At 29.9% G+C, this 72089-nt stretch overlaps 1 protein-coding gene across 1 annotated transcript; it reads right to left on the bottom strand.

Annotated features, from left to right (window-relative positions):
- Positions 1-13153: 13153 nt before the first annotated feature.
- Positions 13154-47488, bottom strand: LOC107444748 (uncharacterized). Its single transcript, XM_043051774.3, has 5 exons — positions 47149-47488; positions 40901-41186; positions 35727-35823; positions 17982-18228; positions 13154-13489 (listed from the first exon to the last, which is right to left on the bottom strand). The coding sequence occupies exons 2-4, from the start codon at positions 41177-41179 to the stop codon at positions 18002-18004; spliced, it is 603 nt and encodes a 200-aa protein (XP_042907708.2). The 5' UTR covers positions 41180-41186; positions 47149-47488; the 3' UTR covers positions 13154-13489; positions 17982-18001.
- Between the last annotated feature and the right edge of the window lie 24601 nt (positions 47489-72089).

Below are 72089 nucleotides of genomic sequence, written 5' to 3'. Positions count from 1 at the left end.
AACTAAGAACAGTCAAATGTATAATACTATATTACCTTCTTAAAAATGCTAATTGCAGAATTCTATTAGTATAATTTCATTAGAAAAAATCAATAGAAAATCAAAAATGTCATTCGCTATATTTCTTAAATTATGATTGGGAAACCGCACTTTCAGAAATAAAACTCTCACATTTGACAATTCAGCAATCCTTGAGTTGTATTTCGTTAATTTTACGAATTTTTTCATCGCTAAATCACGTGATTAGTGACGAAACGCTAAGATATTTATGACGAAAATGTTTCCTCTATTTCAGAACCTCACTGTATAGTTTGTCTGCGGTAACAACTCCCCCGCCACAAAGTCTGAGGCCGTCTAGTGCTATGGAAACAAGAATGGCCCATTTTAGGGAGGGTAGCTTCACTCGGCTGAGGGCAGGCTGTTTTTGCTTTCCTCAGTGAAATAGATATCCCACAATTACAAATTGATAATTTGTAAGCTACAAATCGTTTGTGGTCGCCCCCTTTTACATGGTGGACGCTAGAGGAAGGGGGTTTGAACGGCGAGAGGACCACTCGTCTGGTCAGCAGAAGAGGAGATAAGGAGTGATAGATTTATGAGGAATTAGAATGCAGAACGCCTTATCTTAACAATTTGTTCTTGTGGAATATAACATTTCTTTCAATTTGTTTTTGTGGTATATCTATTTCACTGAGGGATGAAAAAGCTGCTAGTTGCAAACCGAAGAAATTTATTCCCTTTCTCTCGCCGACCCGAGCCGAAACCACCCCGCACCCCTACTTGAAATAGTCATACCTCGTTACCATAGTCACCGCCACAGATCCAGACGAATGGCTAGGGGAGTTCTTACTTTAGGCAAACTATAGTGCATTGTGCAAGATGTTAACTTGAATGAAGACTAGAAGATCGTAAATAAAATGACTATAAAGACGACCGACGCGTATGGTGCCCAAGGAGTTGGTCTCGTACGAGAAAGATACCGGGTTCAAATCACGCTATGGGCATGGCTGTCTTTCGTCTCTTTGTTCTATCTTTCTTGTGTTATATAGGCGACATTGATCAACGTGAATGCTGCCCACGATAAACTGATTATTAGAAAAGTTAGATACCTTAAGCGCTACAAGTTTTTTTTTTTTTCTTTTTTTCGAAAAAAAATAGAATGACGAAATTTGTTCCTTAGAAGTGACAACAGTTATTTCGCTCATTTGACGCAATTTTCGCTCGGATCATTTACCAAGAGACAATTTCGTCAAAAAAAAAAATAAATAAATAAATAAAACTACGTGAAATTTGAGTATCTATTTTTTACAGTGCGTCTGGTATTTAACATGTTTTGAAGGATACTGCTCAATAGAACAAATATCTACCATCAGTTTATTTTGGAATACTAATTAAAGATGATTAAAAGTATAGTTAGAGTCCGCCCTCTCTGTCTCCACCCCTTCCATAGTTGAGTTCGGTTGGCCAAAGAAAAAAACTGGTTCGTGAATAAGGTTTTTGAAAATTGCTTGAATTTATTCAAGCATGCATAATTGATGACTTAAGTTACACCCAAACCAAATTCAAATACTAGAATCCAGATTTTTCTTCTTTTTTTTTAAATATTTTTCCTTTATAACAAATCGCTGACGCAAAAAGTTTTGGCTGAAAGTTTAAATATAAGTTTGACCGTGCTATTTATTTTAATATCAGCCTATTGTTGTCGTATTTTTTGATAGATGATCTGTATTAAAATCAGTAATATGCTGTCATTTTTTAAAATTAGATAAAGCGTTCAATTTTGATAATAACACTGCTTTGCGTGATTATATAAACAGTTGAATTATAATTAAAATGTTATTTCAAATTTGCTGGAATTATTTCACTGACCTTAACGTTTAACTTAAACTAATTTATTTTATTAAATTATAAACAATAGGGAAAAAATGAAAGAAGGAAACAAGAAAAAATGATAATAAGAAAGAAAAAGAGTGAAAATAATGGAATTAAATAGAAAAATAAAATGAAACACAATCATGTACTGAATTACAGTGCTGTTTAATACTTCATTTCTGAACTCTGTTTTGGGTAAAAAGAACGAATTTATGTAAATTGAAAAATGTGCGTTAATAAACGATGACCAACTTTAATAACATTAATGCTTTTAAAAGGCTTAATTATACGATAAAATCTACAGAATGATAATCAAAATCTATATTGCATGGAAGAACTACCCGAAGATTGTTAATTTTTATCGTCTACGCCCCTCTGATAGTTTTTTTTATAACCGTCGCTAAAAAACCGACCTAATTTTGAGTTTACGACAACCAATGTTCAACTCGTAGCCCTGTAATTTTAACCCAATCCAGAAATCAAGAGAACTCCTGGATCAAATATTATGAGTAATTTGCCTTCCTGAATGACTTTTTGATAGAACTAAACCCTCTTTTGCGTTACATAAAGTGGAAAACCACAAATACCTCTCACGGTTAGTATGACGGCAAAGGGACTCTAACCCATGATCCATCATGGGATCATAGGTTAGAGATCATGATCCGTGATGCCACTGAGGATATTTTACGTCAGCACTGTGGTCAGTGTGAGCCGGTTGTCTGAATTCGTATCGACCAGCCATCACAGGGATTCGAACTCGTGCCACCTCATTGGAAGGCGAGCACTCTATCTCCTAAACCACCACGGATCCCCTTCTATAGTTGAGTTCGGACGGAAGGACGCTATTATAACTCATTCCATCTTTAAAACTACAATCATCTAGTCTTAAAATAGATCAATATGTCTCGCTTAAAGTGCATAACTTTTTAGTATAAAATTACCGTACAGCTCGATGTATAAGTCGACTTTTCAAATCCCCAAAATTTTACGAAAAAATGGTGTCGACTTATACGCCGGTAATAAAATCGGACATTCGTGAATTATCGAAGGAGATAGATATGAGTAACTCTGTATCAATTTACACATTTCAAAAATTATAATTTCAATATATTATTTACAATAGTACAAATATACAAATTATTTACAATTAATTTTGCATTTTCGATCATAATATTTTTCTTTACGTATAAGGGTTTTCTTTTAGAAACAATACTTTAATTTACATTCGGAAAAAAATTAAGAATAAGAAAAGTTGAGATAAATAATTCCAGAGTATTTCGAAAAATTTAACATAGTGAAAACTTTTAAAAAATTATATAAAGCTACAAATTTAAATATTCCAAAACATCATCTGCGTCAAATAACATTAGCAGTGCTGTCATACAGATCCTTCTCTGTCCAATGGATTTTACCATTAGCACCATTAGCAGTGCTGTCATACAGATCCTTCTCTGTCCAATGGATTTTACCATTAGCACCATTAGCAGTGCTGTCATACAGATCCTTCTCTGTCCAATGGATTTTACCATTAGCACCATTAGCAGTGCTGTCATACAGATCCTTCTCTGTCCAATGGATTTTACCATTAGCACCATTAGCAGTGCTGTCATACAGATCCTTCTCTGTCCAATGGATTTTACCATTAGCACCATTAGCAGTGCTGTCATACAGATCCTTCTCTGTCCAATGGATTTTACCATTAGCACCATTAGCAGTGCTGTCATACAGATCCTTCTCTGTCCAATGGATTTTACCATTAGCACCATTAGCAGTGCTGTCATACAGATCCTTCTCTGTCCAATGGATTTTACCATTAGCACCATTAGCAGTGCTGTCATACAGATCCTTCTCTGTCCAATGGATTTTACCATTAGCACCATTAGCAGTGCTGTCATACAGATCCTTCTCTGTCCAATGGATTTTACCATTAGCACCATTAGCAGTGCTGTAATACAGATCCTTCTCTGTCCAATGGATTTTACCATTAGCACCATTAGCAGTGCTGTCATACAGATCCTTCTCTGTCCAATGGATTTTACCATTAGCACCATTAGCAGTGCTGTCATACAGATCCTTCTCTGTCCAATGGATTTTACCATTAGCACCATTAGCAGTGCTGTCATACAGATCCTTCTCTGTCCAATGGATTTTACTTCATCCTCATCTGTTGTGTCCCACAATTAAATATCGTTTCCAATGAGTTCAAAATTCCACACATTTTAAAATATTTTACAATAACATCTAAATTAACATTTTGCCACGCGTCTAACCTTATTTCGCATAAAAGCAGCTCGGATATTTCCTGTATCCTGTTTTTGTAATACTTTATTCACTTTCTAGCAACCATTCATTCCAAGAAGATTGAATATGATCCTTTAAGGATGTTTTATTTTTAAAAAATTTTCATATTTGGTTTTTACAGCAGTCGACTTACAATCCTATGTAAATGATAATTATCAAAAGAACGATTTTTTTTCTTACCTTTCACATGGTTATTTTCAATTCTCGATTATATTCGAGTGGGAAAAATTATAGCAGAATAAAATACAACGCCGCTAGAATTATCTCGAGTGTACACAGTATGGCCTTTTTAGCCAACGCCTCCTATAACTGAAAGCCTCCATGCGGTTTTTCGTAGGTAGTCCGATCAAACCACTATGAAGATAAACCAATTAGTGAACGAACCATTTAATATGAAATCTATTGAAAATTAGAAAGTGGAATATGTCTAAAATTTGTTTAATTTATGAATACAATTGGTTTGCTTTACTTACTTGTCAACCCTCGTGTCCCTTAGAATTCGAACGAGCTAGCTAAGTAATTCGAGAACGAACACTCGCAGTGAAACAACGGCCGAGAGTCTATTCCCTGCGTCGAATTCTTAAAAGGTCTGCCATCTAACATCAAATCATCAGCTTTATAGTACCTGCTCCGCACCTCTTCGTGGTACGAGGGAGTAACACCTTTGGGTGGCTAACGCAGACAGAGGGGACGGTAGACCGAAAACAGCTCATCTGGCTTCGATTTTCGTCTTGTTTTTTCAAAGAAATTTTTTTTTTCTTTTTGGGACACTAATATACTGTGCTCGTTTGTGCGACGAAATCGGAGCTTGGGAGCCGACGTTAGAGTCTACCTCAGAAACCTGATTGAAATCATTTTGGACTTTAAGTCAAGGTCTCATTATGAGCGAGAGTGATCTTCAGGAAGGGGATTCCATCCCGGAGGACCTTGAAGAGTCGTTTGATCTTTCTCGGAAAGAGTGGTCCAAAAAGGCACAAGAGCTTAATAAAGTGTTCCTAAGATTCATCAGCCAACATGTAAACAAAAAACTGGATGTTACGAAAATGGTTGAATTAACAAAAATTGCTATGGACTACAACGACTTATTCCTAAGTCAAAGCGAAGTATTAGCTATACTAAGGGGCTTCAAGATGAGGCACAAGAAGCTTTAAATAATGTAATCTGCAAAAATACTAAAAAGGTGAAAAGGACTTATTCTGAAATTACAAAGAGCAGCAGCAGTAAAGGAGCCTCCAATGTGAAACCAGACCACGTGATAGTCGTGCGCCCAATAGTGCCTTGCTCCTCTGAGGAAACGGAAAAGTCACTTAAGGAAAAGATTGACCCAACTGAGCTCAGAGTTGGAATTAAAGGAATTAAAAAATTAAAAGAAGGCGGTATAGCAATTAGAACGTTGACTAAGAGTGATGCAAGGAAAATGAAAGAAGAATTTGAAGAGCAGGGTCTGGATAAAAATTTTAAATGTCAAATCCCAGCTATGAGACTCCCTAGAGTCATTTTATTTAATATAGATGAGACAATTAGCAAAGAAGAGCTCAAAGAAAAATTAGGAGATCAGAACAGTGAAATGGTCGATGGGAAATTTGAAGTTTGTTTCTCTATCAATGGCAAACAAGGGAAACATTGGGTGATCCAAACGGACTCTAGCGTCTTCAAGAAAATTATGAGAAGGACAAAACTTAAAATTGGTTGATCCGTCCATCGGGCCAAAGAATACTTAAGACCACTTAGATGTTACAAGTGTAACACATATGGCTAAAGATTGCTTAAAAAGTATAAACTGCGCAAAGTGCGGCGAAGAGGGACACAAGATGAACGAGTGCAAAAATAAAAGTAAATGTTTTAATTGCGACTTCGCAAACAAAAAATACGGCTCCAAATTAAATACTAATCACACAGCAAGACAAAGATCGTGTCCATCCAACCAAAGAGCGATTGCAGTATTGAGAACAAGAATTTCATATTGATCATTCCCCAAACTTTGTGAGCTGACTATGGCGTCCTCCACCCTTTCCGGGTGCTCTCAATTTGTATTTGTATTTCAATTGTAATTCATAATTTTAATTCATTTTATTTGTAAGACCGACAGGTTGTCAGTCATCCTTTTGATAACATTTTAAATAAAGTTCAGAATGGTTTCAGAGCCTTCCAGTCAGAGGGTGCCTCGATGGGTCGTGGCGTGGCGGTCGTCTCTCGGTGCAACACTCCTAGTGAGTCGTTCGCAGCCGAACATGGCACCGCCGCACCCGTCTCGGGCTTGTCCCTTCGGCCTCCTCTGTCCTTCGAACGACAGTGTTGCTCTTGTCGGGCGTGACACGGGACCATGGAACCACGTGTCCATGCACCACCGGGTCCTCCGACTGATCCGAGGGTTGCAGCTGCGATAGTCTTCATGTATTTCCCGTATGTCCCTTTTTGGGACGGGTCGGGGTTAAGACCTCTTACTTACTTGTCAACCACTACAGATTCAATTTTCAAACATATATGATAAATTTCTCTCAAGTACTTTTAAAATATAATTTGGGTTCATGCGCACAAGTGGTTCGATTTTTAAATAATCTGTGCAGACTACATATAAGAAACCGTGTGGAGGCTTTCTGATGTAGGAGGTGATGGTTTTGCTGACTCAAATTAACTCGAGCGCACACGTTAAGGGGTTAATCCAAAATGAGAGGTAAACTTGTAAACCGATATTTACGGTATTCCTAAACAAATGAGCGTATTTTTCTAGAACAGTGACCAATGTTCTGCGGAATTTTATCAAAATTGCTTTGTTACTAAAAGGGTTCGTAAGCACCTGATAAATTTACCGTTAGTTGTAACATTAATTTAAAGAATTATATTTCATCATGCTCGTAGCTACCAGAATATTTGGGCAATGGTGGACTGCGCTCAGTAATTGCCTCAATTATAACCCCCACCCCTAACAGTATGCTGATTGCGCTGCTAGTTGATAACGTTTGTAGGTAGATATCTCTCCTCATTGACTTGTGAGGGGTGCAATTTATAAAAATCAAGCACTAACTTGGCGATAAGCTTCTACTTGGCCAAGAAATATATCAAAATATATTAGGCCAATTTACTAAATTCGAGATATTGCAAACATGATTAGATTTACAATTAGAATATAATACATTTACTATATAATACTTGTATTGCATTTAACATTACAATTTTATTATATTCATGGGTAAGTGAATTTACTAATGTAATTCTAGAACGGGTGAACTTATGCATTTGAGAACGTTGTGTTATTCCCTTTTCAACTTTTGATTTATTGTGAATAAAAAATTTGATTAGGACACATTGAAACGCATTATTTTGTTTAAATATAGTACTCAGTATTTTGTAGTTAAAATTAAGAAACAGTTTCAACCACGAGATAGCTTAAGAGTAAAAATGAAATAATTTTTAAAAATTTTACAAAACAACTCTTTTATAGTTTTATTCGATGAAGTAAAAATTAGAATATTAAGTGTAACTTTCTAATTTGGGGAAAATCAAGTTAATATAGTTTCAGTTAATTTTTCTGATATTATGGCATTTTATTAAATTTTATCTTAAAATTTGTTGCAAGATTTTCTTATTGACTCTAAAAATTAAGATAAAAAGTCGAATAATATAAAAATATCAAATAAGTCACCAACTTTTATTTTTTTTTAAAATTTTTTATAAGAAATTCTTGCAACGCCTCTTATGATAAAAGTTATATTTAAAAAAAATGATTAAATAAAAAATAAAGCATATATTATTTCAATTATATCCATTATTTTTTTGCCAATTAAAATGTAATGCTTTTATATCATATTGAATATAGAGTTAGAGTGTATCAAGACTTCTTCAAACCAGAATGACCATTTTTTTTCAATAATTTTTTCTCATCTAAACTAATTTACTTTTCATTAGATGTCTAGTTGACAAATTGGCCAACCATGGCTTCTGGTCAGAGTTGTACTACTACAAACTTTTTAGTAGAAGAACTGTAAAAATTCAAACATTTTATGTTCATATTCTTTTTTAAAAATAATATGCAGAAGTTTGGTTAAGATAGATTGGTTAAAACTGGTTTAAAATTCAAATTATTAAATATATTCAAAAATTGCATGCAAAACATTATTTGAATTTTAAATTATTAAATATATTCAATAAATTCAAATTATTAAATATTAAAGTAAGGTTTTTTCAACCTAATTAAAACTTGATACTGCACCATGAACTTTTATTTTTTAACCAACTTAAGACAAGTGGGCAACAAATGTATATTTTTTTTAACTTTTTAACCAATATTCTTGAACCAATTGCATAGGTCTAATTAAAATTTTGACCAATTTTCGAAACTTTGAAAGCCATATGTCACCTTAAAATGAACTAGAAATTTTTTTTTTCTTAGTTTAAATATAGTTTGTATTTTAAAATTACAGAAGTATTAAAATTTACGAACCTATAAAAAAATTCCTTTTAAATGAAAATTTTTAAAAGATGGAGGAAAGCTTATTGACAAATCCCCCTCAGCTTCTGGCGAACAATATTGGATGCTTTTATCAGAAATTGTTTTATTACATGAATGAAGTAGGATGGATGGTCATAAGTAGAGCCCGGATTTTGATGACCTAAAAAATCTCAACTAATGCCCTTAAAAAGTGCAAAAAATGCAGCGATGCCAACTTGCTCCGGACAGCGGATAAATATATTTGAGTGATAGTCATTTAATGAGGATTCTTGTTTTAATAAATTTGATTTTTATAGAGTTTTTACTCACCACTTCTTAATAATTCAAAGGCTTGTGCGATATCAGGGCTAAAGAGAATAGAAGGGCTAGTTCACTCCGCTCTTAGACCTGAAGCTACGATTTCCCTCCTCATGACGTCACTGTGTCCACAGATCTCGGAGATCGCAAGCAAAGATATTATGATAACTTTGCACCTTTCTCTTTGTAAAAATAAGTTAGACTTTTTCTAGTTATTAGCTTTCAAACTTTACGTAATTAACACATTATTTCAGTTTATAAGCATAGTTCAAAAAAACTTTCTTGGCCATTATATTAAAAAAAAATACCATTTTAAACTTATAAAAATGTTTTACTAGTTGGCGAAAATGACACTATAAATACTTTATTTTAAAAAGTTCAGTTTTAACTTTAATTAATAAGAAAAATGAATGCATATATCGACACTTTTTTTTATCTACATATTCTTTTATAACAATAAGTTGAGTTAAATTTAGAATCCCTGATTTTAAAATATGCCGTTAATAGCAATTTGTTCATACTTAATCATTAGGAAACATCAACCTTAAACGCTAATTACTGAAACAAAATAATAATTTAGGTTCATAATGACATTAGAAATTTTACAATTGTTTATAGATAGTTAAATTTACGATGATATAATTCATAGATATTTAAATTTAAGAGAATATAATTTTTAAAAAAAATCATAAATATTTAGAATAACTACGTTAAAAAAAATGTTATGAAATTAGGAGAATTCCAACTATATACTATATATTTTATTTATACTTTTTATTTACATTTTAATTTTCTTTGACTTTATCAATTTTTTAATTTTTTTCACCTGCCTTTCTTTTTGAAGTAACGAGGCGGTTTCTATTTAGATAATGAATTTTTATAAAAGTTCTTAACGACAGAATAAACGTATTGCTGTTTTATATTAACTGGATCATTTCGGAATCCATTCTTTACATAGTTGTTCATTTACTTTAGGGAACACGCGGAAGATTATATTTTTTCCTTTTGTTTTTCTATCAAAATTTTTTCAAGTTGCAATCGCGCAAACTGGCATTTCGATAATAGTTTTAAATTCTTGTAAATTCACTGCAAAAACTGGGGATTACAGAAAATAACAAATGGCTTAGATTATCTCGCAAAAAGAAATACTCCAATATTAGTTAGAGCTAGTAAGGCCGAACGCTCCGTTCTTGAAGTAAAAGTGCGAGCTTTGCGCCAAAGTGACGTCATTTGAGAAAATCGTAGGATTGGCGCGGCGAGAGCTATTTCAAAGGAGTGAACCAGCCCTTCTATTCTCTTTAACCCTGGTGTGATATGCCATTTTGTTACTGTTAAGCCGTGTTGAGCATTTTAAAAACTTGGCCGATGATAAGCAGATTTAAGTTTGTATATTTCCACCATTTTTTAAACTATTTTGTCGAATCCGGAATAGTTAGCCTCTCTGGTAATGTGGTCAGCTTTTCACACAAGCTGCGTTTACTTTCTAGACAAATTGATATCCATGGCATGATAGAATGGCGGCTTGAAGCATTTTAAGCTTCAAGCCGCCATTGAGGATCGAACCCCAGTCCTGCACAAAGCCAGGTAAGTTTAGTTAACCACTGAGCCATCGGGGTGCATAGTTTTGTAACTAGTGAAATAAATTTTTCTAGTGTAGTAAAATATAACTAAGTAATTTGTTGTTTTCGGGATATAATATAATTTTATTAATTTATAACAATGTTAAACAACGTTAATTTATTGAGTACCTCAGAAATTTTATAATTCGTCAGTGTAGTGGAGACATTAATTAAAAATTATATAGTAACATTGCTTTTAAATGAAAACTTCCAAACTGTTATGAGGCACGTTTTTACTCTTTCGGTGTGTTGCACATACGATTTTTGTGGTATTTACAACGAAATTATGTCTTCACTATTAATAAAATATGTTTCAAAACTGTAAAATTATCACCAGTGTCTTTCAATTAACACGCATTTACATCAGAATCAGTGTAAAATAGAGAGATTTAAAAGGCCTCTACCCTCGCCGTCTTAAATTATAGGTTAAATTTTTAGTTTATGTTTTCTCGATTATTATTTTTTTATTTGTACTTGACAAACTTTTGTTGATATAATATTTAAACAGCACTTTATTAGATTAGAAGAAATAGCCCTTGATAATTTTTAGAACGTCTATAAATTTTTCCACAGAAATTTAAAAGTAATAAAATGATGCCATTTTGAGTAATTTATTTAAAACTGCACGTTTCTCAGTTTTTATATTTTTTAATATATAATCTTATTGCAGCTTAAGTTGATGAAAAGCGTTTTAGATGATGCTAAAAAATTTCTTTTAACGTTAATTGAATAAAAACAAAGATACTAAAAACAGGCAATTGTATACTATTCAACTACCTTTTAACACTGTTTCATTGCAGAATTGTGTTGGCATGATTTTGTGAGAAAAAATTAATAATCTAAAATTATTGCACGCTTTATAACTCAAATTCTGATTTGGTAACGGTCTTAAATATTACATGCATCGAAAGATAGTGCCAAATAGAGTATAAATCCATCATCAGTTTATTTGTGAAAATTAAATGAAAATGATTCTAAGCATATTCAGAATTTTCTCTCACCGACTCCCCCTCTTTGACAGTTGTGGCAACTACAGTACATTCTGTAAAGCAAACACTGCAATACATTATTAATTTTTTAAAAAAAGTACGCTGTAAAAACAGTGGTGTAATATATAACCAAATTTGGTATTTAACTCCAAAATTCGTGTGAATGAATACTTATTTTAATTTAATACTAACTCAAATGTTCTCACACATTTTAAAGGATGTAGTTAGATTTAAACGCCAATTTTTGAGAAAGCTTGCACCAAGATCAGATGCATTTACTCCATTCAAGAATTATTTTTGTCAACTTTGACGTACGCTTTGAAACCGATATTTACAATCGAGCAGAGACGGAGAAAGGTTGATTTCGTCTCGAAAAAGAAGTAAAGATAAAGCAGTAAACTGTGATCAGAAAAAGGAGTAAAATGTTTTTAGCGAATTGAAACATACTAGAATTATGTATGGTGTTTCATATCACTTTGGTGTAAAGTTGACGTCACCATTTTCGGCGTTTTTACAGTGTATATACTATCTGCAAGACTAATGCTTTTCAATTTGACTTTTTTAAATGGTAGCAAAAAGGAAACGATCCTAACTATCTTTATTATAAACTTGAAATTTTTTTTAGGTGTACACTGAAAAACGTTAAGTTAATTTAAGATAGTTTGGGTCATTTCCTTTCAGCTAAATGTGAATCAATACGAAAATAAATAAAATTGAAGGGTTTGAAACAGTATAACGATGATCAATATTTTTTTGAAAGGGGACATAATTACTTTAAACTTTTCCATTATATTATTTTGAGTTAGGTTCTTAATAAGTTTCTGGAAATAACAGAGCAATATACAGGAGCAGCTTATCGCTTTGCAAAAAGAGTGAAATTTTTCCATCAGAAAAAAAAAAAAAATACTTGTCTACTATCAATCAGATGGCAATTTTTAAAATTAATGATTTTCTTTCGCAAATATATAAAATTCATTTTTTTGCAACATACTGGTATTTAATTTATATTTCTTTCAAATATGCATAATTAAAGAGCGTTAAAAATATAAAAAATGATCAATAAAAAATATTTACAATCTAAAGATAAAGAACCTTAAATATACTTGCAAAATATATCTTTTTTTTTTTATGGAAATATAGAAAACTAACAATTTTCACTAAGATAATTTTGGTCAACGATAGTGATAAAAAAATAATGAATAAAAATCGTTAGCTGTTAATCCAAACATAGTAAATAAATGGGGGGGGGGGAAGTGATCAATCTTCGCGAATCGATATCAAAAAGTGATTGCTCAAATGCACGATACGTTATTAATGTTTTATGCATCAAGATTTTTTTTTTAAAATATGTTTATTCTTAGAAAAATTTGCTGAAAAAAGATCGAATTAGTACGTGGACTTTCGATGGAATGCACTCAAATGGCGGGTATTTTCTTTCTTCTTTTATACTAAGTCTGTAACATAGTAGTTGTCATTTTTGGCGAATGGGATTTTATATTTTGGCTTTTATGCAACGTTCACCCAATTCTGACCATTAATCCAGACCTCTATAACCCAACCCCGTAAAATTATTATTTTGTTCTTAATTGTATAGATGCTGAGTTAGAAAATAACAAACAAAGGCATAAAAATACACATATTTTTATTAAAAATATATGCATAAAAGGGGCCATATTAAATAGATGCAGCCCAATCATATAATATATATATTTATAAAATGTAAAACTTTGTACAAAATACTATTTACAGAAAGACGAGTTTTTTTTATATATATGTACAAGGTATAAGATAATAGTCCATTTGCCTAGTGTAAAGCAATATGTATTATTGAATTTATGTACACAAATACAATAAGCAATTCTTCTACCAGTGTTGTAGAATCAGCTGTATAGGACGAAGATTTGATGTCAAAAGCTGCATATAGTTCTGTAAATGACTCATATAAGCTGTCATTTAAAAATCTGCAAAGAAAAAAAAAATAAATATTAGAAACGAATTCAACAAATCAAGTCTTATAAGTTTAATAAAATATTTACACAGTCTTAACAATGTAACAATATAAAAAAATTTCTCAGTTCTAATACGATAAAAAAATCCAACAAAAATTTCTTTTTAAGTAGAAACTTTCTATCACTACTTCATACATAAATAGAATGTAAATGTTCAGTAAAATGATTAAATTAGTCTAAATTCAGGTGGTAATTCAAAAACCTTACTTTGACCAAGGAGTAACACTTTCCTTTAAAAAGGAAACTACTACTTCCTACTTATTCGTTTAACAACATTGGTATAATTTATGTCAATTAGTCTAAATTTCGACCTATAACCTTTTTGGCCCAGTACGGCACACTTTAATTTACTATAAATTTTGATTAATCGTTTAATGTAATCTGTGAAATGTATGTTAATGATTATGTTTGTCTATATTTTAACCTATCATATGGTCAAAAGAAAAAAAAAAATCCCCATTTAGTTTATGAGAAACACTTTATTTCAAATGAACATAAATCTTGATTAATTCTATAACACCATAAAACTCTTCAAGGGGCAGGGAATACATTTTTTCTTTCACTCGAATGTATAATCTCAATCTTCCACGCTTTTTTTCTCCAGAATACAAAGCTAGATATATTGACAGAAAACGTTCCAAAGCGTTTTTTCAAACCTGTTGACGTATCTAGCAATATATCTATTTAAAGGGTGGTGGTTACCTGTTGCCTTATCACATACAATTTATCTGCAACGTTTTGACGAATTTCAGGGAGTAAAACAAAACGAATATGGTACACGACAGGGCGGAGTCACAAGGTGGATATAATTTACGGTCTTACAACTGTATTTAACTTTTAATGTTGTTAAATATCTGGGATAATTGCCCGGTAGTCGGTCACGCCCCAGAACTTCAATCTAAAGATGGAAACATAAGAGATTTTTTTCCCCCTCTCCCTGAAGATTTAGCCATATCGTAAACATATTGGAAATGGGCTTGATGACTAATTGCAAGATTTTTTTTGGGCATGAAAGCTCTATTAAATGGCAGCATTGAAAGAGAGATAACTTTGCTATGAAACGAAGATTAACTTTTTTTCTAGAATGTTGAGTGGGAGTAAGACAAATACATAGTTCGGAATTTCGCTTTTTAGGGTGGAGATTTGGAACTAATTGAGGTGTTTTGATAGTTATTCTACTCGCAGGTGAGAAACAAATTGCCTTTTAATTTGTCAGGTGGGGTGAAAGATAAATGCTTCAGATTTTTACAGTTTTTTCCATCCTCATAAATAGGAGCTTTATAATAAAAGAAAATTTCTTGACGAATTTCAATATATATGTATATATTTCTTTGATTGATTTTGGTGTAGGGTCCAATCGTTTAAAGATATTATTTAAAAATTAGAATTTAGCCTACGATGCTTCTTAATCATTATTTTAAAGGTTAATTACAAAATATTTAATGTTAAAAATAATTAATATTAAAAAGCACTCATTAAATCAAATTGCTAACAATAGTTCTACAACTGTTGCTATTTTATAAATAAACTAATTTTAAATTTTAGGAGACTATTTCAAATAATTTCTTTAATGAAATTAATTTTTAATAGTGATTTTTTATTTTTCTGCCCTTTGCATTCTAAACCTAAGTTTAAAGCAATATGAGCTTAAGGAATAAATATAAAATGCATAAGTGTAAACTAATTATATAGGCTATGTAAAATATATACGAATTGCATATGAATAAGTTATGTTTTCATATAACAATACTACAACAGAAAAAAACGAGTTAACTAGCAAAATTATTTATATGATTTAACAAGAATCGTATTATTTTTAAACGTTGATAAATTCCTTACTGTTTTTTACAGCTAGCTAACATTAGGAAAGAGAATATCCCGTACGAATGTTTAATGGTTCAATAAAAATCACATCAACCCTTTCCAGCTCACAGTCTAGCAACCCTGATTCTAACAATATTACACACCACTATGTAAACCTATTTGCTTCTAAACGTCCACAGCCATTCAGCAACCACTATTTTTTTTTTAAATATAGAACACAATTATAATTCACGATCTAATATTGAAGTTGCCAACGTACTACATTGTCTAAATATTTTCAGTCAAAATTAACTGCGCTGGAAAGGGTTAAGTACTTTACCCTGTCCGGGACAGCAAATTTCGATTGAAAATTCTTGTCAGGGAGAACATTAACGAGTGAGACATTAGACAGTAAATAGTAAATCAGACGATATATTTAAGCTCTTTGTTGTTTAAAGAATAGTGGTTGCTAAACGTATAAAAGCAATTAGTTTTACGTTTCTAGTGGTTTGTAACATTTATTGAATTTGTGGAACCAGACTGGCTACACTGCACCGAAAAAGAGGTAAAGTGTTTGGAAATGACTTTTAAGCAAAATCAAATAACAATAATTAAATGACTAAATTAATAAATGTGTATGAATTTCAAGTTCAATTAAAATTTGTAATGAAAATTAATAATTTGAAATTTATATCAAACACTGATGTTTGATGCAAAACAAACAACGTAGACCATTTTTGATTAAATTAGACTTGCTAATTTCTCAAGTGCATAAGTGGCAGATGAATCATTAAACAGCATAAGTTGAACTCTTGACTCTTTTAGATAGCAGCCTGTCAGTAGCCACTAATTCATTCTCAAAATCTAATAATCATTTTCACCACCTCCGCAAACGCAGAACAACAGCCTGTCAAGAACCTTCATCATCGAAATTCGATCGGCCCCAGCCTAATATTAAAAATGGTAACGTAGTAAGGCCTTAACAATTTCTCAACGTCAAGAGGTCCCAACAATCTCACACCCAAAGCTTTTACGAGCCGAACCGATTGATTAGCAATTGCCACGAAGAAAACAATAGAAATTGGAGGGTCGCTAAATGCAGGGAAATAAAAAAAGCATTCCAAAATGGGAGTGGTACACTCAATCTTTGAAAAATTAACGGATACAAAGCCGATTGTGGGAGGGAGGGGAACCTTATAGGTTCCTGTAAGATTGGCAGCTTTCGAGTGGGTTGCCCTTATTGCATTTTGCTCGGACCGATGAATGTTCGGCAAGATCTTATTGTCAAAAGGGACGATGCGTGGCAACTCCACCCTCTATTTCTGTGAAATTTCTTTATTCTTTTAATGTATTGGTATTGTTCCCTGCCCATCCTCAAGGCAACGATGCAGTCCAAAGCGCGAACCACACCTGCATTGCTCGCTGATTTTGAGTTATTCCCACAATAGAATGGCGTGATGATTTGGAAATTTATAAAATTAGATGGGTCTCTCAATTCTTGCAGAATACCTACTCTTCGATATTCGAATAACAAACGCATCATGGGAGGGGAAAAAATGCTACATGATCCGAATTTTGGAATCCAAAAAGTCCTTAGTACATTCTCAGAATTATAATACGGTGTAAATTTTCTGAAACCTCATTAAGGTGTTAAATAGAACCATATTTCCGTTCAAGTTTTACCATAGTATCTTGTAATCAGGTTTAATATGTTCGATAATTTGCCTCATAATATCCCCATATTAAGATTACATTAAATTTGAACGAGATTACGGTTAAACATGCTGTATGTTTTTCATATGTGCAATATATAGAATTCGACTAACGCATCAGTGTAATTCATGAGCCTATAATTAAAATGCTACATGATCTAAATTTTAGAGTGCAAATTGGTCTTGTTCGAAATTTAAAGCATATAAAGTACTACCGTAAAGACAGAATTTAGGTATAAATTATTTTGAAGTGCAATAAGGTTTCATAGTTCACTCTCAAAAAAATTAGTTTAACTCTTATACATAATTTACGTGGCGTGAACCATACGATTTAAATTTGCTGCACCCTTAATAAGGTGTTAAATTAAAGCATCTTTTTTTCAAGTCTAATCATAATATCGGGTTTAAGACGTGTGATAATACTGCTCACCTTAGTACTGCCGTGCAAATAAAAAAACAACGTAAGTGCTTCACGATAAATTTCGAGAAAATGGACTTGATAATTTACTTTATATTGCTAAATGCTACGAGCACTAAAATAGAATTTTAAGAACTGATAAAAACTTATTTTTGAAATTTCTTTTGCAATAGTATGGTTTATCATACAGAAAGACCAAATATATAAAACACTTAATTTTTAATTTTTGTCACGTTGGTTTTTTTACTTCACGGCAGAATACCACGTTATGGTTGCATCAAATTTGAACGTTAACAACTTAATTATTTTAAACAAAACAGTGCCAACAAAAAAGAACATCATACCAAAGAATAAAATAGAAAAGAAAAAAAAAATTCAGTGGCGTAACTAGATCAATGGTTATCGCTTTCCAATTTACTGTCGTTTACAAATAAATGATCTAGCTCATCGTTTTAAACATATTATCGTTTTCAAATAAATGATCTAGTTCATCACTTTTAACATAACTCACCATTAATACTAGAGAAGACTTCACGTCCTTTTTGGCATCGGTCTTTTTGCGGTCAAGTAGGATGGAATAAGCCGGGATCTTTCAAAGATGGAGACGGGTGAGCTACAGTCGATTTCTCGTTGACTTGTCGGCCTGTTGCTGTCGTTGCTTTTACCCTGTTTTTTCAGTTGGTTGTTTTTTTCGACTAACTGGCAAACCAGATCTTTGATATCATCTAAATTTAGCTGATTGACATCGACATCAATGCCTGAAAAAAGATAAACAATAATTAAAATAGGCATTGCGTGCTAGCAACATAAATAAAGCATATAAGTTTTAAAAACAACATCCGTAATTAACTCTTGAAGTTATTTTGTTTCAAAATGTATCAGTATTTATATGTATTAATCTATCATACGACGAATTCCTATCATTTCGTTTTGTTTTTTTAGATTTTTGTTTGATAATTTGCTTAATTTAAAAAATAAGGCTGGAAGCCATGTGGCTCTTAGTTCTCTAGCTTATTTACTTAAGGCTGTTTTTTGAAGGCTCCGTCGTAACTTGAAATGCTTTTTTGGGAATAATATGCTATTTTTATAATTGCTGTAAGTTTGCAACTGTTACTTATGACTATTAGGTCAAGTTTAGCCTATCTAAAGCAAGCGTTGTCTAATTTTTTAATATTTAAAAGCTTACTCCAATGCTGCATTACCTGGGCTCATAAGAATGTGCAAAATCTGAGAATAAGGCAATTATTTTGATAATTTTTTATCTAGGTGGAAAAAAGTCGCCAAATTGATGATTTTTAAAAAAAGCTTAATAAATTTTAAAACATTTAAGTTGTTTGTGGGTTCTACAGCCCAGATAATTTTTCAAACCAAGATTATGTACATAGTTTGAAATAATCGCTTTGTTTCAAGTGTTGTAAGGCACTTAACTGTGGCTTTTTTATTTTCCATGGCGACAGTGCTTCCAAAAACAGCGTTAAAGGACAAGTTCAAGTAAAACAAAATTTAATATTCGTTGCTGCACAATGTTCTAGGGGTTAAGACTTAATACCCATACATGAGTACAATTAAACAAAAATTAAGTTCTAATGACATAGAGTTAATGCTCTTTTTTATGCATTAAACGATAATTCACAATTTAACAACAAATAAGAAAAAAGTAAATTATACTGCTTTTCTACTTTTGGCATCTTACAAAAACAAACACATTTTTTAAAGTAAAAATAAATAGAAGTAACAACTTTTTAATTTGAAATATTTCAATAAAGATTTCACCGAAAAGATTAATTCTAGCAATTACATTTATAATGCATTTCATGCTGCATTATATAATAGGCGATTTAATAACCTAGTAGTGATTTTTATCACGTAAATTAAAATAAAGACTGCTTATAGAAGATAATAATTTAAATGCAAAAAATGAAAGGAAAAAAAATAAGGAAAAATATTAATAGCGCACTAAATCTTACTAACCAACCCAGACAACACGCCTTGTACTAATTCATTGGCTTGTAATGCAAGTTCGTGAGCCAATCAAACAGCAGCATTTTAGAAAAAAATGCGGCCGCGCATGTCACGCATAAGGTTCCGTCTTTAAAAAAAATAAGCTTTTAAATAGCGAAACTTACCTGTTAAAGGATATGGATTAAAAAATAAATAAAGGACATGAAAATTATAGAGGTCAGTTTTACGAAATAGAAAAACTAGACCAACCACCCAGGTAGAGATGTCCAGATGTCACGGATTTTTAATTGTCATTTCTAAGGTATTTACTTTTCTTACGCCTGCCAGCTGTTAAGAAAGCATGATGTCAGGGTTAGGAATTTTGCTCCCTGTATAGACCACCGCCCCTTTTGAACGCTTTGGGGATAATTGCTATGCCAACAGATTTTGACGCTTGCCATTTTCCTATTACACCCACTGATGACGTAATGTTAATGCTATTATGTAAGTTATGCAGAAAGAATCGTCTGCAAGTTCCAAGTAATTTAATTTTATATGGAATTTTTTTTTAGAACTTTGAAATTAAAACAATGAATTATTTAAAAAAAATGTCTCCATGCTCGAACAGTTATTAAAAATTATTTGCTGATAAACAATTTCGCAAAATTATATATGAATTTCAACATTTCTAAACATTATAATTAAATAAGCAAATCTGAAAGTTAAGCTTAAAGGTAGGTTACAAGTTGAGAATAAGTTAGGGATTAGATAAGTTAATAATTGCAGATTATTCTTAGATAAGTTTTAAAAAATGAAGAGTTTACTTAGGTAAGTTAAAGATTACATTTTGATAATTTAAAAGTTGAAGGTTAGACTCAAGACAAGAAAAGTTGAAAAGACTTAGAAATGTTAAAAGTTTGAAGATTTAACTTTGATAAGGTTTGTTGATGTTTTAATTTACTTCGTGGATGGAATACCTAAAAAGAAGAAAAATCGGAAAATTTTTCTAAAACTGAATTTTAAATCGAAGCGGGAAGGAAAAAAAAAATGGAATGCGCTAAAAAAGAACATGTTTATGTCACAAAATCGAAATCACCCACGAACAACTGTGGAATTTCAAGGTTTTTCAAAAAAATTTATAGCCGTTGAAACTAGCACCTGATTCACAATGCAACGTGTTTAGAAAGAGTTATAGAGCGTAATCAGAAGCAATGCAGTAGAATCAAATTAGAAACCCAAGATGCGAGTAGTTCCAAAATGGAACATTACTTTGCAAATCACGTTTGCTTTCTGAGATGAGGTAGCAGAAGGTGTGCCATCGAATTTACCCCAACTGCTTTTATTAACCCACCCTTTTCAAGTACTTATGAGAAAGAAATTACTTCAAATACTTTGCTTTCTGAAACAAAAAAACTAATAGAGAAACAGTTATCCCATTATTCTCTGGAAATTGCAATATGTCGTTTTTTAAAAAACGAATACGACATAATGGGATAGAAAACACTTTCTATGAACAAAACAATCGTCTTAAAAGAAATAGTTTTCAAATAAAGAATTCGTTTTAATATCAAATTTTATGAATGAAACCAAATAATGCAAAACTGCGGTTCGTTAAATTTCCGATTGAAAGAAATTAGAAAATTAATTCAAATAATTTTAAACAACCTATAATATTTATGAAAGAATAATTATTGACTAAAAAGAAAAAAGTCTAAGAAAATATACATTATTACATAATAGTTAAATTTGTTAGATATTTACTTTTAATAAAAAAAATTTCAAAAGGAGCTAAGAGAGAACAATTTAGCATATGATGAAAGGGACTTTATAATATAATTAATATTTAATATACGAATTAATTTTTCATAAATAAATAAGTCTTAGTTTAATTTACAAAAAAAATATACTAGTACGTACTTTTTGTAAGGTCGGGAGATGAATTAAAGAAAAGAAAATGCCTACTTATAACTGATTCCAAATTCGTTATTTGAAAAACAAACGATTTATAGCTTTAAAAAAAAGCGGCAAGTTTAACGAAATAAGATTTAATTTTTGTAAATCGTCTGAAATAATATCTTTAACATTTTGCATTTAATAAATCCAAACGATAAAATAGTATTTTAAATTCATTATTTCGATTTCGTGAGATGGCATCTTTAAAGTTTTGAAAAATTAAACCGATTCGGAATGTTTATCTTTATGGAATGTTCTGTATGCGAATAATTTTGTATTAATACCAAATCTCTTTGAAAACCCATAGCATCAAATTCAGCTGTATTGATCCAATATCGTTCCCAGTAAGATACTTCTCATTAATGCAGAACATTATAATCCATTTCTAGTAAGTAAATGAAAGTTGCATTATATACTTTAACTTATGTTCACTGGGAAATTCGAGTAAAAGAGTTTCGCACGCTGCAAGGGGGGAATAAAGACTGTCAAAGCAATATTGTTCGACTCTCGGCGTGTGTCAGCAGTCGTTGCTTCTTTGTTCAAGTTTTATGCCAGCAAGGGGTGGTCACGAAATCGAATGACATGACACGTGCGCTAAGCGTGCATCAGAGAGAATTGTCGGATGTTGAATCATAAGGCTTCGGGCATGGGCATGTGCTATGACGACACCAGAGCAATATTGCCCGATCCCTTGAATACAAATTAAAACTCTTTTAATTTCTGTGAAATATTGAATACTGTTGTTACTACTGAATACTACATACTGTTTGAAAATTTATGTTAAATTGTTTACTTTCATTTACTTATTTTCTTCAAAACACTTTTTTTTTAATTTACTGAATATGCAAATCACGTGAAATACCTTCTGTAATATATTAAATTTAATGAATGAATTTAAAAAAAAGTATTTGTGATAACAATTTTTTTTAGATATGAAAACAAGATTTATTTTGCCAAGTCTTTATCTGAAGTATTTTTTAGTCTTATTTGAATCTACAATACTAATTTATTTTGGCAAGTCTATTAATGCTAGAGATTTATTTTGGCACATTTTAGTGGATAAAATGACTATGGGGTGATATTTTTGTAGTTTTGAAGTTGAAGAACTAATTAAGTGCATTTGGCAAACTACAGACAGTCTCTCTTTTTTTGTTTTGTTTTTTAAAATGTTCAAAGTAAGACCCGCTATGACACGGACAATTTGAACGAGTTGATTTTGACAATTTCTATTTTGTGGATAAGAAATAAAGATGAGGCAAAATTACCTACTATTGTCAGTGTACTTAAATCTAGATTACTAAAATGTCACTTAGAATTTTTCTTCATTTAAATCTTTAATTCCAATTCAGTTTTGATAGTTGATTTAATATAAGTTGATAGTTGATTTAAAGATATTTTATCATTATAAAATATAGCGTAGTTAGTGCGAAAATTATCACTAAATATACATCCCCTTAAGTATTTTCATAAGTCCGGATATAATCGAACACGTTCCATAAGTCCCCACAACATTGAGAGGGGGGATGGTACCGTTGATTTGAAGCGTATTTCCCAGATTTACAACACAATAGGGTGATGGGGAGGATAAAATTTTCTCAAAATAATAAATATTCGCTCCAGAGAACGATCTCAATAATCACTGGAGTTACAGTACTTTTTGACTTTAATCATCAATCCCTCCCACTGATATTCGAATCGAAAAAAAAAAAAAATTGATGGGGAGCATAACTCGTGCCAGCTTCAAAGGTATTATTATTGTGGAGCATTATATATTATTTGATTGATCTCTGTGGATAATCCAAAAAGCTGCTGTTTTTGTAATCCGATCAAATTTTTTTTATATATTTTCTGAGTGTTTAGTTGTATGCAGGCGATTTAGCAGGTGCAGACGACAGTTAAGTAATCGCGTGACGGATTAATTTTTCAGCAGTTGTTTCTTTGGTGTGTTGATCACAAAATTGGTGATGTAACTTATTCAAGAAAAGTAATATAAAAAATAAAAGTTTTTTTTTTCTCCTTTCTTCGCAATTTTCCTAGTAAAATACACCGCCCCAAAAGATGCATATATTTTAATGGCGGTAACTGAAACTAAATAGTTAAAATACCTTCAAAATTTCAGTATTTAACCCTTTAATGGGCCATTTATTTCTAGTAAAGGTAAATTAAAGTATTTTTGGAATTGAAATTGATATAAGAAAAAAAAAACTTTAGCTTACAAAAAATTAATCTAAATTTTAATGCCATTTTTTTTCTTTGTTTTGGTGGTAAGTATATTTACCACTACCTATTAGAAATTGTTGACTTTTATTTTTCGTTATTTATAAAATAAATTTTATAAATGCTACAAACTTATGCATTTTATAACTTTTATACGTTTTTTTAAAGTAAAAAATGACTACCAATTTTATTCAAACGCACTTCAAGAAAGCTGAAGTTATTAACAAATGGAATCCTAATTAAAAGTGGTAAAAAAGTTCCCCATGGACTTTAAAAAGTGGTGGTAAGTATATTTACCATGGCCTTGGAAAGGGTTAATGCGTTCATATAAAACTATAAACTTAGTTATTTATTTTAAAAAGTGAAATAGTTTTAAAATACAATTTTAATCATAGATAGCTTAACATTCAACTGAATAGTACACCGACTTTAGCAAGTTTGGAGAATTCGAGTAATAAATTTTAAGGTCAGGAAAAATTAAAAATATTTATTAGTTATTTACATTTAAACCCACCAAACCATGCTTGTTTTGTTTTACACAATTAAAAAAGTCAACTAATGGAACGTTAGTTATAAAACAGCAATGATTAGCTTTTAATATGCAGAAAGATAGTGACAAAAATAATTTTATTTTGGAGTTATTTTGATTGCTTTCATAATTAGAAAACGACAATGAAATAGTTACACATTAAATAGAAAAAAAAAAAAAAATAACGAATTAAAACTCAAGCGATATTTTATCCTAGAAATCATTGCGTGGTTAAGGCGAATATATTTTGATGCAATTGCAAAGAATGAAAAAAAAAATGAATCTTAATATCATTAATTAAAACTAAACATGTCATTTAATAATAATAATAAAAAACTATGCATGCCCGACACTTAAAACAATTTTCTTCCGGCATTTTTTAAAACATCACTTCAGCTGTCGCTAAGATAATATGCAAAATTATATGCGGGTAGGAGCAATTAAGCATACTTCAGAAACAGATGTTTTCAATGCTTAATGTATGCAAGGACCAGAATACGCGTGTTTTCCCACGGTTTCCGTTCACAGACCAAATGATCAAAAACAGCAGGGAGGGAAAAAATCATCGAACCTTAAGTGATCGCTTGCAACAATCATTTACAATTGTACGAATACTAGATTTTCACCTGAGGCTATGAAATTAACTGCTATACATGACTGACTGACTATAAAGGCTACATTTAGCACGTCGCAAAAAATTGTACGTGTCATTTATTTACTTTTCTGCAGGGTTAATAATTGGCGACATCCAGCCAAGTGTAAGGTGTGATAGCGCCGTCTATGAATTGTTAATAAATTATAACGCACGCCGTATTCTAGGTTTCTCATTAAAAATATTATGATATGACTGACAAGTTGCTAGTGAGTAAAGACAATAAAGTTGCAAGCTTTTTTTTTTTAAAAAATATCTAAATTTTTAAAGCCTAATCGTTAAATTGAATCCTACAGTATTTTATTACATTTTAGATAAAATAATATATTTTAAATAAAAACTTGATCTTTCATGACTTACAAAAGGCGAAATAATAGCTTCGAAAGTTATTTACTTCAATAAGACTCATGTATGTATGAAGGGATTGGAACAATATAATGAAAAGCCACATTTTCAAATTGTTTACGAGATCGATTTTGGAGAAAAACACCGTGATTTTCATAAAGATAATAAGTTTTTTCCTTGTATTATGTTGCTGAAATAACCTATCTGGAAACAATACTAAGGAGAAGTTTGTAAAAAGTAAAAAAAATATATAATGTCACCCTTGTTAACCCAAGCCAATACACATACACACACACACACACACACACATATATATATATATATATATATATATATATATATATATATATATATATATATATATATATATATATGTGTGTGTGTGTGTGTGTGTGTGTGTGTGTGTGTGTGTATGTATGTATGCACAGACAGTTCCAGGTTTTATTTAAGTACAACTATATAACAGTCGATTTATCCTCAGTATTAATTTTATAAGCTAATTAAAGGAAATATTCAAGAAGTAATAAAACTAAATGGTACTTATTTAGTAAGCACAAAGAAAAAAAATCGAATTAATTTTGACTAAAATTTACCCAAACACAATTAACGAAAATTCGACAAATGCACTTTTTAAGAAAAAATTTAAAATCCTATCATGAAAAACATCGACTTCTCGCCAAAATGACAGATGGCGTCGCCAAACGAGAAAAACCAATCGAGCCAATTAGTAGCGCGACAATCTTCAAGTCATCCACCTGAATCATTAAAATAAGGTAGAAAAACCAAACCCTCTCGTAGAAATCAGGTTTAACGAGCGATAAATTAACATCAAGAAGCGTGAGAATTTCCCCAAGGGTACGGTCAGCGGCGAAACAACGGCAGCTGCAAAACCGACTGGACAATGCCGCTTCACGAACCGAAGAGGGTAATTATAATTACTCCAAAACACCGTATGATGATAATACGAGAAAAGAAAAAATAAAGTAAAAGGGTTCCTACTTAAAGAAGAAAAAAAATATATTAACTGTAACCAATAAAAAGAGCCTTGCGTGATGAAGGGATATAAACTGGTGCCTTAATCACATGAAGTCTAAATCACATATGTTGTAATGTTTAGTGTTTTTTTTTATTTTTTTATATGTGTATATTTGAGTCGTTGAACTATGTGTAGTTAAAGAGGGGAAGGAGAGATAAAACAGACGACAGTCGCGATCGCGATAGCTCACTTATCAGACGACCTCCAGAAGGTTGGCATGAATAATACGTTGGCATAAATTGCATTCATGCCAACCTGCATTGACATACTGGTAGCTTGAAGTCAATTAATTTTACAATTTTATTCAAAAGTATAAGTATCTTTTATATATATGTATATAAATATTAAATAATAAAATATTAAAGAAAACACCCGACTTTTTACTCTTTTGTTTTTAACGTTTTATAAGAGAATATTGCAACGCATTTTAAGATAAACTTCATATAAAATGAACATATTACCTGGAAAATTGACTGAGACTATGTAAACTCAATTCTAAATCACACTCAATATTTTATTTCTTACTTTTTTGTGCAAAACCATTTTATTTATTTATTTATTTATTTATTTTTAAATTAAGTTTTTTTTTCCAATAATTATTTCTTCAGTTAAAAATTGAGTTTTCAGAATTAGCCGAAAACTTACAGAAAATACCACAAAACTATGAAGATTTTAAAACTCTAAATTTTAGTTCATTGGCTTTTTTTAATAGATAATTATACCATAAAACATTATGGCAACACAAGAAACTGAATTTAAATAATAAATTTTGATTAAACGACTTTGCTGTAGATGGAATTTTTAGCATTCAAGAATACAATATAAATATACTTAAAGTTATATTTGACTTTACCCGAAATTATAAAAACAATAAAAAAAATTTCCCTAATAAAAAAGGAATACTGCATTTAAAGTAAATCCATTCATCAAAAACTTTAAAAAATAAAAAAAAAGCTGAACCATCGCTTCATATTGTTTTAACTTTCCTTAAAGAAAACAATATATTCTTTTTCAATCTAACATAACAAGAAAAGAAAAAAACAGACAGAAAATTACTATAATTACATAGCCTTTTAAAGTATACATTTATAAATGCATAACTTTTGGAGTCCAGCAGAGCCGGACCTCACAATACGTCGAAAATAGTTTCTTAACAAAAGATTTTAGAGAAAACAATAAGTTAAATAAAAAAAAAAAACAGAACTGGAATAATTAAAGAAAATGCTGGACTTGGAAATGGTTGCTGACCCACAATGACAAGGGCGTGTCCGTAAATGCCAGTAGTTTTACTGAAAATAGAATATCTCGCCAACAATGACTTCACCATTGGTGGTCTTTTAACTCTTTGTATTTCTTTTAGTAATTACCATTCGAAATGTAGTAAAATAAAAGTCACAATTTGTTATGTTTAGCTGAAAGGTCAAAATTTAAACGAATGAGATTTTATTCGACAAAAATTCTTCATGAGGTGAGTAACAAACTGCTAACTATGATTTCCATTCAAAAATGCATTTATAATAAGAAATTTAGAAAGATAAAAAAAAAATTTTAAGTTGTATTGAAAGATTAGAATTTAAAACTTAATGATGTGATTTATTTATTTGCATTAATTCTAGTGAGTCTAACTTTAATTTTCATTTAAAGATGCATTTAATATACGGAATTTATTTCAGATAAAAAACGCAATTGGTTATAAAATTTAAATGATGCATGAGGAATTTTTTTTTTTGGCAAAAATTCTTCACGAGGTGAGTAACAAACTGCTAACTATGATTTCCATTCAAAAATGCATTTATAATAGGAAATTTAGTAAGATAAAAAACACAATTTGTTAAAAGTTGTATTGAAAGGTCAGAATTTAAAACTTAATGATGTAATTTGTTTATTTGCTAATTCTAGTGAGTGAAACTATAATGTTCATTTAAAGATGCATTTAATGTATGGAATTCATTAATATAAAAAACACAATTTGTTAAAATAGTGGAATATTGAACCCAGTGATGAGATTTTAATTGTTTATAAAAACAATTAAAATCTAGAGAGAGAGAGAGAGAGATAATTTTCATTTCAAAATGCGTTTACGTTACGTAACATCAAACTTTCAATCAGTTCTCTGTTTTTTTTTTAAAATGACAGATGTGCCTCATTTCGAAGCAAAAAAAAAAAAACAAAGAAAAGAAAAAAAAATAATCCAAACTTAAGGTGGTCTCTTGGCGAAGTATTTTCTGACATGTAACTACACGCACTTCTCAAATATATCTTGCCAAAAAAAGTTGGCAAAGAAGTTTCTTTTTAATCGATGAGAGCGAGAAAAGTTCGTGATCTGGGGCTGCAGTGAAGCAATCGGGGTGGTCCAAACTACAAACACTAGGATTTCTCACGATGACAGGTAACCAGCGTAAAGGGGACACGTGCTTAAGTAAATCAATCAGGTGGCACAGATAGAGTACTTCAAACCATAAGCACCTGTTGTGGTACTTTTTGAGGGTGGGGCAAGAAATGGGAGTTTGAATAGGTGACCAATGCAGATGTGGATAGGGCAGAGTGTTGACCAATTAACATTGCAAGAAAATGTATAGTAGATGAAAGAAAAGTACTCAGTGTTACTCAAGAAATACGGGTTTGCCATTATAAGAATTGTTAGCTGCAACTGTAATAAATAATCAATGTTTTAATAGATGCAAACATTTATACGTTTGTTATCTAGTTAAATTAAAGAAAAATATGATTTTTTACCTTTGGAAAAAGTAATGAGCATTTTCTCAGAATTAGTTGTAATTTTTTGGTAAAAAAAAAAGGCACATCAAAATTCCGAAATTCAAATACTGCACACATTGTTGACCTGTCATGCCAAAAAAGAATGTACAGAACTCGAGAAAAACTATAGAACTCAAACTGTATAACCCTCACGAAGATAATTTTCATTTCCACATTTCAATGAAATGTTAAAAACAGAAATCAGTTAGCATTTTCCGAATCTTTTTTTATTTATCTTTTATATATCTAAAAGGAGAAATTTTTGTTTGCGTTTTTCTACCGATTGCATATAAAGAAATTAACAACAAAATAATTGTTATTTATATCAAATTGTCCTAACATCGTTAGTTTACATATGGCTATATCTTTCGCAAAGTATTGCTTTTTCGTTACCCGAGGAGGCTTTCACATAGCATTCCGTACGTGAATTCTACGCTAACTTCTGAAGAGAACTGGTGTTGTTTGGTGGGAATTGCGCTGCGCAATATTTATGTACGAATGCTTGCAAAAGATTTCAAAATTTTAGAAATGTATGTTCTGCACATCATAGTTACTACAGAATAATCTCGTTTTCAACTAAACTTGCGCAGAATATACGTATGTGAAATTTATTATGTGCATGCGAGAAAGCTAGCATGGAATATACGTACGGGAAATTATTTTCATGCGTATGGGAGAAAGCTAGTGCCGAATATACGTATATTAAATTATTATTAGGCGTATGTAGAAAGCGTGCGCAGAATATTATACGTATGGGAGAAAGCTCGCGCACAATGTACCTAAAGAAAAACTGAGTGAGAGCGTTGAAGCGAAGCTCTATTATTGTTAAAACATCAAAAAATGTTGTATCTAGTTTTCAGTAGCTTGACAATAAGCAGAAATTTATTTTATAAGCTAAGCATTCTTTGTTTTAATAAACAAAACAAAAAAGCCTAAGTTCATTGATAAAAAGCAGTCGATTGATTAATAAAAAAAAATACTATTTTCCAAAGTCGAATAACTTTTCAAGCTCAGAGAGCACAGTAAGATTTCATTGCAATACCGTCAGAACTTGCTCTATCATGTTGTATGCAAGCAGCTGCTTAGGGAACATAATCCCTACAAACTAGTAAAGAAACACTTTATACTTGAAACAGATTTTCAGCGAAAGCCTTTATGTAACAATCGTTACACCTGGCCTTCCGAATCAAATGCGACCTCCCCTGGTTTGAAGTTTTTCTGCCAACACAATTGCCTCCAATCTCTCTACCCCTGTACACCCACCTGTGAATAAAGGTAGTGGTTATTTCGGGCTTTTACCTGAAGAATGGTAGAATGATGAATGTTTAGATCCTAAACTTTATGGTAAGGACTCTTCTTACCCCCCCCTCCCCCCACAGCACTATTAAATGGTTTATCTGGTTTCTCGTGTTAAACCACTTACTTTAAGAAGCTATGCAGATCCCACCCTTGTTGACCATTTCTGCATCTCTTAACAGGGACTTAGCAAAACCAATTTCCGCAATAAAATATTCCTTTAGTAGAGTTAATGGGTTTTTTTATGTGGATTAAATAGCTTTAAAAATGTTTTTATTACACTATGGTTCGTAAATGAAATCATCTGGATTGTTACTTCGTATGCATTTTTAAGATATTGAAAGGATAGATTCAAGTGGATTTATGGACTTATAGAAAGAAAAACAAAATTTATAGCTTTTATTGAATAAGTATTATAAATAATGATTAGACTGCTTGTTTACTTTTAATGCATCAAAAGTAGAAAGTCGCTTAAAAAACAAAAACTTGCAAATCATGATTTTTATAAATTAGCAAATAAAAAACTTTTTCTCTGTTAAAGTCTACAGAATTAATTTTTCGACTTTAAAGAACACTATAGTTTGGGAAAAACGTTTCATGGCGATTTCTCTTTCATCTATGAGTTTTAAATGCTGAAAATTGTTTTTCAAAACAACAAAATACAAACGAAATTACGACAGGATAACTCCGGATTACGCAGTGTAGAAGTAATTATACGATAATTTGCTTGCATTTTGATATTTTTAAAACACTTTTTCAGTATTGAAATTTCACGGTTTACACCAAGTTCGCATAAACTCCCTTTTCTCTAAACTGTAAAATTTTCAATTACCATAGAATGTAAAATTTAGAAAAATTTCTTGTGTGTTATAGCATCCTTTTAAGTTCAGTGACAATGAATATTATAGACTTATTTTCGTTTCGATGTTCAATTATGTAAAGCAAAAGTAGATCTGCATGCTTAAAATAAACAATAAGCCTTCTTATTTTCTTCCGACGCTAAATTATCAAAAGTAAACAACATTTCTATAGTTGTATCCCTACAAAAGTTTTTTTTTAATCAATAATTTTCTTTTTCGAGGAGGGAAAATGATTAAGAATGCTAAGTACCCAAAAACACGTAAAATATCAATAAATCAATGCGAGGTAAAGTCATAAAAATTTGTATTTAAAGAACACGTTTTTGGTATTTAGAAAATCATTATCTAAACATACAAAATGCAACGATAGCATACTTATTTATTTATTTTTAATTGAATAAGATAGTAAGCATTACATACATCATAATTTTCAGGCTGTCTCAATATGCGATCCCTTTATCTCAAAACTGCACAGGAAAAAATTTAACTGGTTAAATTTATAGCGTCGTTCTCACGTCAGCAATTATTTTAATCACCTTGCAACTCATAACAACATAATTTTGAAATTAAAATGTTTCAACCAAGGCGCGGTCAAGTAGACCACCGCCAAAGAAGGACATACATATAAGCGACCACACATTAGCGTATATTGATATTTTTACAAGACAATAATTATTGCCTTATCAAAAGAAAATTCTTATCTTAACTAAAATAAGTTCATCAGAGCAGAAATTACTGCTGGGACACAAAGTTTATGTCTTCTAATTGGGTGGTCGCATCTTCTGTCCACAGCACACGCGTTTCTATTGAGACGTCAATCGATCGAGGAATCAATCAAGAACGATTAATCGAAGTATGAGATCGTTTAAAGCCATTTCTTGAAACCTATCTTTATCTGGTGCACCAATCAGAAGGGTGGAGCAAGCCCTTACTCGAGAAATTAGCTGACATCCACAATCTAAACCTTCTAGGCAGGGCGAGGCGACCACAAAACCAATGAAGAAATCCTATGCTTAATCAATTAAAAAAATGTATATATACCCTTTTTTTTTCTTAACCTGATTGATGTGCCGGAATGATGTAGTGCGCATGCGCGATAGTCGCACCCTTGGTGGGTGTGATCTTTAATGAATATTTTGGAAACATCATTCAAAATCGAAGTATAAACTAACAACGTGATAGGATATCCTAATGTATTCTATCATTCTATTTTGCAAACAAAGTTTTCAGTAAGCCCAGCAGGCGATTGAGTTGTCGAGGAAAAAGATCTACCGCCCCAATTAATTCTTCAAAACAATTTCTAACATTATAATTTAGATCATTGAATTCAAATTATGTATCTCTATTTCGCGCCCAAATCATAAACACAACATAAAAAAAAGCAGAACGTATGATGTACTAATTTAAAATCAATGACAACTACAGAAGCTAATGATTAAATTAACAAACCAAACAATATTATCTGAAATACCTATTTCAGTTTAATGTTTATAAATATTCATAATACTCATAAATTATTAAAGCGATCTTTCCTTTAACAACCGCATTGTGTAAAACATTTTAAGGGGGGGGGGGTTGTCGTTGAATATATATTTAACGCATTAATGGACATAAGGCCCAAAAAGAACTAAAATAAATTATAAATTCCCATCAGAAACAAAAAAGAAAACACCATAAAATTTCGTAAAACAATATATTTTACGAAACGAATAAATGCCAACTAGGAAACACCTAAATTCTTCGCAATAAAAGCGTTTGAAACCCTGAGGTATATTTTTGTTCCATGAGAAAATTACCTTTTTTTTTATTTTTGCCAAAAAAAGACCTTGTCAGCTACATAAATCATTAAATATGCTTTTTCTCACTGTAAAGTAAATACGATATCGCAATATTTGCCACGTGAGCAGCTGGAAAAATTTTAATAAACTCAAAGCGATCTCACAGCATTGCAAATAAAACTTAGAAACACCTTTGCAAAGTGAAAAGCGCGCGGAACTGCACCTGTTTTGCATTTGACGCAACAGAAGTTGTCGCGCAAAACGCAGATGCTCAAGCGCAGGAGAAAAACGCAACCAGGTGTCAGCGCGTGCTGCTTAAGAAGGTATTAAAGGAATGCACTTCGCTATCTATCTGGCGTGGGGAATTTTTCTCACGGCCCGCTTTCAGTTATGCATCAAAGCACCTGAAATGCCAGCTTGAGGTTGCCAAGGAGAAGACTTTGGCGAGAAAGAAAGATTCTTGCTACTTTTTCACGATTGAGTTGGCGGAAGTTTTTTAGTCGCGTGCGAAAGAATTTTACAGAAACTTTTGTTATTGTGTTAGAAATAAGATTATTATGGAATACTTTAAAGATTTAAGCCATAATAATAATATACTTGTGTGAATTTCAGCAATTTATAAGCGTGTAATAGTTCTTAAATGAAGTGTATTAAACCAAAATTGCAAACAATTAACAAACGATGTTAATTAATTAATTTTGTCAATCAATACACGTTAATTTGTTTGATTTAAGGAATAAGGAAAATAAATGATCACAATTAACCCTTTAACGCACAGATAATCATGAGAAAAAAACTGGCCAAAAAATTTTTATTTTTTTTTTAATATAAAAAAACACACATTAGAACGTTGTCTTTTCTTTCGTCTACTGCACTTTTGTTCCATGGAAAAAGGTTATATTCAGAGATGCCAACTACTCCCAACACGTCAAAATAATTTAAAAAAAGGTAAATAACTATAAAGTAAATTTTGCAAATATTTGACGATTTTTGCTTGCTTTTTGAAAGGTATAGTTTGGCATAAGTACCATAAAGTGGTAAATTATATAACCCAACGAATTACTTAGAAATAGTGGTGGATAAAAAATCTACTAAATTGAATTTATTAAACCAAGAATCACAATTGATAAACTACCACTTTAAAATATATATTTGTTGTCCGGAGCAAGTTGGCATCACTGTATATTTTATTCTTGAATAAATAAGAGTTATAGCTTACAATCCTATGTAAATGATAAATACCAATAAAACGATTTTTTTTTCTTAGCCTTCACATTGTTATTTTCAATTCCCGATTATATTCGAGTGTGAAACATTATAGCAGCATAAAATATAGCGCCGCTCGAATTATCTCGAGTGTTCTAAGTTTAGCCTGTTTAGCGCGCTCGAATTAACTCGAGGGCACAAGTTAAGGGGTTAATAAGGCGTTCGAATCATTAAAACCGTAAATTCATCATAAAATATATTAAGAAAATCGATATTTCAATGTTTACCCGAAAACCTATGTAATATAATTACGCATAAACTAAATTACCTATATTAAATAATGTAATCATTATTTTCCGCGAACGATGAATAACTTATAAACTCCTGAAAAACGCAAAAGAAAAACTAAGTTTGGCACGCATATCTCACGCCAATACGAAGCTACAAAGCCAAGCATGGATACTTAACTTTTCATATAGTAGCTGGCGTTATATGCCTCTTAAAAAGGTATGTACACCTGGCGCAAAATTGGAGAAACTACCAGAAAAAAACTAATAAAAAAAAGAGGGGGAGAAGTAGAAGTAAAGCATACAGACGCCTTCATCAAACCAGGTACCACATTCAGCTCCCCCAATAAAAAATGTCCCCCTCCCCCTAGTAGAGCGGCAGGTAAGTTCCTTGGCAGAGGGGCGTTAGTATATATACAGAACTCTTTAACAAAGAACAGATTGAAGCAAGTTAAAAAGATCAGTTCTGGCAGGCTTCATTAACACCTGCTGTCTCAAATACCTTCACCCACATCAGAATTTTTTTTTCTCAGTTTTCTTCTTTACTTTTTTATAGTTAGGTAACTTGAGAAGTAAGCAGATGATAAACTTGGACATTTTTATAGGGGGTTAAAGGGACTTTTTTTTTTTGTAATTTTTTTTCTTTCCTTTTGCTAAAAAAAAGTAAAACGTGCAGTAAAGTAAATTGCACACTTTCATGGAATGTGTGTTCGTTAATTTTTCTCCGATTTCGTACAAAAAAGAGATTTTTTTTTCTTTCTGTTTCAACCCTTCGAAGTGGAAATCTTATTAAGCTGAAATTTTTCACAAAAACGTCTGCTAGCATAATAGTGGGTTAACAAATTTAATGTTGAATTTATACAAGTACTTAATCTTACCTAATTCGGATGTGGGGCTTTCGAATTTGAAACTCGTTTTGTTTTCAAAATGATTTTTTTTCTTCTTTAGATTACTTTTTTGTTTGAATGTACAAGTTAATAAAGAACGTATATGTTATTTACATACAATGTACGTATGCACCTTTGAAAATAACGATTAAGACAAAAAACATGTGACCTAAATGTATTGCGAAAATTTTATTATTATATTGCATAAAAACTATAGCTTGACATTAGCGCAGCGAAAATATTTATGATGGGTTCCAAAATCTCATGTAACAAAAGAAAAAAAATGCTCCCCCAGTTTAGAACAAGTTTATTTTAATGATATTAAAAATTATAAATAATTAAACACACCATAATTTATTGCATATTTCAGACAACTTATTAAGTACCTCTAATGAAAAAATACTAAGGAGTAATTTTATGTAAAAATCACACGTTTGGGAAAAGTGGGGCTTTGTTTTTCGTTTGCCGTTTGTCTTTCAATTATAAAGTAGGAGTAAAAAGACTTTACTTACCACTTAAACAACTGGGTAATCCTTTTGTTCGCAATCTAGTCAAAAGAGCAGCGTGTAAATAATCGATATATCGAATTGCTTCTTCGATTACAGTAACCTGAAAAAAAAATTAGATTATATATAAATATGCGAAATAGATTCAGAGTAAAGCACGAAATTTAAGATTACAAAGTCACATCAACCATCGAAATTTTTTGCAGACACGAGTTTTAAAGGATGCCCAAATTCTTTAATTTTAATTTATTTAAAATGTTTCCAAAAGCTAGAAATTTTTAAATATATGTCACTTAAAAACTAATGCTTCATTCATTAATTTAATAGCTGTATTTTTATGACATTTTTTAACAGTATTACTATTCTTTGAAAATATGCTAATTTTAAAGAATTCATGTTTACATAATCTTCATGAATTTTCATAATTCTTTAGAAAATTAAAATTATATAAGAGCATGATTATAAAAAATGGAATAAAATTTAAAGAAAATGAAGCAAAATAATCACAAAAAACAAGAATGAAAGTAAATTAACGTCTACTAAATTTAGCAGAATCTTTATTAGTATTATCGCAATAATTACAAAAAAAAAAAAAGAAAAGAAAAAGATTGCCTAAAATGAACGATAAATTCTAAACATTAATCTACGCATGTATTCATAGATTTTTATAATCATAAGTACACTGTAAAAAAATTCTGGATCAAATTACAGTTAAAAGTATTGGCACTCAGGGTGCCGGTATTTTTTACCGTAAATGTAACAAAACAAAAAATCTGATTTACCGTAATTTTTTACAATAACAATTTCCGTAAAATCACTGTATCACTCGAAAAAAATTAGTATTATTATAAAAAGTACGTTTTATATATAAGAGTAAAAATAAATTTTACGGATTATGCACACTCAGTACCCGTGCTTCTTACCATAAATTGATCTGGAATTTTTTACAGTGTATATATGCTTATGATTATAGAAAAAAATGGCATAAAATTAGGCAAAGCTATAATTAAATCTTATACGAATATTTTCCAAAAATTTAAAAAAAAAAAAATTATCATCAAAAAGTAGTACTAATTCCAGACATTTATAATTAACAATCAGTAATCCTAAGAATTTCCGATTATGTAATTCGGAAAAATAACTACATTCAAAGATATATATGCAACTAATACGTTTATAATTTACATTACATATTCATAAGCTGGAAACGGCAAAGTCATCCTGAAGTCACGTAATAAATCACCTGCTTTAATGTCACAATGCAGAAATAAAAACTACTTAATCAATGCAAAACATTGATATCCATAAAAACCTATCAATCTCATCAATATTCAATATAAAAAGAACACACAAGAACAAAACCAGACATCAACTAATCCATACATGAATCACAGATTTCTTCATTTAAGATAGCCCATTATTTGAAACAATGGACAAAAATAAAAGAATACGGAGCAATTGATGTCTGCAGTTTCATTTAATGGATCCATTATTAGTGTGTCATTGGTATAAAATTATTCACGAATAAGTTGATTGAGATACATTATTGAAAAAATAGAACAATTATCTGAGATAATGGCTTATTCTTCTTTGAAAAGATCATTTAGATTTAAAGATATCGAATACTAAGTTCGAAATTCCAATCTTCGTGATGGATTTATTTAATGTAACTGTTATTAATAACGTGTAGTTGAAAATGGAAAATAATTGCAAGTTCGAGGGATTAAAATGTAATTGACGTAATTATATCAAGCTTATAACAGAGCAGCTTGCTTAATGTTATTTGTCTAGTATTTAAATATAGCAAAAAATGGTAATACGTTTATATTCTAATGAAAAAATACTGAAGCAATAAATATGACAATCTAAAAAATTTTCTTAGCAAAATTAATTTCGTATGCTTAACTGCTGTTTTGTTATGTTGTTTAAGTAAAGATGGGCAAAAAAATTGGTAAATTCCGCAAAACTTTACAAAATTACGGTCCTCTAACCTAGATCTTCAAATATTTCTGGGTCCTTCTATATCAAAAGCGAGCCCCTTTTTAAAACATGAATTCTCCATTTTTTTAAAATCCCTCTATTAAGATTCACACTCATAATTATTCTATCAATTTATGGACAAAATGAAGAATTTCAAAACAAGAAGAGTTATCGTTTAGCAATTAAGCTTTTTAATTGGGATAGATCAAATGCCTGCATCAAGGAAAAACAACGATGTAATTTGGTACTCAGAATTATTCAATTTCCTTCTTCAGTTATTAACAACAAACTAAAGTTATTAATAACAAACGAAAGTAAAACGTAAGGTTATTTAATTATTTTAATTTCCTTCTTCAGTTGTTAACAACAAACGAAAGTTATTAATAACAAACGAAAGTAAAACGTAAAGTTATTTCTCACTAAATAACTTAACGCGAGGGAAAAAATTTCTCACGCAAAGTCTGGTTACAAGTTTATCTACATAAATCCGCTCTCCCAAGTTGTTGTTTTTTATTATTATTATTACTATTATTTTCTGCGCTTGAGACTTACGCAAATCAGGAGAGGCGTCAAAACTTAATTTTCGCTTCCTCTAAGTATAGTATTTAAAAGCGAAGAAATAAATTATTAATTAAATTAAGAACGAAAAATTTAACATTAAAATTACTCGGATATAATATAATTATTAGTTTAACATTAAATCATTTTAAATCAGCATTATATTTGTATTACGATACCAGAAAATAAAAACAATGCCGCACTTTCCAAATTGTGTATAATATTTAAACCCTTTTTACAAGTCTTCGAATTATGCATCATTTTTAAACTTAAACTCGACTAATTATAAACTATGGATTTCACTTACGAGAATAATGTACAAACTAGAGAGATATTTGGCGAAGTCAAACACAAATTGCTTCAAAAAGTCAATTAATTGCGAAATACTCATAATTTCTTTACTCGTTAATAAAAAATTGTAAATTTACATACATCTGATATTGTTTTATTTTATGATTATATTAATCTTAATATATGCTGCATGATTTTGCTAACGAGAATAACGTACAGTTGGTAAAATTGAGGAAATTATTAATTAAAAAAGTTGCATGTTATGTCTAAAATATACATAATTTTCTTACTCATAAAATTTACTATATGAAATAGATTATATTGTAGTGTACTGCTGTCTGTTATTTTACCATAATACCTCTTACTGGTATTGCGTATTTCATTATATTAATATTAAGTATTTTCTTATACAGGGTGCGTAGCCACATTTTTCAACGAAAAATAAGCACCTTTTAAGCACTTTTCAAGTACTCAAAAAATATTTTTAGGAACTTTGAAAAAATATCATAATTAGACAGGGTTGGCCAAGTTTTTACCATTGATGGTTTTATCCAGTTTTATTTGCTTGCCAGTGACGAAGACGATGGCGCGTCACAAACGATGAAATTAGCAATAGAAAAAATATTGGCAATGTTTAGTCGGTCCCCGTAATTAGAAAACATTCGAGAGATTTTTAGATTCTATTACACAGGGCGGAAAATGAAGTCTGACATTGAGAATTTCTTGCAAAGTGCAACAGAGTTGCACATGAGAAACAAAAATCCCTACCACTGAATCCAGCTCAGTATACGCAAGTGCGGACCCGCAAGTATTTCATCAAACATGTAAAACAAGTGGTGTTTTCATACACTACAGACCGACGGTACGCCGAAATAGATTGGGGTTGAATAAATTGTGAAAACGTTGAATAGAACTATCTCTTTTTGCATAATTTGTGGCGAAATTCAACATGGCAAAGAAAAATATCACATTTCGGAAAAGGAAAAATTAAGCACATTTTAAAAACACCCATGGAAAAAAGCACTTTTAAGGGCTTTTAAAAAACGAAAATCGGAAATAAGCACCTTTAGGCGTTTTTTAAAAACGCTACGCACCCTGTTATAACAATTTACCACTATAATGAACCGAATAAAAAGGTTCAGAAAAGAAACTAGCACCTAAAAACAGAAACTATCAAACCGAACTAGCAAGTAAAAACAGAAACTAGCAACTGAAAACCGAAACTAGCAAAAAAGGAATGCACTGCATTTTTGAAAGGAACGATTGCATACTAATTTGACAGGAGACAAAAGATTATGTCCCAGCAAAGAAAAAAAAATCTTGAGTCGCTCTCCCTTTCTTTTTTTATATCACTTAAAATTTTACTTGAAAACTCAATTTAACATTAACCTGTACATGGATTGTACAAGACAGGGATCCAAAAAAAATGAATGAATGAAAAAAAAGAAACGGAAATGACTCGTCACCGTCGAGTACCCACAAGTAATAAGAACAATACACCATAACTCATAAAAAAAATTGCAGTTTTTTTTTCAATGGCGTAGAGTTGACCCAATTGGAGCCTACCAAGCGAGATTCATTAAAAAAATTCCAAGATAACAGTTTTCTTATTATCAGATAACGCGACGCCGCGAATAATAACATTGTTCTGACGACTCATTCTTCTGAGATGGTGGACGATTAGTTCTGATTTTGCCCTCAGGAAGCCTCACTGTCTTAATACCCCCTCAAAACGCACACCTGCAGGTGAGGTTAAGCAAAAGAAAATTTTCTTGTAAAAATTGATTATATTTTTTGTTTGGAGGTACCTTTTAGGATTTTGATTGTCACATCGCGTGCGATTGTAACTTTTTTTATTTAATAATTATTCTATTTTGATAAAAAATTACAGGGTTGATAATTTGAATGCATAAAATTAAAATGTCACCTGCTTTATTAAATGTTAAAATTATCGTCTGTTTCATTTTAAATATCGCCTGATTCATTAAATATTAAATTATCGGCTGCTTCATTTTAAATATCGCCTGATTCATTAAATATTAAATTATCGGCTGCTTCATTTTAAATATCGCCTGATTCATTAAATATTAAATTATCGGCTGCTTCATTTTAAATATCGTCTGATTCATTAAATATTAAATTATCGCCTGCTTCATTTTAACTATCGTCTGTTTTTATCAAATATTAAATTATCGTCTGCTTCGTTTTAAATATCGTCTGATTCATTAAATTTACAGAATAGCCGTTCCACTTAAAGAGTTAATATACAGAATTAAAATTTTGTTGTATTAAATCTAGCTGAGTGAGTATTTAATATTTTTTTTCTGAATATCTAGAAAATGAAAACTTACTTTGGAAACGAGGGGTTTAGTTGCAATGGAGGGTACCATATTCCGTAGTCTCTGGTATTCTATTCGTTTAACCATCCTCTTCCTGCGCATCTTCTCTTTTCGTTGCTTGATTAGGAGAGCTTCTCGCCTCCTTCGGGATGATGCGGAGATGTGTGAGAGCCATTCTCGGCCGTTACTCACTCTTTCCATCAGAACACCTTCACTGGCACTGTCTTCCATTGAAAGGTGTGGGGCGAATTTCAGATTGTTCGACAGGAATTCTGAATCTGTTTTATACATGGTGTATCTGAAAAATAAAGTTATTATAAACCTTATGCTATGTGTGCTGGTAAAATAGTGTAAGGGGCTGTTTAAATATTGAAGAGGGATCTACCGGGGGAGGGGTGCTGTAATTCGCTTATTTATTTATTTATTAAATTTTTTTATATAGGAAGAAGGGGGTGAGCAATGCTTACGTAAATCATTAAAATCTCCTTTGTTTCAAATTTTCTTAAAACGCAAATTAAAAAATATAACAGAAAATTATACGTACAATTTCAAATCTGGAATAAAAGCTGGATTGTTAATAATAATTCTATAACTTAACTGCTTTTATCGATTTTTAGCAATTAAATTTTTTTTTTAATTTATTTATTTATTTTTTTTTTTTTTTGATAAAAGTAAAATTTAGGTGCACATAAAATTCTTATACGAAATAATTAATTAGTAAAAAAAAGATTATAAATGTGAAATATATTCATAAATTATATCAGAAAATTTAACGCCGGTTACAGTATTTGACGGAACAAACTAATGGCTTAAAAGAGATTTACTTTAAACTCCAACGTATATATCCTAAATAAAACATTATTTACACGGAAATTAATTTGAAAAATGAAACAAACAGAATGAAAAATTATTAAAATGTAATCACAGCCTTCTGTAACTGTCTTTTTATTTTCTCCGTGCACTTAACATTAAAATGATGATGACGGAAAATCATTATAATAAGGTCTAATTACGTAATTCAATTGTCTGCTAAAATAGTAAAACTATTAAGGTTGGGAAGTTCAAAAAAGTAAATTACTGGCAGCGCATTATCGTAAGTGTTTTCTGACGATAATTACTTTTCTAGAAGACTTCTGTAAAGGTAACGGCTGTACTTATACACTGTACAGCACTTTCGTAACAGCCAGAAATTAAAAAAGAAGGAAGTTATTTATAATCGCTACATCGTTAACTAAAACATCAATTGTTTCCTTCATATTAAGAAAGTCAAAAAATCATTTTACCCTACAAATATAGAAAAAAAAATTATGTAAACTTAAAACTGGGGAACATTTTTTTTCTTTTCATTTTTATCTGCATTTCAATTACTAATTTGTAATCCGTTTCTCTCTACAAACAGTGAAATCCCACTTATCCGCTACGTACGGAGTGGTAGGAAGAAGGCAATAATATATATTAGTTTACGGTGCGATATGTTAAATTCGAACGTTTCTTGTCCAGGATGTTATTTTTTTTAAAAGAGCAGACTAGAGTATATGCATGCATATAATAGTAATTTATAAATTTGTACTTTCAAACAAAAAATAAACTAAACTAAAAATAACACTTCGAAAAAATTCTGCAGCTTTTCGAACAAAAATAATGTAATATTTAAAATCCCTACAACCGAATTAAGTCATATCAAATGCTTATATAAATGCAACAAAAATTTAATCCCTATTGTAACCTTTACTCAAAGCATATTATTTTCAATTGCGAAAAAACAGTAACTTCTATCTTTATGAAATTTTATTTTATCAATATACTATTGTACCGTTAATTAAAACTAAAAGAACTGTTTTAGTTGAAGAAATTGTAATTTCTTTTATTGCAGAAGTAATTGTTATAATATAACTCTTTCGCATTAGAATATAAATTTGCTTTGATATACTATATAAATATACGATAACAATTTATTAAAACATTTAATTGTTTTCTTTAATTTTAATATACTATATCCTATTAAATGTTAAACTAATCAAATAATTTAATTTGATCGAATATGTTGTTGCTTTTATCGCAAAAAAATTAGTCGTTATATTAAGAATTTTCTATATAATAAAAAAATAACTTTAATATTCTGCATAAATATGTAATATTCAATAACAACTCATTAAATATTTAATTCCAATTTTATTTTAAATCATTTTTTTTCTTCATATTGACACGCTTTCCTTTAAAAATCAAAATTATCCAATCTCTTCATTTGATTCTACACATATGTAGTTTCTATTATTGCAAGAAAAAAATACACATAAGAAAAGGATTCTTCGATATTATATAATAAAGTATCTTTAATATTCTACCTAATTATATAATAATCAAATAGCAATTTATTAAAATATTTAATTCCCATTTTATTCTAAATCGTTTTCTTTCATTGGCATACAATTTTACTTAAAATTAAATAACCTCAATCGCTTTATTTGATATAGAAAGGAAGTTAACATTATTGCAGGAAAAAAATTACCCATTAAGGCATGATTCTTCAATGTTATAAAATTATGAAATTTTAATATTCTATCTAAATATATAATATTCAATAGCAATTTATAAAATATTTAATTTCTTTTCTTATCCTCAATCGTTTTCTTTTATCTTGATATAACATTTTTTGCAAATTAAATTAATCCAATCGCTTTATTTGACGCAAAAATCTAGTTTCATATTTTACAGAAGAATTAGTCTTTAGTAATACAAAGTTGGTTTTACATAAATAAGCACTCATAGAGAAAAATATACATACAATGAATATGGAGAGCGACTTAAGAAATTTCGCAACTAGACGTCTTGTTCTTAAGAACGTATTTTCAAGCTGCCACTAAACATTATTTATCGTTATCAAGTTGCTATTAGAAAGCGGAAACACTTAAACCTTTCTATTCTTTTTTTTAAGGAAAAAAAAACTTTTTTTTTACGAAATTTACCGTCTATCTGATTTTTGTCACTTCTTCAATACCGAATCTCCATTATAACCACCATAAAGTACTTTATTAACAATTTGCCAGAAGTGATCTAGCGTCTTTCAAGTCCTTACAACCATTTGCGTTCGGAAAATTGAATAAGAGTAGCATCAAAGATCTAAAAAAAATCACAAAAAAGGGAGAAAAAATGACTGGCATCGAAGATTCAAAAAGCCCTAGAATCGTCAACAAGAACCAACCATTAAATTGGGTGGCAAAAAAAAGCACGTAATGGCTCTTAGTGGCTTTAAAAACCTTTAGTTCAACTCGACTGAAAACATTTTTTATGCTTATTTGAAGTTAACTGCTTTGCCTTAACGACTTAATGAGGATGAGACTCGGTTGTTTACGTTTAGGATTTTCTTAAAGAATCCATTTCTGAGATAGGACAAAGGCCTGAGAGAGGGGGATATTCGAAAGATTTACTCAGGTGAGCAAGCGATGAATGGGCCAATCTTTAATGTGACTAGATAAAAGTCTTTTCAATAACCACTAGGGAGGGTTTGGCATCAAAAAAAGAAAAAATATCAACGCCAATTCCTGTCAAAACTTTTTTTTATCGCCGTGTTATGCAGTCACGGTAAACCAATTACTTTTGAAAAGAATGCTAAGTGTGCGCGGTAGCCCATCGATAAAAGAAGCTTGAGGCTACCTTTTTCCGCATCTGGATTTATATAATTGGGTTTTCATCTGTTGATAATGAATATTAAAATACGGACATTTAGTTTAGTATTGACTGTTATATGAAAATGCTTCTAGTTGAGTTTTCTTATAAGAAAGAGCGTTTGTTAATTAAATGTCAGTTTTATTTGAAGGCTAGAATGTTAATAACGGTTGATGCTTTCAAGCAGGAATGCTATAGAATGCGGCAAAGAAGGGATGGTCAGTCAGTAAATTAAAACAATTATATTTTGTTGGAAGCAAAAAATAATTAGCACCAAACAAATAATTCAATAAAATTCGTTAAAAAACGGAAAAAAATTTTTTTTAAGAAAGATAATTTTAATAATGAACGTTCACTGAAGAAAAAATTCGAAACAAAAAGTTGTTTGTTGAGTTTGTTATAAATGTGTTGAATATATCTATTGATTAATACAGGTTCAAAATAACAGTTTTTCTAAAAATAAAAAAATAATCTACTTCTAGAAGGGGAAAAAAATAACTACTTTTCTGGAATGCTTTGAAACTGAAGTTTATTAAAAATAGCTTGGTTTGATTGATAATATTGCACTATAGCTACAATAATTTTGAAATTATGAACATTTAATTTTTACCGAAGTGATTGGACATCTACCAAATCCTGGGCAAAACTACTAAATTGTAGCAAATTTTATCGTGTAAGACGAGTAATTTTTATCGAAGTGATTGGACATTTGACATCTACTAAATCTTGGGCAAAACTACATAATTATAGCAAATATTATCGTGTTAAAAAACACCAAAAAGCTATGGGAACATCAAAAAGGCGAATAATTTTTACCGAAGCGATTTGATATTATTTTTGATAAAATAAACAATAATATGTATATGGTTTTAAAATATATATGATAAAATTTGGTAATTTTTATCATGATTCTTCAAAGCATGGCATAAAAATCTTTCATTCGGTTAAATTCTATTTCAGTTTTGTACTTTTTACTAAATGGGTGGTAACAAGAGCTGTTACTAAATGGATGGTTTACATATAGTATATTTCGGTTTTTATAACCAGAATTATTATGATTATTACTTTTAGCAGAATTTTTTTACTGCGTTGGTTTGAATTGAAGACTACTAAGAAACTAAACACTACAGATACATGTATAGTTAAAAAAAAAAAAAAATTCCTCACAATTTCAACAATGCTTTGAAATTGATATCTGGATTTCGTATACACTTCTACAGAGTTTTTTTTTAATCGTAAGAAACCACGTAGTTCACAACGATCTCCGCCGGAAAACAAAGAGGCTCTGTCTTGCAATACTAAATCACGTGATTTTGATTAAACACGTGAAATGAAGTCCTTTCATTTCATGAAAAGCAATGCAAATGAAAATTTTTGACCGATCATTAATTCATAAAATATTAAGCACCAACTTATCTTTAGTTTTTTTAAAGCAAAAAAATTGGAAAATAATTAATTTTATCTAATTAATTAATTTCGAATTTAATTAATTTAATTAATCTTAATTAATTTTAGCCAACTTGTTGGCAAAATAAACTATTTTTTGTGCTTTTCTTGTTATTGGAAGCGAAACAATAATCAAAGATATTATCAAAGGTATTTCGCTACATTTTAAACCATGATTAGAAGTTAATTTTTTACGTAACTTAAATGACAATTTCAATGTAATCTAAACAAAATTCTTCCTCGTTTTTCTATGAACTTATGAAATCAACTATTTTAAGCAACCTTCAGAAAGAGTTTCTAAATAATCTAAGTACATTTCTGTGACATTATGACATGAACACAAAATTTGCAAAGCAAAAAATAATTTTCGAATGATATGAACACAGAATTTGCAATGCAAAAAATAATTTTCTAATGACATGAACACAAAACTTGCAACGCAAAAAATAAATTTCTAATGACATGAACACAAAACTTGCAACGCAAAAAATAATTTTCTAATGACATGAACACAAAATTTGCAACACAAAAATAATTTTCTATGAATATTAACTGAAAATCTCAAGAAAATTTTCTGTATACATCTTTGTGACGTCATGATGTGATGAAACACACTTCAGCAATTAATATTTTATTCAAATTAAATCACAACGCAAAGAAAACCTTCTGAAAAACAATTCTGTTAAATTATGATATGAACACATAGTTTTTAATTCAGAAATTATTATTGTATGCAAATTACAAGACAATTTTAGATAATCTTCTAAAGAAAATATTAACACGTTTTGACACAAATGTATTCAAATCGAGCTTAAATTAGCTTTTTCTCTAATTGCTATTAGAGCTTACAATTAAATGTTTAAAACAATATTATTTTTAATTATATGCTAGAAAGCAGTTTATTATTCTAATAATTTCTAAAAATTTAGATTACTTGTGTGAAAGTATGTGCAGTTTATTATATTCAAAACCTTGATTATTTCTTTTTAAATTACTTCTTTATTGAACACGAGCCAACATGAAAAAGTGAAATAAAATTAATTATTTCTACGACTTCCTTTAAATAACATTCGAATAATAAACAATTTTTATCCTAATATTTAAATTGCATTAAGAGTTAAAATAATAATGATAAGTAAAAAACTTACATTAAATATGCAGATGTCTACAAATTTAGTCCAAAATATTTATCTTTGGTCACAGTTCAATAAGCTTGTTATTTTTACAGCAGCTGCTGATTTTCGATACAATTTAAGCAGACGAAAATGTTTCCTCGAAATAAAAAATCCAAAGGCACTCAATATTATCACTAAAATATTAAATATTCAGGTTATTAAAAAATATCATGATTTATCGGTCAATATTTGCATTCGATGGAATATCCAGATGAACTCAAGTCGATCGAGGGAGATGATCAATTTTTAGGTCCTTTCGACTAGAGAGGAATCACAGTTATGAAGTTGGGAACGTGGTCGCGTTGAATAAAGCGTGGATTAGGTTGCAACATGTAAACAGGTGAAATTTGCGAGGTTGGCATATTGGCGAGATTAGCTTTGCGCTAATTTTCAGAAAGGAATAATTCTATTCTATAATTCCTATTTCCATGTTCCAGTAAGGATTATCGTATTTAATTGAATAATTTTAGTTTAACGCCATCATTTTTGAAGCTTTTTTTTTTAATTTTTTGATTGCAAAAGTAATTAATGTAATGGCATTGCAAAAACAATTGAGTAAAATTTCATTATCATGTAAATCAGTGTTTCCCAAAGTGTGGTACGCGTACCCCTGCAGTGTTTCCTAAACTGTGGTACGCGTCTGGGTACGCGTACCCCAAGGGGTACGGGAGCAGATTGGCAGAGGTACGCATTCTTATGCGAAATATCTTGCAACAAACGAAAATGTTAATTTTTTTTAAAAAAAAAACAAAGCTAGCTATGAAAATTTATAGTTACGTATTTTTCTACTGGCTATTTTTTGCAAAGTTAACAGTTAATAATTAGTGGTGTCAACAGCTAGTGGTGATTTCTAAATTTTGTGCAATTTTTTTATACTAAAAAATACATTCATTTTTTTATTAGTGGTACACAGCGTTACGAGCAATTTAGAAAGGGTACACAAAAGTCATAAGTTTGGGAAACACTGCCCTGGGGTAAGGGAGCAGTTTAGCTGGGGTTCGCGTTCTTAAGCGAAATATATTGCAACAAGCAAAAATTTTAAAAGTATTTATTTGAAAACAAAGCTAACCATGTAAATTGACGATTACGTATTTTTTATTGGCTATTTTTTGCAGAGTTAACAGTTAATTATTAGTGGTGTCAACAGCCAGTTGTGATTTTTAAATTTTGTACAATTTTTTTATAGTAAAGGTTTGAAAAAAGCAAAACAATAAAACAGCAAAAACAATATCATCTTTCTCACTGATGCAAATTAACTGATTAACAAAACTTTGTAACAAAAAAAGAAAAATAAACATATTTTTTTAAAAAAATACATTCATTTTTTTATTAGTGGTACACAGCGTTACGAAAAATTTAGAAAGGGTACACAAAAGTCATAAGTTTGGGGAACACTGATGTACTTAAATTAGTACTTCGTTGCTTTTGCTCTATATTATTGTTTATAACTAAATGTGTTTTTAAATAAATTTTTAGTGTTCACAAAAAACTAAAAACAACAAAAAAAAGCTCCTTTAGCTGCTCTTTAAACGCAGTTTTATTTTTATGTCCATTGGAGCGTCCGAATCGAACCTTTCATTTCAATATAGCGAACGAATTTTTGTTTCCTTCGTTTTTATTTACTTATTTAATTTCAAGAACTCCACTCTAAAAACAGTTGTTAAACCTTTTTATACTTTCCAAACTAACATTTTTCCATTTACAATGTATTTTTATGAAAATTTACGAAGAAATTACTCAAATAACTATTTCTCCTGATGTTAGCGCTCAAAAAACATAAAACATCTTGATTCCGCTATAAATAAAGAAAGAGGGACAGGAACGCCTATTCCTATTCAAAATAGTTCTGGGATAGGAATAGGTCTAGGGTGAAAATAGTAAAATAATGAAAACTTTTCATTATGGAGAGTTAGAAGTTGCATTTTGTTTGAAAGTAGGTGCCTCCTGTATTCATTCATATACTTTACACATTTCTTTTCAAACGGCTCAATGAATTCAGCTATTATATTTTTCTTGTTTGAAAACTGTAGTCATTATTTAACTGACGAATTCATTATTTATTTTGTAGATAATAAGCATTAATTTTTACTTAACTTTGTCTTAGATTTTAAGAGTCTCATGAACATTATGTTATGTAGTTAAATTCGATGCTCTCTGATCAGCGTTACTCCAATTTTTTAGAAAATAAAGTAAAATTTTTGAAGGAAAAAGTAAAAATGATAATTTTGCTAAAGTAAGGCCAATATGAGTTGTCCCAGGTTCAAATCCCAGCGATTTCCAGATCATACGGATTCTGCTCCAGGCTTGCAGTAACCATGTGCTGATATAAAATATCTTCAATGCCAAGTTATGCGGATCCTAACTTTGGAAGATTTGCATGGTTTCAGTCACCTTGTAACGGAAATGTGAGGTAATTGCTTAAGAAAAAAGTCTCCAGTGAAGATTAGTTTGTATTAATTCACTTATCTTCTGAGTAAGGTTCAACAACACAACGGTGCGTTGAACATTTGACAGCCGTAAACCCAAAAATGAATCACCCGTTCCACGCCGGTTATGAATTAAAGTAAAATATATCCAGCATTACGAGTATCCAGAGTTACGAGTAAATATTTAAAAAAAATGTGTAAATAATCTATTATTTTGTGTACTCAATATATAGCGACCTAACGTTAGAACGACCGTATTTGTTTGAACTATAGAGATCGTTTTATCGAGCTGTCGACTGTAATATACATGGAATTAAAGTCAAAAATATGCTTTTTCTATCTTTGTTTCTCCATCAGTAACATGTATTTTTTTTCTTCTTTTTTTTTGTAGAAATGTGAACATTATTTAAGATTGTTTTAATAAAAACTTTGAAGTAACTAAATATGATTAATTTGTGCGTTATTTTATATTCAAAATCATATCTTGTTGCATTTAATTATTAAAAATTCCACTGCACAGAGTAGAAAAGAAATATTAAAAGTAAATAAGAAATATTAAAAATAAATATGGAATATTAAAAGTAAATAAGAAATACTAAAAGTAAATAAGCAATAAATTAAAAATAAATAAGAAATATTAAAAGCAGATAAACAATATTAAAAGTAAATAAGAAATATTAAAAGCAAATAAGCAATATTAAAATAAATTAAAAAATATAATTAACATTAAAAAATAAATGGAAAAGAAATCCTTTTATTCTTTGTTGAGAATCATTTAAATGCCTTTATAGTATTTGCCTACAAAAAAAAAATTTGTCTCTAAACCAAGACAAGCTCTGTTCAAATCTCGCGAAGTCTTGCTTTTCAGAAAAGCAAACATCACTTTACGCGGAACGGCAGATGCTAGTTGGGGGAGAACAGGAAATTCCGAAGGTCTAATTCATTCGATATCGGAGAACTTCCGCGGACACATTATCTATTCCTTTCAACCTTCAGATAAAATGACCAACAAAAATTGCAATATCGGAAATACCACAGAAAACCACATTACAAGTAAGAACAAAGTGAACTAAATGTATGAAAACATTAGGAAAAAAAAAATGGAGCAAAATAGTTAGGTCATTAATAATGTACTTTTTAAACGGATTTTTTTTTCAAACAATCAAATTTTGTTTTGTTTTGTGTAATACCATTAATTCAAAATTTCACCGAAAAACGAATATATATATAGTATATATATATATATATACATATATATATATATTCTAATAAATTAATATAAATCAAATATAACAAATATTTAGGACATTCACATTAACGACTATGTGATTGTTGATAATCATTTATGAAAGTCAACATTCTCTTGTTTTCGATCATTCGGTTAGTTTATAGTTTAGGTTTTTATCTAAGCTAAGTTTTTTATTCCATTATATATTTGATTATTATTATTAATTTAGTTATAGTTTCACCAAGACTTCAATTTCTTGTGCATTTCAACAAAAGGTAAGATTATTTAAATGTATGAAAAGCCATGGTGATTATGAAGTGGTTTGCTATGATTACTGTACTAACAGCAATTGTGAATGATTTAAACAAAAACCTCGCATTCTTGAAGAAATTAGAAAAAAGAATGGAGTCTATGAAAGAGTAAGTAGCAACTACACAGTTAGAATTTTCATTCTAAAATTATGGTAAAATAAACGGCAACGGTAGTCCAATCAACCGCAAAATTTTCAGCGAAGAACATTTTTTATCTTAACGGTTTTGAAACAGTTTACAACTAGTATAATTTACGAAAAAAAAATTAATATCAAACTATTCGGTTCTTAAACCATTTACTACTAGCATAGTTTCAAAACCAGAAAATGGAAATTTAACTGGACTTGAAGATAGTTTATTACCTTTAAAGTGCTGCCATCTATGCGTAAATGAGAGTATCGTACTCTAATAGACCAGAGTCACAAATCGGGGAGTGCTGGAAACTGGAAACTTTTCATTGTTGAAAGGAATTAAGGAAATATAGGAGTATATGTAGGAGAAATATAGGAGACTCGATTCTGTGTTGAGGTACCTTTTCATAGATGAAGGTTGACATGGACGATAACTGCTCACTTCCCACAAAGTTAATAAATACTATAGCACTATCAGCAAAATAGTTGATGAAATGAGAGAAGCCAATTCCTAATGGTACGGAAACCGTTAATGCGTGAGGCAAATTGCGAAAAACACTTTATTCCGCACTTTAGCGGATTACCGTAGTTAATCAGCAGATTAGCTATAAAATGTATTAATTAACGGCTTTTCAGCTTTAGTTACATAAAAATGAACAATTAGCTTCTTACGCAAATAAAATGGATTTGTAATTTGTTAAAAGTTTAATAATTTTCTCCATTAAAAACCAATAAGCTATCTCATTACTGTGATATTGCAATAATATAAATTCTTGTCAACACTATTAATACTGAAAGATCCATTAGCAATTCTTTTGTTTTACTTTTTCAAATAACAATACCTCCCCAACAGCTCCTTGAAGAGGATATCTATCAACAATTAACGGTGCAGAAACCGTTACTAAGCACATTACAGAGGTAAATTGTGAAAAACACTTTATTCCGCACTTTAGCGGATTACCAAAGTTAATTTGCAGATTAACTATTAAAAGTGCATATTAATGGTTTTCCAGCTTTATCGATAACATAGTTTTATATATAAATGAGCTATCATCTTCTTAGGCAAATAAATTGAGTTTATTATTTGTTAAAAGTTTAATAATTATTCTGCATTAAAAATCAATAAGCAATCTCATTACTGTCATATTGCAATAACACAAATCTATTTCAACACTATCAATCGATAAGGACCCATTAGCAATTCCTTTGTTCTACTTTTTGAAGTAACAATACCTCCCCAACGGTTCCTTGAAGAGGACATCTATCTACAAATAGACTGGGCTCTTGAAATCGAGGACCTAAACCGATTGGTTCTCTTCTAATAAGAAATCGTCATAATATGACATTGTCTTATCGGACTCAGATTAAAGCTATTTCTACCAATTCGACCTTTGCTTTTCCATGACTATCTGCAACTTCTTATTTGCGAGGTACTTGAATCAAAAGAGTTCCGCAGCCTTCTTGTTGACTTTTCCCATGATCTTTTTAGCTGGTGGTCTTGTGTTGTGGGTGTTTGTGTGTGACCCCTTATCAATTGTTTTGGAACAATCCTTGTCCGATTGATTAGGGTTGAAGCTGTTGCATGTCTGTAACGGCTTTTGTTTTGCCTGTCGAGATTACAGTTGATGGATTTATTGCACTCTAAACTTCGGTTTGTTTTAAATGTATGAACAATATTTGATAATGAATGTTTGATAATGAATCAATGTAGTGTTTGTGAAAATGATGCATTTTTGAAATGAGGTAAAAATAAAGATAAAATAAACAATGTTATTATCTGACAGATAATTCAAATCTTAGTACAAAATTTTTTTTATACACATTATTTTAAATTCTATATTATTTACATTAATGCATAGCAATTTTGATAAACGTAATTATTTTAAATTTGTCTGTAACTGTGGCCCCTTAACTATAATCTTCATTAATAAAAATACTTAAAACGAAAATTCGTTTTCCGTTACGCATATTAATAATTATTTTATGCTTTTGCATATTTATTAAATCTTTTATAAACTGATGAACTAACTGAACTAAATCTTTTATGAGCTTTCATAATTATCTTTCATAATATTTTATAAATAATTATTATTAGAGCTCAAAAAAAAAATATAGAATTGTGTTATGAGGCCCTTAACAGATACTTTTAAAACCTTGCGAAAAAACTGAATAAAAAATATCTATTGGGGGGAGGGTCACAAATGAATATTTAAATAAGTTTATTTCCAAACATTGATTAATTACAAGTGAGGTTAATGATAGCAAACGATGGATAAAAATCATCTTTTCTCTTAAATATAAATCTGAGCACATATTTTGTTTAAGATTAATCTATGAACATTAATTAATTAGTTTGCATAGTTCTTTTGTTTCTGCAACATCTGACTCGAAAACAATGAATCAGGATTATATCATAATGATTTCAGCATACGATATAACGCTAGATTTCTGATGAAATTACGATTTGAAGTAACAGCACTTTTGGTACATTATTCGTAAAATCTGTTTTGTTGTAAAATCCGTTTTAACCGTAAACTATTTTACCGTAATTTTTACAGTAATAATTATTTAGTTAGAGTGGTTCGGTGATTTTACTGTAATTATTACTGTAAAAATTTGCGTCTATCAGTTTCTTGTACCGTAACATGTTTGGACGAAAATTGATGTTACGGTAAAAAGTAAAGTTTTTACCGTAATTTGATCCGGAATTTGTACAGTGCAATTTATCCCGAATTTGCTTGTCTCATGTTAATTATATAACAGAAAATTTTTGATTTATAAATTCAGATAATTTTTCTAATTAATTACCGTTTACATCAATTCAAACATTTAATCTCACTATTTCTTATAAACAGTGAAAAATGTACCAAAGGGTTTTGTTACTTTGAAAAATTTGTAAACATAGAAAGTTTTTAATAAAATTATGATTCTTTTTTCTTAGGAAAAAATTACTTTTTAAATTGATAATTTTCAGTTGTAATAATTTTTAGTCTTTCATAAATTATTGTAAAAAGGTAAATTACGCAACTAAATTTAGTTGAAAGTTCTTAATAGGTCCTTAGAATACATTAATATATTAAAGTATACAAATATTCTTTTAGTTTACTGTAAATATTATACTCGTACACTGTAATTAATAGTTGGAAGAACAAATAATTTTGTAGTTTAATGTGAATAGTATACTCGTACACTGTAATTAATAGTTGGAAGAACAAATAATTTTGTAGTTTAATGTGAATAGTATGCTCGTACACTGTAATTATTAGTTGGAAGAACAAATAATTTTGTAGTTTAATGTGAATAGTATACTCGCACACTGTAATTAATAGTTGGAAGAACAAATAATTTTAGCTGAGCGTACTCCACAAATTCGTATATTGTAGAAATTATTTAAAAGACAAATTGCTTTAGCTAAATGTTCATAGTAAATTTCTTTAAGGTAGTAAATTGTAGTACCAATTCGTGCATGGTAGTAACAAAAAAAATTGTTTTAGCTGAACGTGCATAATAAATTCGCACATTGTACTAAATAGTTAGAAGTACATGAATTATTCATAAAATTGGAAGAAGAAAGAAATCTACTATTTTTTTCTTATTAAATTTTACCCTTTAAACGCGAACGTCATCTGAATTACTAATATATCCTTTCCAGAATATCTAACTCGAAAAAACGACTATCAAGCGAAAAAAATAAGAAAACATTTATAGGAGTGAGGATATTTGTAATCACGACTTTTTTTAGTTGATTCTCACGCTTCCTAGATAAAAACGTTCGAATAGGCCCGAGAAAATTATGGCCTAGGCTTCGAATTCCAACCAGCACTTTAAAGGCATTCTTAACATCGCCTACGCTGGAACCTCTGTAAAAGACTTATTCAAGGGCAGTCTTGTTTAAAACAGTCAGTGTAAATCTTTAGATTTTATAAGGTGGCTGTGACACTAACTTGTAGCATTAAATTTAACGAACTCCGCTGTATGTCACTTTTAACTTTTCAGCCATTTTCGACGCGAGATTGTTCAATACACATTGATGGGAAATATGAAGTTTATCGCTATGAAAATTCATTTAAGCTTTGCCCGTTCTTAAGTAACAGATTGTGAAATGGTGAATCTATAGGCATATGGAAGACATTATTTTGCTGAACAATTTTAACATGGTAATAAATAAGCGTAAAATATTATTTCTATTCTACACTAAACATTAGATTAAAAATGCAGTATTTGATAATAAGTTTAAAATTCGTTCTTGCCTGTTGCAATTTCTTTCTTTTCAGTTGCAAATTGTTATTGCGATTGGTTTGTGACCTTCCATGTAAAATTCATCAATATTGAACTTTAATCTACTGGTTTTAAAATAATGTATTGGTGTTAAATAATATATCGGTGTTAAAAAATATTTTTGAATTAAATCAATATTGTAGTTGCTAAAATATTAAAGTTTTTTTTTTAAACTTCCACGGCAATATTTCTGCTCAAATAAAAAAAAATCAGTGTTTCAGAGTAAATCTTTAGATTTTATAAGGTGGTTGTCACACTAACTTGTAGCATTAAATTTAACGAATTCCGCTGTATGTCACTTTTAACTTTCGGGCATATACGACGCGAGATTGTTCAATATGCATTGATGGGCAAATATGAAGTTTATTCGCTATGAAAATTCATTTAAGCTTTGCTAGTTCTTTCGCAATAGATTGTGAAATGGTGAATCTATGGCATATGGAAGACATTATTTCGCTGAACAGTTTTAACATGGCAATAAATAACAGTAAAAAATTATTTCTATTCTACACTAAACATTAGATTAAAAATGCAGCATTTGATAATACGTTTAAAATTCGTTCTTACTCGTTGTAGTTTCTTTCTTTTTATAAATTGTTATTGCAATTTTTTGAGATCTTCAATGTAAAATTCATTGAACTTCAATAATATATCGGTGTTAAATAATATGTTGGAGTTAAATAATATATTGGTGTTTAAAGAAATACATTGGAATTAAATAAATAATATATTAATACTGTAATTGCAAAAGTATTAGAGTTAAAGTTTTTATTTATTTATTTATTTTATTTTTATTTTTTATTTTTTTTTAAATTTCAACAGAAATATTTCTGATATTATTTTGCATCATTTTTAAGAGATTATTTTACTGAACAATTTCAACATGGTAATAAATAAGTGCAAAAAATTATTACTCTACACCAGTGTTTCCCAAACTTATGACTTTTGTGTACCCTTTCTAAATTTTTCGTAACGCTGTGTACCACTAATAAAAAATGAATGTATTTTTTTAAACTATGTTTATTTTTCTTTCTTGGTGCAGAGTTGTGTTAATAAGTTTATTTGCATCAGTGAGAAGGAGGATATTGTTTTTGCTGTGATAGCAAGATAAAAATTATATTTTATAAAAATAATCAAAATAAGTAGAATTTATTACAAACCTTTACTATAAAAAATTGCACAAAAGTTGAGAATCATAACTTGCTGTTGGCACCACTAATTAATAACTGCTAACTCTGCAAAAATTAACCAATAGAAAAATACGTAATCGTAAATTTTCATGGCTAGCTATGTTTTTAAATAAAAAAATTTGAAATTTTCGTTTGTTGCAAGATATTTCGCATAAGAAGGCTTACACTGTTCCCGTACCCCTGGGGGTACGCGTACCACACTTTGGGAAACACTGCTCTACACTAACAGAATCATATCAAAAAACAGTGTTAAAATTAATTTGAAATTTCCTTTTGCTAATTATAGTTTCTTTCTTTTCAGTTACATTTTGTTACAACTATTTTCTGCGAGCCTCATAGTTGAATTCATTATAATACTGGAGATTACGAACTACGCTGTAAAAAAATTCGGTTTATAATTGCCCCCATTTTTAGTGTTGAGATAAACTAAATACATTTTTAAGTACAGAAGTGTAGTTTTCGTGCAAACAGTTATATAAAATTGACATGATAACGATTGTTTGAAAGAATTAGCGTGAATATATTACTAAAACTGTGTTGGTTTTGTGAACTAGATGTTTTTACAATGAAGCTATAAATTCAGTTTTACCAATGCCTCCTATAACTGAAAGCCTCCACATTGTTTTTTATAGGTAGTCCGATCAGATCACTATGAAGTTAAACCAGTTTACAAAAGAGCCCTTTAATAGAAAATCTAGTAAAAATTAGAAAGTGGCAGCAAATATATGTCTAAAAAATTGTTTAATTTATGAATATGATTGATTTGTCTAATTTACTTGTCAACCACTACAGGTTCTCCTATTGAATAGTCTGCGCAGATTACTTATAAAAAACCGAGTGGAGGCTTTCTGATGTAGGAGGAGGAGGTAATGGTCTAACACGCATGAAGTTATGTGCTATCAGTAAACAAACACACACAAAAATGAATAAATAAATGTGTAAAACTATAAAAATGAAGAAGTAAATAAAAATGTGCGACTACATAAACTGAAAAAAATTAATTTTCTTGAACTCTAAAAATGGCGGCGACTATGCACCCAAATATTTTAGAATGTATGAATTCCAAAATTTTAAGAACTTACAACAAAATCTTTTTGGTGCATGCTGGTAACACTATTTTGATATATTTTATTTTTCTGTTTCATATTATCTAGACAGCAGCTAGAGCAGAAATTTTTTTAATCTTTTTGAAAAAATTTTCGTTTCATAAAAGTTTTTTTTTGTTGTTGCTTTATACCATTTTTTTTTTCGTTGCACATTTGGGTAACGTTTCGTTGTTATATTTTGTTTTCCTTCAGTTGCATGTTCAGCAATGTATTTTGAAGAATGCAATCATGAATTTTTAAAATGAGCATAATCTATTACAAAATCTTTTTTTTTTTATGCATTTCTTCATTTTATTTTTTTATGATATAATTTTTAGAATGTCACTGCGAGTTCCAAAAATTTGCAAAACGCAAAACAAAATGTATTTTTGATACAAAACATTTTTGTTTTCTGCCGATTATTTTGTTCGTTGCACATGTGCAACGTTTCCTTGCGATATTTTATTTTCTTTCAGTTGCATATCAGTAACGTATTTTGAAGAATGCTATCATGAATTTTTAAAATGCGCATAATCTATTACAAAATCTTCATTTTATTTTTTCATGATATAGTTTTCAGAGTGTAACTGTGAGTTCCAAAAATTCGCAAAGCATGAAACAAAATTTATTTTTGCGCAAAACATTTTTGTTTTATGCCAATTTTTTCGATGCAATATAGCAACGTTTTTTTCTTTCTTTCTTTTTCTTTTTTTTTTTAGCGATATTTCTTGAACTTCGAATTTCAAAAATATAATACAAATCTTTATGCTGCAAAGTTCTGCATACTTCATCCTCCTCTTCCGCTGTTAAATTATACCAAGAAAATAAAAAAACATTCTGTTCTGTTTTAGTAACTGAATCGTTTTGGAAGACGTTTTTGTTGATTGTATTCAGCCATAACGGTCTGCTTCAAATCAGTGTCACCTAATTCGTAACGCCCCCACCACAAATTCACGGGTCGTCGGGTCCTGTTGACTGTCACACATCCCAAAACCCATGTGTTCATGCACACTCATTAGCGAACGTTTTCCAGGAATAACGCATTCCATAGCCAACACACATGTGACAGAGGTCTACGCTTGTAGTGAGAATGGGAAATAAGGGAGTTTTCCACATTTTTCGGTAATTGTGATTGATTTCCGTGGCAAATGCTATGTGTCACTGAGTTTCTAGTGAAGGTGGCGAAATGTCGAGGAGCTAAATATAAAAACTTAGTTTGAGAGCAATTAGAATAGATCCTTCCAATAAAAAAAAATTATATTAACGCTGTCTTTCGAAGCTCTGTCACCAAGGAAAATGAGAAATATTTACTCTATTTGGCACCATCTTTCAATTCATGCAAAATATAAGGCCGTCACCCAATCAGAATTAGAGATGTAAAGCGTGCAATATTTTAGATTCTCTATTCATTTCTTTCCCCACAAAATTATGCCAGTACAATCCTGAAATCAATAAGTTTTGAAAGATATTTAAATAAATATTAGTTTTCTAATTTTTAATAGGTATCTTCATTTTTATGAAATTAACGTTAAAGGTAATTTTTAGCGTCATCCAAATCGCTTTTCATAAATTTAAGCTACAATAAGATTAGATTTTTTTTAAAAAAACTGAAAATTGAGAAACGTGCAGTTTTAAACGACTTACTGAAAACAACAAATCGCATCATTTCCTTGCTTTAAAGTTTTGAGGACAAATTCATAGAATTTCTAAAAATTATCCTAAGCTATTTCTCCTAATCTAACTAAGCCATTCCTTTATTTCCTATTTTTTTTTTAAAGGTATTTTATTTTATTACTGTCGTTGAACAACCGACCCAAATTTGAGTTTACGGCTACCAATTTTCAACATGGTAGCCCTGTAGCTGTAAACCCAATCCGGAAGACAAGGGAACTCCTGGATCCTAGAGGTATTGATCTGTTATGAGAACTTGGAGGACTTTGTAACCATGACAGATTTGACATGCTCTAGTCACCATTTAATAGACGGGGATTCTTCGGACAGTTGGATTCTAGCTCCTCTTCTTTCAAACACGAGTCCAGAGCCCTACAAACCAGACAAACCAGCCTTTTTTTGAAGGGTATTGTTCTGTCAAATCATCAAAAGTACAAAAAATATCGAGAAAACACATACTGAAAATTTAACCTAAAATCCAAGATGGTGAGAGTATAAGCCTCTTCACAGTTGAAAATAACTGTTTCAAAGCCACAACAGATATGTATAGTTTATCTACGGTAAGAACTCCCCCCGCCACAAGTCTGAGATCGTCTGCGGCTATGGAAACAAGAATAGCGCATTTCAGGGAGGGTAGCTTCTCTCCACTCTAAGGCTAACACAACAGACCGAAGAAAAATATTCCCTTTTTTCGCCGACCCCACATTCCTACTTGAAATAGTTATACCTCGTTACCATAGTCATCGAGCCAAAGGCCCAGACGAATGGCTAGGATAGTTATTACTTTAGACAAACTATATATAGCATATTATTCGCCAAGAAGTGTTATTTTATTTGAAAAACAGTCTGCTAAAAAAACAACTTACGTGCTCTAAAATTCCTAACAGTGTATTTTTTAAAAAATAGCTCAAATGAATACTTTTTAGAAACTTAAATGTTTCCAAAATAAAAAAAATTAAAGTAAAAAGGGGATGGAAGAAATGTTCGAAACATAAAAAGTCACTTCAACCTCAGTCATATTCGAACGACCTCCCCTCAGCCTGTTTACTGCTCCTGGAAATTGTCTTATCTGAAGAGCTCTCATTTTCACCCTTTTTTTCGCGTGATTGTGCCCACTTGTCATGAGATACTTCATATGGTTAAGACTTAAGACCATACGCCTAACTGTAACTGTATCCCCGACTTGGGCCATATGGTAAAACAACTGCAATGGAAGGTCTTTTTAAGAACCAGGAATTGGCAGGAAAAAAAATAAGATACAAGAGCTGTTGTTTCTGGGATATCTTGAAAAACCATGTGCGATTTCATGTCAAAATGCTGACCCACCACGTTGAGACTGTTTTTTTGGAATGCAGCAGTTGCTTTCTTTCAAATGAGAGGGATACTTAGAATTCGAGTTTTTTTTATTCTTTCATCTAAATTCAAAGAAGAAATCACGCAAAACAGATATTTGTATGTTTAGTGTCAAATAATAGAAGTGCTTTTTGAAAGACTATACATTGTTCAGTTTTTTATTTTTTTGAAATAGTTAATGATGAAAGAAAACTCGATGAAATAACTTCTTAATTAGTTGCTCAGAGACGTTTCTAATTTCGATGTAGAGGTGATCTAAATACATTTTTAAGTGCAGTACTGCAGTCATAGTGAAAAAAATTATAAACAATTTAAAAAATAACAATTATTTAAAACAATTAGGGCAAAAAGAATACTGAAAATGTGTTGTCAGTAAACAAACAAACAATGAATAAAACTAATAGTGAGAAAGTAACTAAATTATGTGACTGAAAAATTTTTTAATATACCCCAACATCAAAAATGCTCTGGCAACTTAACAGAAAAATTTTTTAGCAGTGTAGAAAAATATTATATTCTAAGAAAATTTTAAAAATAAACAATTAAAATTTTACTATTCACTGATTCCGGTGGGATTAAAGGTTTTTAGATAGAAATATATATTTACTCTATGTTTAGAATTAATTTAAAATAATTAAGGCTATATTTTGAAGGCTCCGTCGTAATATGAAATTATGCTTTCTTGCGAGTAATATAATTCACTTTTGATAATAATTCATTTTCAACTTCATTAAAAGTTCAAAGTGGCTCTATCTATACTATTTCTTATTTCTATTTCTAAATTAATTTCTAAATAATTTCTAAATTAATTTCTAAGTTATTTCTAAATAAATTTTTCTTTCAAAAATTGCATCGTACATTTGTTTATTTCAAAATTTTTGAATTGATTTTAATATTTATTTCAAAAATTACAGAGACATACAAAAATAACTATGTAAACAAAAGAAAAGTTGAAAATAATATGTGCATAATTATGTGTAAAATTTTTAATACATGCAGTTTCTAAATAAATGCTGAAATTCAAAAATTAATTTTTATTTAAAAAATTACATTGTACATTTTTTTGTTTCAAAATTTTTGAATAATTTTTATATTTCTTTCCAAAATTACAAAGACCTACAAAAGTAAGCTATGTAAACAAATGAAAAGTTGAAAAAAATATGTACATAATTTGGTACTTACGTATTAACGCAACCAGGCCAAAATTCGCTTAGGCAACCCTACGTGTTTTGGCAACCCTAATTGCTATTTTATATTTTAAAACAAAATAATATAAAAAACTGTATTTGTTATGAGAAATAATGCACTATGTGATGTCGAAATAATATGTAATCTAAAAGGTTATTAAAATATATGCTTATAATTTTGTTTATAAAATACTTTGTTTTATAAAAAAAATTGATTTCAATTTTTTCTACTTAAGCCAAATTTGGCGATTTATGCGAATTTTGGCTTGGTTGCGTTAATACGTAAGTACCCATAATTTTGTGTAAAATTTTTAATACATGCTGTTACTAAATAAATGCTGAAATTCAAAAATTAATTTTTATTAAAAAAATTACATCGTACATTTGTTTATTTCAAAATGCTGAAGTTCAAAAATTAATTTTTATTTTAAAAATTACATCATATATTTGTTAATTTCTACTTCAAAAATATTTTGCCTTTTTATTTTTTCAAAAATAATGTGTAAGGCTTGTTGTATATGTAATATTAAAAGTCATACATAATTATCTATTAGAAGTTATACATGAACTTCCATTGAATGTTATTGCTGAATAACTGATCGGTTTCAAACATATATTTTATAGCGAGAAATAAAAAATATTTCTTAAAAAAAAAAAAAATACGATCTATATACTACTATTCCAACACATTTTCAAACTTTCCTTCATTGTTAATTAACATATTTACTATTATTTAAACTCAACATGGCAAATATACCCATTTTTAAGAAAATCGTAACAATGCACTATATTCAGTGAAGTAATCTTAAGAAATGCTGCATCATCATGGTAACACTTTACCACTTGACTTGGCGCCACCCTGAAGCATCTTCTCAAATTAATTTAAGATCTGGACATCGCTGAGTGGTACCTTAAGTAGAATGATGCCAGATCTTGGCCACAAACAACGGAGATAAGAATACTAAACTTGATACTAAACGATGTGCCGACGCCAGACATTTTAGTGTCCGGACAACGGAGCTTTGGCAGACCTGGGGCACAATGACTTTATGTTGTGTTTACGGAGTTGACGTTGAACAGAAGGTTCTAAACTTCTTGTTGCAAACATGTGGAATGAATGTTTGGCGACAGGCTTGGACGTGCATGGAGAGTTTAATTTTTTATAGTCTAAAAAGATTTGGTTAGTCCCTCACAAAGAAGCCATTGTTTCTGTCTTAGTTTTGAGAATTTCAGTTCACGATTGTAGAATTTTAATGAAGAGAGGTCTTAGTCAACTTCAACTTGTCTGTCTGCAGACATTCTTTATGACATATCTAACACAAGATATATTTTCCGAGTAATGCTATCAAAAAAATTTTTCACTTTATTTGGAAATTAAATTTCACAATAAAGTTATGTCTTTTTTGAAATTTTTGTTAAATTTCATCATTGATATAGGGAAATATCTCTAGAAATCTCTATCTAGAGTTGTAAACCTACAAAGATTTTATATTACTATGATTTTAAAAATATCCTGAATTATGATTTTGATTATTAAGAACTTACTAATTAATATTTGTCGTTTTAATAATTATCTTTGCAATGGAAAAAATATCTAATTTTTCGTCACTTTTAGCTAACTTATTTTTAAACTATTATGAAAAGAGCGCCATTCCCTAGTCTAGCGTATAGAGAAAAAGAGGGAAAATTATTTTTCTCCTGAGAGACTCGATAATCATTGGATGTGGATAATCACTTCAACCCTTTCGAAATCCACAATATCTCCAGCTGTTGTTGTTTTTATACCTAATGTTATTGTTATTAATAAAAAACAAAAAGTGCAGCTGGTGGTCCGTCGTGATTTACTAAAATATCAAGCGTGTTGGTTTTAGGCCGACATATACTCTTAATACTAAATAATGTTTTCAGATTAATTGATGATTTAATGATCTTTAATTTTCAAAATTATACAATTTTGTGAAATAATATTTAACCTGAGGAATTAATCTTGATTCGTAATCATGACGGTAATATTAATTTTAATTTTTTGGGTTTAAGTATTAAAAAAATATCTGCGTTGTTGATTTATACGATAATGGAAATTATTTTTAAATTTAATGTAAATAAACTAATTACATTGAATTCGAATGTTTCTAAAAACATTTATTTAAATACCATTTTTAATCGAATGAATAGAATTTAAAGAATTTGTAGCAATAATTATTTATAGAAAAACAAATAGGTGAACTCTTCCAAAATTTGATAAAAAGTGATAGATATCCAATTAGTGTAATTGAATTCTATATAAAATCATTGAATTAATTGTATGTTATAATTATAATTAAATTTATTGAAAATTCTTTCTTATCTAAATTTATATTTTTACCATGTGACAATCCAATTTGGTCAAATCCTTGACTAAAAATATTCTAATATTTAATACAGAATTTTTTAATGATCAAAAACTTAAATCAAAAACTTAAATAAAAGAATTTAAAATAAAGAAAAACTTTTTTCAATAAGTTTTAATAATATCTCTAAAATCATCAATAATAAAATTTCATATTATGATTTAAATTTAACCTTATTAAATATAAACCTTGAATTATCCAGTATTGCTCTGTGCACATCCAGCTTCGGGCCAATCCAAGGCAACTAAAATAGCAAATCAAACGCGCTTCTGTATTTCAGTAAGAACGTAAAATGAACCCATCATCTTCTACTTACACTTCTATTTTCATGTAGTACCATATCTACATTTATTAAATTTAAGGTGATGTAGTAATCACCTATTTAAACAATAAAAGTTGGCGCAAAGTTCCTAAAAATTTGTTTAAATAATAAATGTATCTCCGTAAAGGCTATTTTAAAATAAATGTAGGCATACAATACTTAGCTAATTAAAGTCAATTAATCTCTATATTTATTAATAGCCAGTTAATAATAAATCAAGCAAAGCTTGTTTTTCATTTATTGAAAGGTTAGTAGTTTTTAGTTAATTAAGGTTAATTTATTTAATTTATTACAGTGACACGGAAAAAAAAATCTGAAAGAAATTACCGTAATGTATGATAATAAAAAAATTAATAAAAAATAATAATAATAAAAATGTTTTCTTTTTTTTTTTTTTAATAAATCCAAAATGTATGGTACTTAAACGATTCATTTACCTGAAAATCTGGTTTTTAAATTTGTAGTTCTTAATATCACTTGTTTAGTAGAAAATACTGAACTGAAAAGTAAATTTAACCGAAGAAATGGTTTTATGAAATGGTATATGGTTAGGGTTAAAAGTGTTGGCACCTTGAGTGCATTATTCGTAAAATCCATTTTTACCATAACATATTTTACCATAATTTTTACTGAAATATGTATTTAAATAGAAAGATTCAGAGATTTTATGGTAACTATTACTGTAAAATTACGGTATATTGAATTTTTTGCTCCGTAAACATGTTTGAGTAAAAATGGATTTTAGGATAAAATGTACCGGTGCTTTTTACCGTAATTTGAATCAGAATTTTTTCAGTGTAGAGCTAGAACAAAAACAATTCCCTGAGAACCAATAAACTTGACCGTATTCTGGTAGTTTTGATCATGCTTTTTCTCTCAGTGTAGTTAATTTATTTAATTAGTTAAAATTAGTAGTTTTTTAACCATATTTTTTGTTTTAAACCATTTAATATTCAGTTAATTTAAATGATTAGCTATTATTTTCCTTTGATGCTGAGCACAACTTTGGCAAACCGGAGCTTCCATATAAGTAAAATGTTTACCTCTTTGCAAAACTTCTAAGTTAGAAAGTTCAGATATCCTTATTCTTTGACAAATGAAAATAAATAAATAAGTAAATTAGAAAAAAAAGTTGTTCTCTTAAATCCTTTCGTCTATTGAATTCGGAAAATAGAATTTTCAATTTGGGATGCTTTTTTTCCCAGCAGGCTTCTACTTCAAGATTGAAAGAAAGTCATAACAATAACCAGATGTACTTAAATTAGAGCATTGAAGAATCTGAGATCGCTAGAAAAACTATTTTCTTTTAGTGGTTTCATAATCCCAGACCTTTTCCTTAAGTGTTCCAGACCCTTTTTGGATATGAATATCCGAGAGTACTGTAATTGAAAAAGATAAGTTGGCGTCTTAATAATTTTTCAGTCGGATCTTGAGCTAACCCCTTTTTTTTTGAAGACAAGTTTTTAGAAAGAAAGACTATCAGAAAAGTAAGACTGAATTCTAAAATACGATGCTGTTTATTTTTTATGTTATTTTTTTCGAAATGTGCAAAATGTTAAAATAAATTTTTCACGCTAGTTGCTTTATGAATATTTTATAAGTTAAATGTTTTATTGCAATGATAAATATTTAATGACAACTATATTGCACTACATAATAAACGAAAGAAGAACTTATTCTTAGCCGAGAAAATGGTATTAGTTAACGCTGTTTTTCGAAGCTCTGACGCCAAGTAAAACTTTAAAAAACCATAGTTTAAGCGCCTTACACTTGAAGCAATACGATGATTTTAAACTTTATACATAATCATGCCATGAAGAATTATCTGGGCCTTAGAACAGACAAATAATCTAAATATTTTAAATTATTAAATAATTCTAAAAATCGCTAATTTGGCGGCATTTTCCCACCTAGATGAAAATTATGACACGCTCTTGTTCTCAGTTTTTGCAAATTTTAATGAGCTCGAGTAATACAGCATTGGAGTAAGTTTATAAATATTAAAAAATTAGATCACAAACGCTTTTTATTTATACCAAACTGCGGCTTTTTCCCAGTTTTGACGTTTTGTGCCATTTTCAGAATCCGCGTTAGGAGCACTCGCTTTAGGTTAAACATGATCTAACAGTCATAGTCATGAGTAACAGTTGCAAATTTGCGTAAGTTATAAAAATAGCATGTTATTCGCAAAAAAGCATCATTTTATATTACGACGTAGCCTCCGAAAAGCAGGCTTTATTCAGAGTCCTGTCTAAAGGACTCCTCTTGTCGTTTGCCTGGAGTATTGTCGGTGACTTTCGTTATGATTCCAGTGAGATAGTCATTATCAGAGCGTGTTTTGAGTCATGTCGAAAAAGTATCAAAATCTCACCTCTTTGATATGCGTTTTTACTCTTTTACAAAGCAGCAGACAGTTCCAGGAGCAGGAAGGTTTCTTTTTTTTCGTTGGATGGACAGATACATACGATTCATTGACGTAAAACAAGGTTCTTAAAAATTAATAAAAAAATTACTTTATTTCCTTTTTAAACAGTAGGCACTGAACTCTCATTAATTTGCATTGGAAAATGATGGAAGTATTGCTCTTTAACATTACCCGGTGGACACCTGAGACGGAAACGAACGACATTACCCACGCTACATTGCCACATATACCCGATTATAGGGTGGGCCACATTCCCAGATAGGAGAAGACAACACAAAGTGAAACGTCCATGCCCTGAGTGGAATTCGAACCCGCAACCATTAGCTTCGTAGTCAGGCAGGCTAAACGCTAAGCCAGCTGACCGACACTAAAAAAAAAGTCGTACTGCCTAACCTTTCTAATAATTCGTTTACCAAACAACTGGTACAACGTCACCTTAAGAACACAAGAAGTACAAATAAAACAAAAGGATATCCCCGCAACTGAATTCGAGCCCGGGATCTTTTTGGTACGAGGACAACTCTTTGACCACCATCAAAGCTGGTCAGCTATTTTCATCACTTTATTTTCGATCGTCTAGTCTTCATCCTAGTTTCTACAATTCTACAAATGAGTTTCTACAAGTTTCTACAAATGAGGCTTCTAGTTGGTAAAGCTTTTTCAGCTTACATGTGAGAGTTCGTGTTTCGTCACAAAGCCCGTGACTTCGTGAGGAAATGATTCTCAGAATTAACAATTGCTAAATTGCCAAAAAAGAAAGTTTTATTTCAAAGAGAGTGATTTGCTCCTATTGAAAAAAAGATGATAGTACACATTAATGCATAGATCAATTAACTTACCTCATACGAGGGGGTAGCTAACAAAAATGCATCCATTTCTTTTTGCGAATTCAAATCATTAATATATGTTATTAATGTGAATAATGATCACATACAAAAAAGATATGATTTTAAAATATAAATAGTTATAAATATATTGTTATGAAGACAATATAAATCGATAAAATTCCCTTAAAAAACACAATAAATAGAAAAATTTGAATTGTTTGTTTCTCATTTTATTCAGATGAATTGAAATTATTTCAAAGAATTTTTTTTAACGGATTCTGTTTGGCTATATTGTAGAGGAAATAGTAAGAACGGAAAATAGTATATTTTATTTGCGGAAGTATGCTTCCTTTCTTCAAAATTGCCATTAAAAAAAAAATTGTAACGGAAAAAATATAAAAATTAAAAAATTTATGAAATTATCACAATTATTAAAGAATCCAAAAAAATTAAATTATGTTAATCGTAATAAATTAACAATTTTTGTTAGAGGAAAAAATTTACTATTCAAAACAACAAACATATTTTAATTATAATTGCTAAACTTTTAGTGAAAAAGGTACCAAGTGACATTCTAAGAAAGTGCAACGTTTTGGGTATAACATGCTATGGTCAGCTGTATGCATATAATTTATATTTCTTCTTTGAAATTATACGAGTTTTAGTAAATTGATATAGCTAGCTGTTGCTATATTTTTAAAGCTCATACTTTCTAATTCAATATTTTTTTATAAAATAAAACACTCTTTCACTTAGCTCTCCAATTACAAGCGTGTTTTGTAAAGTTAAGCACAATAGAAAGACGTTTAGCACAATGTTAGTTAATAATCATAAAAAAAGTGTTTCGTAAAAAAGAGAAAAACATGCAAGTGTATCAAAAATAATAAAAAATGACCGTTTTGTCGTATATCTTTCAATTAAAGACTTCAATATCCTGAATGAGGGTGAAATTTTATAAGTATGCGTCGCAAACTTAATGAATTAAACTTTTTTATACTATTTTCTTAATATATAAATTAATTTTTTTATTTGTTTTCTCAATTCAACAATCAATATGTTTTCAAAGAACGATTCCATAAATTTTGGCATAAATCAAAAGCATTGATAGCGTTTAAAAAAAAAAATGTATAAATATCAATTAACTTTACTGTTCAATTCACTATAGTCATTTTATGACGTAAGTGGGTTTATGACTGGTGGATTACTGAGGGTTAATAGGCAATTTTTGAAGAGAAATTTCGCTTTGAGTTGGCTTGATGCCGCTGTAATTAAATCCGAATGAAGTTTTATTTTATGATACAATCGTAAAACATTAGCAACAGTAAAGGGTAAATCGTTCATTCATAAAAAAATTATCCAATCAACGAGCAGTATCTTAAATAAGTCTGCAGAAGGATCAAGGAACTTTTTTTTTATTAATAATTCTTGAGAAGGAATTTTTTTTATAAAAGAATTTAATACCTCAGAAACAGTTATGTTGTGTAAGAATATTTTTAATTGCACTTCAAATAAATTTATTAATGGAACCAAATATTGTTTGAAGCCTTTATTGTATCCGATGGGGTAAAACTCGGCTATTTCGAGAAATAGATTTTTCTTTATTTCCCATATTTGAACTTTAATTCATTCGATATTTCAATTTTTGATCACCGATCTTTAGAAATGAAGTTCAGAGAGCCGCGATGGCTCAGGCGATAGAGCGTTCGCCTTCCAATGAGGTGAGCCGGGTTCGAATCCCAGTCGATACGAATTCCGCATCCGGCTTGCACCAACCACAGTGCTGACGTGAAAATCCTCAGTGGTAGACGGATCATGGGTTACAGTCCTCTTGCCATCAGGCTAACCGTGGAAGGTTCTCGTGGTCTTCCTCTCTATGTAACGCAAATGTGGGTTAGCTCCTTCAAAAAGTCCTCCACGAAGGCAAATTTCACCCAATACTCGATCCAGGAGTTCCATTGTCTTCTGGATTGGATTCAAAATTACAAAGCCAGGGAGTTGAGCATTAGGAGTCGTAAATCCATAAAAAAATTGGTTCGGATGTTCAACGACGGTTATAAAATGTAAAATATATAAAATGAAGTTCAGTGCCGTGGCGGCTCAGAGGATAGAGCGCTCGCCTCCCAATGAGGTGAACAGGGTTAGAATCCCGGCGAAGGCAGGTTTATTCTAATTCCGCACCCGGCTCGCACTGACCACTGTTCTGACGAAAAATATCCTCAGTGGTAGACGGATCATTTGATTTTTTGAAATATTACTTGTAAATTTTATATAATGTTAGCGATGTTTGAAATTTAAAAACTAAAGTGTGAATTTTTTATTTTTATCAACCTTTAAGAACTTCAGAATTTTTATTTTAAAAATTCAAAATAATGTATTTAATTCTATTTCATTTTTTTTTAAAAATGATTTTAAGATTTTAGTTCAAAAACACAGACAATCACATTATTGATCTAGAAGAAATATTATTATTAAATATATCAATCAGAATTGTTAGCGTGATATCAAAAAATAGTAGTTTTTAAGCTCAAATTAGCCTTTATTTTGAAAAATATTTCATAAATTCTGACACTTTACTTTAAATTTATTATTTTAGGAGCTCCAATTACCAAACATAGAATTAAAATTTTCATGGAGCTTAAATAATAAAAGAATAATTGTATCAAAACTAATCGAATATTTTAAATATGAAAAGAAAACGAAATTTGAAAAAAATTAGTCCCTTAATCAAAACGTTTTCAGTCATTCACGTCTACCAAGTCTCGAAAATGGGAGCCAATTTTTGAGAGCTTGAAACTCGTCCACTGTTCTTTCCTTTTTATGTATTTTTAAAGGGAATGAAATTTTTAATCAAGTAGTTTCTCAGTCGTTAGCAAAAAGGATTAAGCATCTCCGTATTAAAAAAGTTACATATAAAAGTTAAAATATATATATATATATATATATATATATATATATATATATATATTTGATGAAAAGTTTTAAAAAGATGTTGATTAACCTCATAAGTTAAATACTTTTCATTATAATTTTTTTTCTTACATAGTGTAGAGTTTAGTCAAATTCTTTTGTAAATCATAACCAAATATAGTCACAAAAATAAGGGTTTAAAAACATAAATCAAAATAATTAGCTTCTAATTTATATTTTCTTGATTAGATAGGAACTTTTAAAATTTGATTTGAGGGAGTAATAAAATCACTTCTCTCTTTTTAGAAATCAGTGTTTATAAACATTAGGATGTTGCCATCACTTTCAGACACTCTTTCAACAAAACTTTAAACTCAATCATTAATGAAGTTTTAAAATTTTTATATCTTATCGTTCGCATTTTATTCACAACAAGCATCGTGGGAAAGTGATTTTCTCGATGCAATCTTGTTTAAAGATGGTATTTTTATTAGCTGCGTTTTATTAGATGATTTGATTGCTGGTGCTGATGGAAAAAAGACAGCAGTCATGCTTGGAAATATTCAACACATGCCAAGATAAATATTATAAAAGAAGGAATAAAGGGTCGTGGGAAAAGTTAAGATTGAGATAGTATTCATTGGTTCATAAAACTATTTACATCAACGCGTTGCGTATTGTAGCATATGCTTTTTTTCACTTTTTGCAACAAGTTGATTTTCTGACTAGAACCAGATAAGGCGCTTATAACATATTAACTTTTAAAGAAAGTCAGTGCAACGACTTTCTTAATATCAATGCCTAGAACTTTATAATTGGTATCAAACCATAATATTGTTACCATAATATATGATGAACCATGATATACATTGGGATAATGGACAAAATAATGTATAATTATATTTAATGTGTCATATTTTAAGTATTATGTGCTGAGCTGCACTTCCAGAATAATTAAGGGACTGAGATATCATTTTATTTTATTTTATTTTATTTTATTTTATTTTATTTTATTTTATTTTATTTTATTTTATTTTATTTTATTTTATTTTATTTTATTCTATTTCATTTTATTTTATTTTATTTTATTTTATTTTATTTATTTTATTTTATAGCAAAGATTAAACAGCCGACTCAATTCTGAATTTATGATTATCAATGTTCAACTCCGTAGCCTCGTGAT

This window comes from Parasteatoda tepidariorum, chromosome 5, assembly GCF_982258835.1.
Source record: "Parasteatoda tepidariorum strain Cologne lab strain chromosome 5, Ptep-v5.0, whole genome shotgun sequence".
Classification (NCBI taxonomy): Eukaryota; Metazoa; Arthropoda; class Arachnida; order Araneae; family Theridiidae; genus Parasteatoda; species Parasteatoda tepidariorum.
The sequence above is the reverse complement of the archived record's forward strand: the minus strand, read 5'-3'. Positions and strand labels throughout refer to the sequence as shown.

Bases quoted from the DNA above. Each gene is read 5' to 3' on its own strand.
- LOC107444748 (XM_043051774.3), bottom strand. From the start codon at position 41,179: ATGTATAAAACAGATTCAGAATTCCTGTCGAACAATCTGAAATTCGCC. The intron at 35,824-40,900 runs GTAAGTTTTCAT...TTTTTTTTTCAG, and splicing joins CTAAACCCCTCGTTTCCAAA to GTTACTGTAATCGAAGAAGC. The intron at 18,229-35,726 runs GTAAGTAAAGTC...ATCTTTTTTCAG, and splicing joins ATTACCCAGTTGTTTAAGTG to GCATTGATGTCGATGTCAAT.